Source organism: Buteo buteo, chromosome 7, assembly GCF_964188355.1.
Source record: "Buteo buteo chromosome 7, bButBut1.hap1.1, whole genome shotgun sequence".
Lineage (NCBI taxonomy): Eukaryota > Metazoa > Chordata > Aves > Accipitriformes > Accipitridae > Buteo > Buteo buteo.
In genome coordinates this window covers 6,951,351-7,009,214 of record NC_134177.1, presented here as the reverse complement: position 1 = coordinate 7,009,214, position 57,864 = coordinate 6,951,351, and the positions used below count along the sequence as shown (strand labels likewise).

The 57,864-nt window shown below is 40.1% G+C and overlaps 2 protein-coding genes and 1 long non-coding RNA gene across 8 annotated transcripts; 1 reads left to right on the top strand and 2 right to left on the bottom strand.

Moving 5' to 3' along the window:
- Positions 1-650: 650 nt before the first annotated feature.
- On the bottom strand, positions 651-32,388 carry ECT2 (epithelial cell transforming 2). Of its 4 annotated transcripts, none has more exons than XM_075031399.1 (25): positions 32,351-32,388; positions 29,392-29,545; positions 28,254-28,333; positions 28,060-28,152; positions 26,920-27,102; positions 26,269-26,358; positions 25,108-25,215; positions 23,816-23,889; positions 23,537-23,667; positions 22,440-22,555; positions 22,182-22,244; positions 21,571-21,793; positions 19,878-20,014; positions 19,071-19,190; positions 17,237-17,305; positions 16,152-16,262; positions 15,012-15,108; positions 14,165-14,246; positions 13,148-13,226; positions 12,840-12,959; positions 11,339-11,477; positions 9,648-9,802; positions 7,529-7,636; positions 6,254-6,400; positions 651-2,520 (listed from the first exon to the last, which is right to left on the bottom strand). In XM_075031399.1, exons 1-25 carry the CDS (start codon positions 32,360-32,362, stop codon positions 2,431-2,433), a joined length of 2,781 nt encoding a protein of 926 aa, XP_074887500.1. In that variant the 5' UTR covers positions 32,363-32,388; the 3' UTR covers positions 651-2,430. The 4 variants fall into 4 exon arrangements, with proteins under 4 accessions (XP_074887500.1, XP_074887501.1, XP_074887503.1 ...); XM_075031400.1 differs by having other exon boundaries at positions 652-2,520; positions 32,262-32,359; XM_075031402.1 differs by lacking the exon at positions 32,351-32,388 and having other exon boundaries at positions 652-2,520; positions 28,060-28,168; positions 29,392-29,428.
- A 958-nt stretch (positions 32,389-33,346) lies between these two features.
- On the bottom strand, positions 33,347-36,751 carry LOC142032599 (uncharacterized). 3 transcript variants are annotated; one of them, XR_012650909.1, is made up of 4 exons: positions 35,380-36,751; positions 34,647-34,937; positions 33,665-33,994; positions 33,347-33,436 (listed from the first exon to the last, which is right to left on the bottom strand). It is a non-coding gene; the product is annotated as an uncharacterized LOC142032599 (long non-coding RNA). The 3 variants fall into 3 exon arrangements; XR_012650907.1 differs by having other exon boundaries at positions 33,357-33,994; positions 35,380-36,750; XR_012650908.1 differs by having other exon boundaries at positions 33,357-33,916; positions 35,380-36,748.
- On the top strand, positions 36,731-57,553 carry NCEH1 (neutral cholesterol ester hydrolase 1). Its single transcript, XM_075031397.1, has 5 exons — positions 36,731-36,966; positions 46,440-46,668; positions 48,579-48,648; positions 51,059-51,230; positions 52,658-57,553. The coding sequence occupies exons 1-5, from the start codon at positions 36,829-36,831 to the stop codon at positions 53,273-53,275; spliced, it is 1,227 nt and encodes a 408-aa protein (XP_074887498.1). The 5' UTR covers positions 36,731-36,828; the 3' UTR covers positions 53,276-57,553.
- The last annotated feature ends 311 nt before the right edge of the window (positions 57,554-57,864 follow it).

Sequence of the window (57,864 nt, the reverse complement as noted above, 5' to 3'; positions counted from 1 at the left end):
CTTACTAAAACTGGGTCAGACAATTGCTACTATTTTCTCCAGTATCCAAAAGACTTGTTACATTGCTCTAGGTAATTAGATTGAGAGCAAGTTGTCAAATCAGCAACTCAGTGTTAATTATTACCTATCAGCTTGTTATTTTAACCGAAAATGTCACTGTTTTCACTTCTCTATCTCACTGAAAAACTTCTGGTCCTCTGACAGTCAATATCCAAAGAGCAGTTAAGAGCTTCAGTACAACCCTAAGATACACATTGGCAGTGTAACCTCTCACCAGTTTGGGACTGAGCGTGCCTTCGATTAACTGCTGCTGGAGTACATCACCTTGGAGCATACTCAAAGAGCTGTGGACAAAGTAATGAATACATTGACCATTTTAAATTATCTCATTTAATTACAAGGAGATTGAGCTGCCCTCTTCCTCTTAGTGCTAACATAAAATTTTCTTTTTTTAACAGTAGACCTATTTTTTAATAAAAATAGGGGCATCTCATGCTGAAACTTGACATAATGGGTTAAGATAATAATGCATCCAGAATGCAGGAGGGTGTCAAGTCACACTGGAGGCAGGCATGGTCTTCCTTATTCTTCTCCTCCTTCGAGAGTCAGCAAGACTGAGCAGAACTAGTTCCTCCATTAGAAAGCAGTATGCAACAAATGAAGAACAGTAGGACTCAGCCCTCTGAACAATCATTTTCCATTCATTTAGCAACAACAGAGCTGTGCAGTAGTGGTAATGACAAGATTAGGCAATACAGTAAGCACTAGAGGTTCAATTGGTTTTGAGTGCAAGTGAACTTGATGTAAAAGCTAAATTATAAATAATTTGGAAATTAAAGATGACCAGAGAAATGATAGCCTGATATTATCATAAGTTTGCATGGAGTTAACCAAGTTGAAGATGTCTTTCCAAAAATAACAAAGAAACCAAAAACTGTTGTTGATTTTTTAGCACAGCATTTATTGAATAGTTCATTTCCTAGAGCCATTTTATTATGTGTCAGTGCATATTTAGCTCAGCTGTTTATTTTGAATGGATAAGGACGAAATACCCATGGATACACATACCCAGGGGAAGAGGGGAGAATGGTGAATATATTAAGAGAAAATAAGTTCTGGTTTGGCAGATTCAGGCCTACCATCGTATAATGCTTTATTAGGAATAGCTATAGAGCTAGGCAGAGTACACTTGTAGGCTGGAGCCCAACACAACGCTTTTTATGTGAAAAGACAAAGTAGACTCTCATAAAAGCCTGTTTAGCAAAGCCACAAGCAGTGTTATTTTAAACAGTTTATTTACATTGCTTGGATTGGCATAACGAGATATAAAAAACAGTTAAGTCTGACACATTCAAAAGCATCACTAGTTACATATAGACATAAGACAAGACACTGGTGGTTAAAAAGAAACCAGAAGTTGAGAACTCCTGCTAATACAGACACACAGTTAAACTGTTAATGAAATGCAGAAATATACATATTTAGATAGTTCCTGAGATAGCATCGCATCATACTCACTGTTCAGAGATGAAAGAAGTGAACATATAGTTTTGAAGGAAGACACAAATACATGAGAAAGCCAAGTAAAAACCCTAGGAGTACTACACCTGAAATTTGACACACCAAAATAGGGCCTTCAAGATACAATGCCACACCAAAAACCCCATACATTAAATAATGATTTGTTAACCAAGTTTTTGTTTAACAGCCCTGCTAAAAGGGAGTGTAATTATTTTCCTCAGACTTCCACTTCAAAGAAATTCAAAGAACTCAGTTAATCATTTTTGGTGGTCAACGCCAGTCATAGCCTTTAAACTTACTGTTCTAATAAACCCATGTAACAGACCACTGTGTTACAGTGAGGCTGCAGAAGACCATAACCACAGAAACTCAATTCTATTTCTTTATAAACAACTACATTTATAAAATATCTGGAATAAGCAGCTGTACAACAGGTTAACTGTCATACTTGAAAGGTCAGGTACTTCATAATGCATCTCCATTTAAGAAATCAACAATTCAAACATCAGAGTGCTCTGCCAACTGATGAAGTTAGGCAAGCATAAGAGTCATCCAAACTAGTGGTAAGTTATGTGATCATCACCTTCATTTAAAAGTCTGACAAACTAGTTTATTGCCTAGAGGGGACAATTTCCATGGAAGAAAATGCTTCCACTATGTTGGTGAGAAAATAAATTTGTGCAAGGGAATACTGTCTCTTAAATAAAGACCTAGTTACTTATTCCACTGATTAGCTGATCTGCTTCAATACAACTAAAAACCCCTTATGATTAACTTAGTGTTATCTAACATTTTGCTAATCATTGCTAAGTGCTAATGACTAAGGTACCATTAATGTCAGTAACAGGTCATATGAACAGCCAGCTGCTTGTCAGTCTCTACAATACAGCACTATATTTTAGACCGGCTTCATATCAAGTGGGTTGTTGATCGACTTAACGTATGACTCCTTTTTTCAAAGATTGAGGGAAGACTGACCAAGGAAGGAGAAGGAATACCCTGTTGGGGGAAAAAAAAAAATTATTTGATCATTTATTAGCCAATGTCAACAGTGCAGTAGTCATTTCTCAACCCTGATACCTAGTATAAGGAATGTAACAGTACAGAAGATCTTTAAGACTGGCAGCTTTTGAAATTAATGATTCAGCATTTCTAGATTTTGAACAGAAAAGTTAGACAGCACCAAATGAGTAGAATGCATATATTTTTAAAAATGCAGAGGAAAGATTTTTCCTTGTTACCAGCCTTGAGAGATTAAGAATGCAAGAACATGGTTTTGAAGACTAGCTGTTAGCCAAGTATTTGCATACAACTTGCATCACACTTTTTGCAATAATACTCTCCCTCCAAATTGAAGGCAAGACACATTATGATAATCTCCTAGAGAAATGGAGCTCCCCCTCAGATGCCACAACTTTCTGTGTTCTTACCAGCTTTGAGCCCCACTTTAGACACTGAATACATGCCTTCTTGGATACAGAAGGCAAGAGACATCATAACGATTTGTCAAAGCTTGCTTTAGCTGTGCCTGGGTGGGCACAAACTAGGCAAAAAGCTGACTTTTCTGGTGCTAGGAGCATAGCCTGCTTCTGGGACTTAAAATTACAGTGGTAGCACTAAAAGTTAACCTCTTTGGATCAGCTGAGATTTTTATATTCTTTTTACATTAAACCTCAAGATACTTTCACAAGCAATCTTCCCTTGCTCTTTATAGCTCAGCCAAGCTTTTCAGCATATAAACAGGTCATGGTAGTTAGGCAGCCTGCTGCACCTGCATGCTTCGAGAACCTTTTAAATAGGGATATTTTGAGCAGGTAAGGATATACCACTTCACTACGAAGTCTAATGCCTGTTTATGGCATGTCTTCTATTTGCAGTCATAGGCAATATTTGAAAATTAAATCCTAAACTCCTCTATATAGCAGCTCTATTTTATACGGGGTATTTTTTTTATTTACAGGTGGGGGAACAAAAAAACTTAAAACCACAGGTAAAATTAGCTGCTCAAGACTCATCTGCAACCAAGTTAAGGTCCTCAGAACTCTGGCCAGTGAGCTACACTGCCAGTTGGACAACTGAACTGAAACAGTAATTAATTCAATTGTATAGAAATGAATTGAGAAAAAAAAAGCAGAAAAATTAAAGTTAAAAGGATCTGTGAAAGAATTAACTTTGCACCCAGAACCAGAAGTAGAACTAGACCACATGTGCGTGTTGACTGCAACCCCATACATTAGAACAAGTCAAAGAAATACCCAACACCATTTAAAACACTTTGTGGATTCTAGTGTTTTATATAGTTGTACTGTGCTGTCTTAGTTTAGAGGAATCAAGATTTTTTGCTCACTTCATGCAAGACGGGCATTAACAGTCAGGATTTGATGTACAGAATTTTTCAGCACCACATTGGTTATTATCTCCAGCATCACCAGAAGTGGTAGTAATAAGGATAGGACATGATCTGTCCGAGGCATGACCATTTAAGCTTTCCAAGTTGGAAGAGGTTTTTCCTTCTACAGCATTTGAAAGACAGCTATTTGGAGAGCCAGAGCACAGCACAGGTCGAGGCCTGGAATTTTGAGAGCTCCAATCAACAGAACTGGAGCGATGAACATTAACAGCACATTTGACAGATCCATTTAGGCTGCACGTGGAAGATGAACGAGCAATCTACAATTAGGCAGGGGTTCAAGAGTTAGTCCAAACAAGAAAAAACCAAGCATCCAAGCTTTATTGATATTTTTACTCTATAGTTTTTCTACACCAAAAAATCTCCACATAAGCACAGGCCAGGATTTTATTTAAATAAAACAATATCTCTGAATAACAGCTTTGAGCCTCTCAATGGACTCAGACAGGTTTCCTGCAGCTTTAGTTTCCTACTCAGGAACTGCACTGGTATCCCAGCTTGAGGGGTTGGAATCCAAACCTCTCTTTTCCCCTCAACCTTAAGATTCAACCAAAAGGCTTTATGCAAGTTCAGCGGTGTGTGGGATTGGTTAAAAAACCCACACATCACACACAACATATGATCTGCTGCCAAGCTGCAGCTTACTACCTCAGGGGTCCAAGAACTCTGGGAACAATTTAAAATAGGAAAATATTTTTCACCACTTTAAGTTCCTACCATTTTGTGGAAAAAAAAGTATTTTTGTATGGCGTAGACGCACACAAAGAGGAAAGCCCATGACTTGCATTTTCATGAGAAATGAGATACAGTGCTGTATCAAAATGAAGACAGAATATTAGACTTCAAAAACAATCGTTGGAGCAATCATAATTGAAGGAAGAAAATCTCTACAGAGAGCTGGGGTATAGCCACACTGGTAGATTTTCTTATTTCCTCTAAAGCAAGGGAGTCTATTATGATACTTCCTCCCTTATTAATCCATATTTTCTCATGCCTATCTCATGTGGGAGAGCAGGGCAATATCTTTATGTTGTATAATTTAATGGCCACTCAAACATATTGAATTATCTCTATTTTAAGGTACTGACACATGAAGCAGTATTATAGAGATACACAGGAAATACTGTTCTTGGCTTTCTGTTCTACAAACTACAAAACTTTCAAGTAGATGCTTACTTAGCATACAGATTTACTCAAACACTAGAATAAAAGCAAAGGTCATCAAATCATTGAATGGTTTAGGTTGAAAGGGACCTGAAAGATTATCTAGTCCCAACCCCCCTGCCATGGGCAGGGACACCTTCCACTAGACCAGGTTGCTCGAAGCCCCATCCAACCTGGCCTTGAACACTGCCAAGGATGGGGCATCCTGGGCAACCTCTCTGGGCAACCTGTCCCAGTGCCTTGCCACCCTCATATAGTGAAGAATTTCTGCCTTACATCTAATCTAAATCTACCCCCTTTCAGTTTAAATCCATTACCCCTTGTCCTATCACTACCTGCTCTTGTAGAAGTCCCTCCCCAGCTTTCTTGTAGGCCCCACTTTGGTACGGGAAGGCTGCTCTAAGGTCTCCCCAGAGCCTTCTCTTCTCCAGGCTGAACAACTCTCTCAGCCTGTCTTCATAGGAGATTCATAAGATAATGAAAAAATTCCTCCAAATCTAGTCTGCTTTACTAGACTGTAGTAGGAAATTGAGTTTGACCTAGTGTAGCAGAAGAAAGCTGCAACAGTTAGCCAAGCATAGCAGAAGAGTTGCAGTATGTAGAACAATACATTATTTTACCAAGTTTTCTTAAACATGCAAAAGGAGATAATTCTCTTTTCTTTTTAAAAACTCTCAGGGGGCAGCATCTGTATTTCTGTACCCTTCCTTCCCAGTCTGTTTCACAGGATGTCTACCATCTCACTACTCGCATTGACACTTTCATCGTACTATTCAGGGTTGTACACCACATTTGTAAATATTGTCCAAAAATCAAAAGCATGAGCTAACACAAGATAGTGTGCTAGAAGTTTCTCACCCAGAAGAGGATACATACTCCATCTCTGGCAAAAGAGGCTGGGGTTTTTTTTTCCAAACTTAATTGTACAAGGCAACTCCCAATTTCTAGTACATACAGCAGATTTTTCTGCATTTTCAGCAAGTAAGCCTTCTCATTAAACAACTCTTGCTCAGAAAATAACACATCTATGAGTGTAGTTAAAAATAAATTTTTCCACTGTGGATCTTGAAATTGTTAAAGCAAGATCAACACCAGACATTAAAATAACTGTGATCTTAAAAAGGTTACTTATTTGGCCTGCGCAGCCAAATCACTTACCGCTAATGACGATGTACTAGTCAGTCGGCTGCCTATATAACTGTCATTAGCTGAACTGGGACTTCTTCCTTCTGTTGCACTGTGCGACATTAAAGCCCTTCGAAGAGCTCTCTTTGGTGTTTTCGAGAAAGAAAATGCTCTTGTAACCTGAAGAGTTTGACAAGCAGTTATACAATGACAAAAATCAGGCTGTAATAACTACTACAACATAGGCTACCATTCAAATTTTGAACATCTGTAGGGTGTGCATCAAACGTTAATATGACTCTATCAAAACTAGGCAAACAAACACACCCACAAGATTATCTGACTTTTAATGCTTCCCATCAGCCCTGCTCTTCTCATTCTGTCCAAATATGAAGACAACACAGCAGGGGGCAGAACAGAGATTCAGGGAGAAGTCAAAATAAAGTCTAGTCAACTAGGCTTCCTCACATTCCTTGGGTTCTTCAAAGTCAGGTCTCCCCTCCTTTAAGTTGCTCTCAAATTTAGTCTTCGACAGCTTCCAAACTACAGCAGCCTCTACAGTTTTCTCTACGAAACAGTATTATCACCTTCAACGTACTAAGCCTGCTGCGAGGCTGCTGAGAACGGGGAACAGATTCCTCCTTGCTGCACCATTCTGTCATGCCACAAACTTTAGCAGAACCAAACCCAGTGCACGGCCAACATGACAGAGCAGACAGGCAGCCTTAATCCTGCCTCCCAGCCAGGTCCTCCGAGCAGAAGAGGGCACAGTTTCTCACTCCATTAGTTGAAAGCATCTAAGCCATACACAAGGGAAAGCATGCACAGGCAGGCACCAGCATTCAGCCTTACTTCCTTGCTATTTCGAAGTCTGTTTCATTATCAGGACACACATGCTCTACACACCCATCCTACTTTTGAAGGTACTTGTATTTAGATAATTGCAGGCAGCTTTAAAACTCCATTCAATATGCTAAGAACAGTTAGAACAGAGGGTTGGGGGGGGTTTGTAATATATTTAAGAGATTCAAAATATTAAACAAAGTAAGTTCTGTAACAGACTCAAAAATGACTACATAATACTTATGACCATAATACTATACACAGATACTCCAAAACTACTCTGTCAAAACCTCAAACACTCCCCACCTTCTTTCTTTAAGGAGCTTATACTTAAGAGTTTTAGTTCAGATTAAGTTTTTCCTGTCACTGCTCTAAGTACTACAAAACACCTGAAACAGGAATAGTAGCACAACTCCCTGACTAAAATGGGGTTTACTGTAAAGTACCGTCTTTGTAGTATCTTACCTTTTTTGATGTTTTCTTTATTGCCCTGGATGCTCTGCTTAAAGTACTGTCCATATCTTTAGTATTTACTTCAACTGAATCAGGATCAGCAGTATAAATGAGATTTTCCTATTGACAAAAGTAGTCTTAATAATGGTCAAAAAACATCAGCACTTATCAAAATATCATTCTCTAGTTCAGTAGGTCAGATTTAGATGTTTTAATTGCTGTACGCCTCCATATTTACCTCAATATACAGTTAAACAGCTATTTGCTTTCATGCCATTTCATTAGATTAACTGCCGGTGCAATCAGTTTATGAAACCACTTCATCAGTAGTTTTACATTTGGTTTGATTGATTCAGTTTCAAATTCAGGCTTTACCAAAGTAAAGGCAATCATTTTGAAGTATACCTAGAGAGTTTCACAAGATACATACCTCTTAGTTTCACTAACATATCTATCTCTTTTCTGAAGTGAAATCTTGATAGATCTAGCTGTCAAACATTAAGACTAATTCTTTCAGCTTAAGCCAAATAAATGTTTCAGACTAGCCACAAGTTTTGGGGTTTTTTTCATGCCTCATTCTTAAACTCTAACATGTGTAAAGCAATCTCTAGCTAGCTACTTAGACAACATGGGGGCAGGGGGCACACATGGGAGTGGGAAGTTGCTGCGGGGGGGGGGTGTAGTTGTTGTTTTGGGGTTTTATTTTGAGAAAAGGCAGTTTACCTAAAAAAAAAAAAAATAAATTTTTTTTAGGGGGAAAAAAAAAAAATCATAAGGACACCAGACAGCAAGCTGAGCTGTGTAGCTATTCCTAGTGTCTAACAGAGTAGTTAAAGCCTTTACTGCCACCATGTGGCAAAGTCAACACTAGCTCATTCTCACATGATGAGAGAGTTCTTGAAAACCAGCGAAAAGGGGAACTGTGCTTAAATTGAAGCTCAATTTGACATTAAAATCGGCAAGAAAAAAGTATTATATAGTTGGTACAAAGCAGCAGTTACAGAAATTGCACCTAATGGGGTTCAGCATAGTTGGTTACAATTTGTCAGCATATGATTGTGAATGTCCTGGGGCAGGAGGGAATGACACATTTATTACACAAAGATATAATTTCTATTAAAAAACCCAACATTTTTCCATCCCTTTGTGTTATACGTAACACAAAAGACTAAAGATAGGTGACAGACAGATTAAAGTTAACTCTTCTGAATCAGTATTTTTCCTACTCAGTACCAAAAAAGGAAGGAAAAGCACAAAGCGAAGTTTCTTATTTGTAAGTCCCTAGATAACAAGCCAAACAAAATAAAACTAAGATGCTATTTTGATTACTTAACTACCTGTCCCAAAACAAGCATGTCTTTGAAAAATCACAGACAACCAAACACTGTACAGTAAGAGTACAATGCAGAACATAAAAACATTTCTAGCTTAAACCCAAGTTGTTTCAGCTATATGTACTTCACATTTTCAGCAAATTTGGATGACTGACACGCATACACTCTTACATAATTAAAACATTAGCTGAAAGTCTCTTGCCCTAATTGGAGAGGATCTCCTCCACAAATTATTAGTTTTCTGGCTGTAGAAAGCCCACACATTGAACTTCTAAAAATGTGAGGAGGCCAGTGCCTCCTTTATTTCATTGTTTTCTTTATTTCCTTGTTTTAAGGTTGTAGGCCTCTGTCTACAAAAGGAAGATGCTTCATGTCTCTTACATTATGGTGCCCATGCAAATAAGGTATAGAACAAAGAATTCAGCCTAACACAGTTAAACCAAAACATATGATCCACAATGCTGGGATTGTCAATTGAAACATAGCTGTGAAAGCAGCAAGCTGAAGACAATTCTGTTTAGATCTGCAGTGCAGAGTTTAAGTTATTTATAATTAATCTTTGATGGGGGAAGGGCATTATTCCTGATTTTTAAGTAATTAGCTTCTGTAGAAGATAACTTCCAGGCTGTTTCCTTTTCCACTTTTTAACCACTCATTTGCAGACATGCTAGCACAAATGTTTTCTGCTCTACTTCACCTCAAGCATGTCCACTATTAACAAGTTCTTCAGCTTCATATGCTTCAAGCCAAAAAGAGAGAAATATTTCCAATCAGCAACACGGTTCCAGAGTACTTACTGCATCTGCTTTACATATAGTGTTAGCCACATGCCGACACAACATCTTCAACCAGTCTTCTTTAGGAGGTTCTTCAGTTGTCATCTGGAAACTGAGTAGTTTGTTGTTGAGTTCTGTAGGTGGCCGCACAACTAAGGCAAAAGCTTTATGGCAATCTACAGTTTTTTAAAAAAAGAGGCAAGACACAGAATAATAACTTTCCTTATAATTCAGGGGGGAACCTTCAGAAGAGTTAACCCTCCATCTGCCAGAAGCTACATTTAGGGACAATATGATTTCGTGCAAGGATTTTATCTTTATTTACATGATAGCTGTTGCATTACTTGCCAGAGCACTGAGTTCTGTCTGCATCCTTCATCAAGAGGCTGCAATCAGCTGTTCATGCAACAGCTGTTTATTCACCAAATTAGTCTGCAGACTATAGTCTGCAGACTAGTCAGTCTTTACTGGATACAGCAGTAAATATCAATTTCGTTCTCTAACTCATGACGTGTTGGACAGATCATTTCTTTATCAACAGAGAACAAAGAAAACAGCATTTACCCTATTTTGTAAAGCAGAAAAAAGCAACAAAGACATCAGTACTATATATGACACATTAAAATAGGCAAGTTACAACAGTTGTACTGTTTAAACTTGACAAAAATTGCTCACTCAATAGCACAAAAGTAATCCATTGCTGATACCCCTTTACAGCAGACACAGCTGAATCACACTAACCGATTTAGAAAAGCAGCACTAGAAAATGAGTCCTATAAGGGAGTGTATATAAGAGTAGCTGACCTCCCCCAAGATTTGCATACTGAAGTTCTTAGCAAATACTAAATGGTATGCTTACAAACGGCTCCCATGACCCAAGTCCCAAAGTAACTTAAGGGTTGCACAGTAATTTAAAGAGAATTCTTAAAAGAGAAACCCTAAAGAACCTTTCAAAAATGCAGGTAGGCACTACATTTACCACTCACCCTCTTTGCCATTTCTATTTTTTATGGGGTTTCTACATTCAGGTGCTTCAGAGAACATAAAGCAGAACGAGTACGATGTGCGTACCATCACCTACAGTGAAATATCAAATCTATCTTCCTAGGGTATAGATCTAGAAACTAGTCTGACTAGACTTCTTTAGACACCACTATGAAGGCTGGAACAATATTGTAGCATGAGTTCTGCTGCTGTAGCAATGCACTACTTCAGCGAAACCCCTACAGTTTCAGTATGGCAAAGCAGCCAGAGAAATTAAATCATCTAAATCTTTCTTTTAAGATGCTAAGCACAGCTCCTCCTGAGCATCATTATCACCAGTTAAATGAAGATTTGGTTTCACGGCAACAGCACTTGTCTCTGGTCAGTCTAATACTCTGGACTGAAGTTTGGGGGTTTTGTTTTTATTTTGTAAATCCAGAGCTGTCAAGCATAGTCTGTTTAACTCTCACTGCCATTTGGTTGGCTTATGCTAATGCCATCTAGTAGTTCTGCCAAATTCAGCATCCTACTGCGATTCTTGAAAAGCCAAAAGGTGTCAATGTAAGGAATTCTCAAGCTCATACAGAACTTCCAACAGAAGATTATAATAAAATCACATACCTAACATACTATACAACAAATATACCTTAGCATTCTATCTCACAACAGCAGACCCTCATCCTTTATACTCTTTCATCAGCTATCATAGCACTTCAAAATATACAGACCTTCTGTCTCCCTGATGTCTAGGACTTTCTTGATCTGGGAGAGCGGCATGAGAACAACATGCTTGAGAGATGCAGGCGGCCTTGTGTGGCCATGTGGACTCTTGAAAGCACCAATAACTTTATGCCTCTTCCTCGCTATCTACAGTAAAATAGAAGACAAAGAGGTTAAAGTTAGAAGGTCTATTGCCATTTTTTTGTTTCTCTTCTACTCTTTTACGTTCTAGTATACAGGAAGGCACAGAAAGCCTTGCTACAGAAAGATACTCTAAAGAGTATTTTACTCTATTTACTACATAAATCTTGACGGAACTCATTTATCTCACTATTCACTGTCTACAGCCCAGCAATACTTGTTACTTAACATCAATACACTCACCTCCAGAAAAAAAAAATTTAAAAATGTATCAAGAGGAGAAATAATTTTGCATTACAGACCTTAATTCTACCCTGCATAACAAGCAAGGGCCCTTTGAAACCTACCACAAGGTAGTCTAGATTTAAGCAGAAAAGACAATGTCTATGTGCATGAGCCAGCTTAGGCTGTGGTGTGTTATGTCCTAGAAATATCATTTGCTGTTGCTTGTGCATGCACCCATCAAGCAGGTTTTGCCATGGAGGTTGGTCAGTCAGTTTTTACTTTGCATTAACATGTAAGTATCTTACATGCTTTTTAAGTAAGGTATCTTTGGTTGCTTGTATCTTGTACAAGAGATAAGCCAAGAAGCTTTATTAAAAGTGTCTTCACTCTCCTTTCCTTCCTTTCCAAGGAGTGATGAAGCTGCGTCAACTTCACTCCCAGGAAGAGTTCATCACTAGTCACAACAATACGCTTTTGTCTCTAAGTGCTGCTTAAGACAGCACTAATTTTTGATTATTTTAGCGTCAGTCTTCTATGAAGACAATGGTCTTTACCGCTGTAGACAGTAGAAAGTACTTTCATACAGTGTCCTTTACAACCTCAGTTTCTCCACGTAAGTCTCCAAAACCCGGTTAGATTACCCTTCCCTCCTAGTTCTTCCTAACATACTGTTAGTCTAAGGCATTTAATATGTGAAGTTTTTTTTTATTCTTTTGTGGCCTAAATACAGACAGACCAACCCCAGAGGTCCACAATTTACTCACATTAAATATGACTAAACTTTAAAAGGACAAGCATCCTGCTGAGCAAACTCCAGCACTTTTTCATCCATTGGTACTACTCAAAATGCTATTCAGATAAACATTTATTTCTTAACATATTAAGCTGCTTTTAATTTTTTGATCCGGCTGCAAGACATTAAAGGCTACATTAATACCTCTCAACCATCCAGAAGTGACTAGCTACTTGTGTTGGCTTATACAATAGCTAATGGAAAGGCAACATCAGCATGTGTTGAGCTATCAGCCTTCCATGACTTAGAATTCTGCTTCAAAGTTTTTAAATTTTATTTTTTTATATTCATATGTAGTGTCAAGCCTATTATAATTCAGTTTATGAGACATACTTATATTGCCATCTTACCTCTAGGCAGTCATTGAACAGAAAGAGCGTGACCTGTTCTCCCCTGTCACAGAGGTCATCGCCAAGTGCTACAGTTTCCAAACGCTGAACTAAGCTTCGGTGAGAGGACAAGAGATTGGCCTAAGCAACAGAAGCAAAAAGCTCATTAAGCATTTAGTTCAAGGGCTGGATTACTGCTTGCTTACAACTTAACACTGGAAATCTGTTTAAACCAGCACCATTGCATTTTAACCTCACATACTTTTGCAAAGGGAGCAATCTAGTGCACAGTCATTTTACAGGTCTGCAGCTTCAGAGAAATTACTTACTGGACATCCATCAACTTCATAGACAACGTCAAAGAACTGCCTTTGTGCCTCTGTTTTTCTTTTGTCTTCATTAATATGTCTAAGGGAAGCATATGATATTTATCTTCAACATCATGCAACAATAAATGAGCGCACTGCATTTAAGACATACAAAAATAATGAAGCTAAACATTCAGAGATACAGTTCACACAGCAGCACTGGAAAACACAAAATTAACCACATTTGCTCACTGAAGTGTCCAAATACCATACGCTAAGCGCATCGGAAACTTCAGAACCTCGAACAACATTCTTGTCATGTTATCAGTAGTTGACATACCATTCAGTTAATACATAATTCCCCTCCCCTGCCCCATAAGATTTTGAACTACAGACCAACCCAATGCAGTTCTTCACAGCCTGCATTTTATCCCCACAAGTCAGGACTGCAGCTCACCAAGAAGCATATGCAAGAATAATTACAATTTAAAAGTTGTTGTTAAAATCAGACAAACATTTACCCAATTAATACAGGAGGTCTCATTGCTGGAGACATACGCTACACTTCAAAAAGAGGCGAGACTTACAATCTAAACAGCTTCAGCTTTCAGCTAATTAACTCATGGAATTGTGCCAAGAATAGCTAATACAGCACCAGAAGAGAAACCAGTCCTTTCAGTGGATATATGCATAGAAGTAAGATTTAAAGATAAAACACATCTCTTCCACTCTGGAGGGAATAGATAGAAATTAGAATTGGAACAGAAGAGAGGACTCGGGAGGTTCAGCTTCATGCTGAGGCAGGGAGTCAGCAGAGGTCCAGGTAGAAGTGCTGGGTAACAACACCACAGATCGCTTCAAATGCCGTGTCACAAAATGCCAGTGACAACAGCGGACAAAGAGACTTAAGAACACATACAATTATGCATACTTACATGGAGACTAACGTTATGGCAACACCACACTAAGAGCAATTTAAAAGGAACAGAAATCTAAACAGTGTATAACAGTATGGTGCATAGAATGAGCATCACTTACGTCATCACTTCCTTTAATGATTCAATAGCTCTCTCTAGAGTTATTTTGTCTGGGTTCTCCTCTGCTGTATGCTTCTTAATATCTACGATTATAAAATAAATAAATAAAACCCACACACACATTATAAGCGCCTGAAAAGAAATATGAAAAATTCAAGTTTAAACTGTAAGTCAGATGACTGAAGAAGTCACAGCTATCCTGGAGTCCAAATAGCCTTGATTAAGTGGGGAAGTAGGCTGAGCAGCAATATTGTCCTTGCATCTCATTAAGAAAAAACCCACCTACAATACAAAACCAAACCCTCAAACTATTAATAAAAAAAAAAAAAAAAAAAAAAAAAAAATCAACAAGACCATGAGCTCTTTGTGTTGAAGTGCAGAGACAAGCATAAAAGTCTTTTTCTAACTGAAGCAAAGGGAGGTGGTGGTGTGTTTTTTTTAATCATTATTTTTATTAATGTAGTCACTATTACAGCAAGTGGTTGGTACCAGGTGGAACACATGAAGCTGTATGACTCGTCAATACTAATTGCTCTCTAGTTTATGCTAGCTGCATTTGAATCTCAGTTATATTTGGTATTTGAAGAGACAAAACTGTTGTCAGAGCAAACTTTTCCTCTACCTGTATACTGCAGACAAATATATGAACAAGTGAAATTTAGCCAAAAGTATGCTTTCTTCAGTAATTGGTCTTGCTGACTGCCTTTAAGCATGATTAACTCCTAGCATCAGGCTTGTTTTATATGAGAAAACCTGTTGCTAATTATGACAAAAAGCAGACATTATTTTGGTCTTCACACCTTCACAGACAACCTTATATTAAAAAAATGAACACATCACTAGATTACCATTTAGTAGTAGAGCAACACTAGGCAGCCTTTGAACAGGACGGATAAGGAGTTCAGCTAGGCTCTGGCGGCCACATTCAGGTTTAGCTTGGTTTATCTGGGGAAAAGAAAGGGGACAAAGGAAGTAATTCTTACTTTTTTTTTTTTTCCTCACACGCACACACAAAACCCCCAAAAATCACAAACTAGGAGAAAGATTGTCTTCCTTGAAACTGGCATCACAGTAAAAGTTTGAGAATCATTTACCACAGATACTCAATCATTAACAGATCATGTTAAAAACACATTATATTCAAATCTGCGCAGTATTTATCACATGATTCATGTTCTCAGAATTTCTAGTTTTAAATTGTTCGTATTATCAACCCCTCAGTCCTTGTTTCAGATGCTAACGCCAACATGGAGTGGGACAGGGGACAGCCTGATCTCTTATTCATTTCCCCATCTTTTAGATATCAATATTTGAATATAATTCCTGGTACCTCAGAAAACATGAGCTGAAATCTGTCATTTGATTACTCCACTATTTGAGACACACTTGTTGGGTACAGAAGAGGACTTAAAGCTACACTGCATTAATAATCAACTATATACCTTTATCTGAAGAGCTCAAGAGTCTTAAGACTCATCTTCAGATAACTCTTTCTTTGAAGACCATCTTCCTGTTAGATCTCCACTGTTATGCTCCTATTCATTAGTCACAAGACTGTTAAGAGATTCTACCTCCCTGGAACTTCACAGCTGCTGAAAGCGAGTTAAAAGCTATTTCAGAAATACAAGTCTTTTAAACACAGGGAGGGGGACCAATAAAAAGCAGAAGCTCTCTTTTCTGTAAAGATAACTAGAAGACACCTATTTGGGAAAAAGTAATCAAAATGCACTTTTTCCAGCAACAAATGCATATAATTAAACTACCTTGAAAGTTGTGTAACAGGGGAGGAACTTGGACTTCTTATCAAAGAGTCTTACAAGGAGCTCAAGGGATTGAAGTTCAAATCCTTCCTATTTCTTTCTCACCAAGAGATGTTCACATTCCTCCAAGCTTCCAAAATTCCACATTCTTACATCTACTGCATTAAGCAGTTTACTTTGTAATGGTCTCCATGTTCTACTCAAAAACTTAGTTCTGCAGACACTTACCTTTAAGAAGGCATGAAACCTTGGCTTCTGTTTTTCGCATCGAGTAATAGTCTCCTTGCTCATTTCGAAGAAATTCACAAATGGAGGGTAAGTTTTCAACAAGTCTTTTGACTGAAAGAAACAACTGTTATGGCTCTGCTTTACATATTATGTAGCAATGTACATATGTTCATATGCCCTGAGCCATACAAAGCTGCTCAAAGGCACATTTCAATAGATAATAATAAAAAAATGTGTTGTAAACCCATGTGTGTTCACAGAACAAGTTAAGACATTTTTGCATGCCAGATGCCCAAGATTCTATGCTGCTGATTAAACGCAGACTGCTCTCAGAAACATCAAGTACACATGTGCCAATCTTAGAAGCTGCTGAGTAGCTCAAGTAGAAGGCAGATTCTCACCTAGCAGGATGCTTTTGGTGAGAATTTTGGAAATTTCAGACCGGTATTTTCTCCAGTTACTGCTATCACCTTTAAAAGGCACCAAACCACCAGAAGCAATACCTTAGACTGAAAACTTTTGAACACCAAACACGATTTGCCTCAAAATGATCAGGTCAGCAAAAGGACAAGATACCTAGCAGACTACTTATCTTAAAATGCATTGCAGTCCCAGATCTAGCTTTCCTGTTCTGCACATTCTGTACTTAGGAAAACAACAACTCCTTATTCAATCACACATTTCAAGTCTTGAAGGAAGAACACAAGAAATTTCCGTGAAAAGTTATTTTCTTAGTTATTTACTATTGATCAGAGGCAGCAGATAGCTAAGGTTACAGGAAAAGCCCCTTCTAATGTCCAAGTAAAAAGCATATCTGTAGTTTTGCAAATTACAGTTCTCAAACTGTATCTATCTGGAGTTTTACACTCTCGTTCAAGTGGAGAGACACATACACTTAAACTTGACATGGATTACCTATACAAAGTATATCATCTAACTCAACTTAGAAGTCTAAACAGAATATACGATACAAGTTAGTGTTCTTTCTCGCTCAGTAGTGCTTCTCTTGTGTTTGCTAGCTCCTACAAATGGATTATTTGTAAGGTGAGGTAATAGCTCATAATAGAAAAGAAATAGAAACTTACATATTTAAGAATGATATCACCAATACTTCTACTTTCAGTCCAATTCATCATAAGATCTTCCAGGTCTTCCTAGAATACATGCAGGGATGGAGGGGAAGAAAATAAGATGAAAATGAACTGTATAAAGCTTAAGATGGGATCAGTGTTCTGCCAAACACAGATAACTAGCTGTGCATTTCCATGCTGACAAAACAGGCAATCCTAAAAGCTGTACAATTTCACAGTAAACCCCTTCAATCTACTGAGAGCTGAAAGCAAGACCTCTGGCTTACTGAATATATAGTTTTGAATCAACGCAAGCAGAGCCTAGCAGTGTATCGGCACTAGCCAACTTTGCAACAAGATGACACGGCTGTGTCCAATACACTACAGAACATTTCCCAAATGATTATTTAAAAAGCATACACAGAAGACAGTTGAACCAATTCTAATTAAGAGTGCACTGCTAATATAAGACTCTTAAGTCCATAAGATAGGATTGAAATAGAACTAGCATAGATTTCCCTCACTTGCTGCACCAGGGTATCAAGGAAAGTGCAAGCAAGCTGTTAAGCCTATATCAGCTTGAGAAGGATCAAGCTTATTCACTGTCAGCTAATAACAGGGACAGGAGGGCACAGCCGAAGGTTCACGATTCACCTTAAGTGAAAAGGATTCACCATTAATATTGGTTTGTTGCTGCCACTTCTCTTTATTACACCGAAGATGAAGGAAAACACAACCACTAAGCTTAAGCAACTTTGTCTACACTGCATGCTGCAGGTGAATCCTACTTGACACATGGACACACACGCTTTACTTTCATCTCAGCCTCAGTGGGCGCATATCAATATCTATCGTGATTAGCTGGACTGGATCCCAGTGGTTGGAAAAAAAAAAAAAAACAGAACAAACAAAAAACCCAACAACAATAACAACAAAAAAACCCAACAAAAAACCCAAACCACTGAGTTACAGGCAGTCTGCAAGTCCCGCTATTTTAAAAGCCTACCATGAAATGCAGACAGCAGCAGACATATGCCATTATTTGAAGATTTTATGACTTCATATTTGAGGAAGACTTGCATCATAGTCTATTGTGAGACCCAGAGATGACTTCAGAGAGTGCTTGCAATCCAGATAAAAATATAAAATAAAGAAAGCAAATCTCACAGGGAATTCTAATCAATTATTATTAGGCCTCAGTACCAGGTCAACTGCTTCAGAGGCTGAAGTGCAAGCCAGATTTATGAGCTGGTAGTTTCTGACAATTGGTTCAAAGCCATTTAAGAAGAGATTAGTTTTTCCTACTGAATGGTAGAAGTGTCCTTATATGAACATGTCTATAGCCCAGGAAAATGCCAGGGGTGATTTATTTTTTTGTTTTGGTGGGTTTTGGTTTGTTTTGGCGTTTTTTTGTGGTTTTGGTTTTTTTTTAAATTCCATAGCTTTAGCTATCCTTCCAAGAGCCCTTGCTTACTGCTTTAATAGAAACATGAATTTTATAAGCACTTGTGAGAGTCAGACTACCATTTGATACCACTGGCCCTTTTGACCAGTTTTATATCAGTTACAGAAAACCTCCTACAGGAAGTGGTATTAAAATGTAAAAAGGAGAAGCCAGCTCACGAATGGCAATATTAGTTACATGCACAATACTCAGACCTCAGATATTTATAAATAAGCGTTAAATCTTAAAGCATACTTTTGATTTGCACATAATTCCACAGGTTGAACAGTATGTAACAGCACCAGGATGATTTTACACCTCTCCCGTAGATAGAACTTAAAGCATGCAGAAAAGATTCAAAGTCTGTATCAAAGCTTCCCCTGCAGGGGAGAAGTTGCAGCTTGCCTTGATTTTAGTATGCACATCAAGAATATCTGGAATGCTGCCAAATATGGTCTTAATCTCTTCCTGTGCAAGGATTGGTCCTCCAAGTTGTCCTTCCTTCTCCAACGGAACTTGAAATAACTGATGAATTAGACAAAAAAAGTTAATACCCTCCCAACCGCCACACATTGTGTTAGAAATAGTTATGAAAGCAACAGTGTTTTCCTTCCAGATCATACTTTCGTGCAGTCACAATCTTGAGATACTCCCATTTAGCAAGAGTGGGTTACAACGGAGTCATTTTAAGATACAAACACAGAGTTTGATACACCACTACAGTATATCCCTCTTTCATCTACCTTTCTCCTCACACACATCTTACCTCATTCTTTAAGTAGATTATCAGCTGCAATGGAAACAGACTTTCTAGAAATTGTGCTCTTCCTGTAAGCTGTTTGCTATTCTGCTCTTCTTGGAATAATTAAAACAAGTTTTTTTCCCCTGCCACCTCTCTCTATTCACTAATATCTTAAAAATCCGAGTCATGAAGATCCCATTTTCCTGAAGCTTGGAATTTCCATACAAACTGCAATTCCACTGCAGATCCCAGATTAGAAATGGTATTTTCCAACCTTTATTATTAACAGATACTAAACGTTTTTATGTCAGTAAAATTACAGGAGACTGTTTACATTGTCATCTTTTTTACAAACCTTTGATGTACCCAAGCCCTCAAAAGCCTGCAGATCACAGGCTGAAAATAATCATTCATGTAAACATTAGATGTCTTATTACAATTGACCTACAATTGCTTTAAAACCAGCTTACCTGAATGATTGTCGTTAGAATATCAACGTAGTTACTCTCTGTCTGATACAACTCCTTTGCAACCTGCCATCTTGCAGACTGCTTCAGTGGAAGAGGAGTTGAGTTTTTGGAAGGCCTTGCACAGGGTTTTGGTGTTTCTGATGAAGAGATATTCCCAAAAGAAAATAGAGCTTTATCACAATAGAAAAGCTCACCCTCAAAGACAGGGAAAAAAAAAAACCTTCAGAATTTTTAAGGAAAGATAGTTGGTTTTGTTTTTTTTTAAAGGCTATTCTGTAGGTTATTCTATAGTTACCAGAGCTCTTTCTAGAAAATGGCTTGCTTTATTACAGCTTAATGATAGAACAACAGTAATATATTATTCATCAAAATTAGTCTGAAACTAATAAGCCATTCATGGGCAGGTCAATGACTTAACCCTACTATGCTTAGTAGGAAGTGAAGATTAGGTGCCTAAGATTATTTATACATACACTATGTACAAAAATACTTTTCTCCTTTCACTTTGCTATGTAAACAATTACCTTTCAGCTGCCTACCAAACTTGCATTAGGTATGTAGCTCAAAACCATTTATTAAAATCAGTCCTTGCATGCAACACTTATATTTCATCCTGGGGCGGGAAGACACAAAGAAGTAATTTCTCTTAAAGCTAAAGCCAAGGTGGATCTGGAACAGTCCATCAGTTTTAAATACTTGCTCATGTATTGGACCTCAGAGACCTGTACTCACTCATTCTGATGTCAAAGTTCATTACTGTCACAGTTAATATGAAATAAGTACCTTACCTGTTGTTTTCAAAATAGCACTTTTTCTGAAACTGTCTGCTGATGTTGATTAGAAGAAAACTCTGTCCCAGGAGTTACAAGTGTGCTAGCACAATCTGAGAAAGCTGATCTTTGAGACTAAGCAGATCTTTCCTGTATTCCTTCTGAATTATCACTTACAGGTTGTACCTCACTGAGATTTCTTATTTGACTTGTATATAGGGGCCTTTTTAAAGCAGTAGTAACTGCAGTTACCTCCTCTATATAATGGAACTGGGGCTTTTTTTTTTTTTTTTTAAGCCTTGGGTATTAGCTTTTGACTTATCCAAAATTTTGCAGTGCCCGCTCTTCCACAAGAGCCATGTGCAGAGATATTAAAAGCTCTTTGCTAGTTAACTCAAAATCAGGTGGTGATTTATATTCTTGTGAAGTTTTAGACATGACAGTTTGCTGGCACAAACAGTGTTACCTCAACAGAACATTTCAAAGACCCAGGAGTGGACCTTGCAGGAGTTTTCCCTTTAATTCCTTTAGGAAAGAATCTTTGTCCTCCTTTCTCCAAGTATCTTACCGGAGAGGTTTTTAGATGACTTACTGTTAACTACGTTTCTTTTTTGCTACAGATTTTTAGCACAGCGTTTGAAGAGTTTTAGAGTGACACTGTACCGTACTTCATATTTATTAACTCTGTATCTTTTCCTTCAGATATGAATATGCTTACTGTGATGACAAGAGGCAGCCTGGCCTCTGTCTGAACTCTTCACTCCAATTCTGCTTTCTGGACACTTTGAAAAGGCGAAAGCCTGGAATAACTTAGCAGATCTGTAGCAAAACTTGCAAGACTTCCCTACCACTACTGTTAGCACTTGTATGCAGAGAGCTCTTAAACATTGCAAGTGTGTCTGGATGAAAGTTTTTAGCTCTACCTCCACTGGTAGTGTTCGACTCTGGAGTGTTAGAAATATCCAGCAAGGACCCAATAGAAAGCGAATGTTCAGCTGATGGCCTCTTCCGAGGAGGGAATGGTGACATGTCTGTTTCTCTGGTCAGTTGTGCAAGAGTCTCTTTCAAACGGCGTCTTTTGCGATTGCTGTTTGGAGTGTTCAGAGAAAGTAATGACACAGACTTCTTGAGGCCAGGACTCTCTGACTGTAGTAAAAGAAGGTTTATTTTAGTGTTTTTACCCGCTGGGTCCAGCTCAAGTCAGTGCAAAGGTAAGTTAATTGTAGAGACCAGCACACAACAACAGTCTCCTTAGGGAAGCTAAGGGAAAAAGGGCAAAGCCTCCCTTTGGTTTTTTTCCTGGCAACTGGAAGCCACATTAGTATTTTGTTTGATGAAAAATAAGTTCAACCTTCGGGAAGCAGAAAAAAAGTTTCTTCCAAATTAGTATTCTATGTATAGAATTTATAATGAATTAACTGGAACTTAAAATGCTACTTTAAAACATTTTATCTCTGGCCCCATGCATACTACCGTGCATGCTAATTTTACCACCAAATACATGCTACACATTATGTGAGAGAGTTCAACATACCTTCTCAAATAAATACATGGACTCTCCAGCTCTGGCATCCATTTGAATGCTTCCCCAGAACCACTAAAGGAAAAAAGAAAACACACATTAACACCACATTACAGTGCTTCACCCAAAGTTAAAAATATTCAAAATAATACATATAATATTAAGGCAGCTTGCATACTAAATGCAAACATGTGGTTTATTCAGGGGAAAAATATCTCACATGCTGAGTATTACATAGCAATTTTCTTTCAAAAATTTGTCAGTACTAACCTCTTGCTTTACAACATAAAGTTTTTTTAAAGGTTCAAATGGAAGATCTTTTACTGTACTTTCTTCAACCACCAAGTGCGTACACCTTTCATCACCAACTGGTAAATAATGTCCTCCTAGATAAAAAAAGGCAAGTTAGCAAGACTGAAGAATATTACTGTTAGAAATTAGTAGCTCATTTGATAGTTCTGTGGCACCTATCATTAATGAAAGGAGAGCCAAAGAGAGATGAACTACTCGGTGAGCTGATCAGTTGTTGGGCTTACATAACACCCTGGATATAATGAGCAGTGGATAGCTTTTAGGAAATAGGATGTAGCACGCAGTAGTACAGTACACACTGAAAAGTCAAGAGTGCCTGGAGTTCAGAGGGTTCTTAAACCTGTCTGGCAATAAATGCAATATTCTTCTGGAAAGCTTTTCTTGTTTCTTGAGCAAGCCAAGAATACTTACCCTAAAGACAACCACAAGCTAGACCCTGTGCATGTCACAATATTATAAGTAGCTTTAGGCAAACAGGTGAGGGGAAAGGAAAAGAAAAAAAAAAAGCAAACCCAGTCAACTTTCATCTCCTTAGACAAAGCCTACCAGTTTGCCCCATTCCCATCTCTACAGTTCTGTTACATGCAACTCTAGCAATACAAGGCTGGAGACTTTTTAAGTTATCTGTTCCACCATTAGTGTCAATGTGATTATTAATCTTGTACTACACTATCAAAAAATGGAACACTTCCAAGCAAGTGTTTTACCAGTGATGATTCATATCAAAGTTGTGGATGCTTTCTGTGAGTTATGTAAAGATGCATACCACAAAAGTGATTATGAAAACTGATGCAGAATATACACATGACGTAGCAAGTTATCCAGGATATCTTCAAGCATCCTACAATTACTTCTTTTTAAATTGCTTAGTTTCAATCAGCCTAGGAAGTTTGAAGTCTTCAACAGCTACCAGAACTTACACACACGACACCTAAAAATTAATTTATAGCTCTCCAAGTTGAAGAGTATTCATGATCCAGCATTTCAGCTTCACTGAAGTATTTATCAGCTATAAACCCCATTCTTTCCACAGGTCTACTTTCATAAACAATAACCTTGCATTTCTGTCATTTCTTCCATGTTAGCTTTCTCATCATCAGAGAATCCAAGGAAACTTAACATGCAATCCTGGAAAGGAGGAACCTTGAACTGATTTCTGAAGTCATCATCAGCTGCACAAAAATCACTGAAAGAAAAAAAAAAAGAAAAAACAAAAAAAAAGATAGAGATGCACAAAAAGATCACTAAATCAGTGCTACATCACTAAACAAAAGCTCACAACACTACAGGTGAACAGGATGTAACGTTCAGGCTGAAGGAAAATAAACACTTACATTTCATTCCTTTTCTCCCAAGCCTTATAAATCCACTCAGCTTTCACAATAGGAGTACCAAGACTTACAGCAATCTACAAAACAGGAAAAGCACAGGTTGTACCAAGTAAGTATTTCCATTTAAATCTTTCCCATGCCAAGAAAAATTAGTAACCTTGCTTTTACTTTTTTAAACAGATACTACAAAAAGTGAACATATTCCTTCAAGAATCATGTCCAACTGTAACTCCCAAGAGTTAGAATGTATTAATTCTTCAGCAACTAGGAGATCAGATCAATAGCTATTTTGACACTTACTCAAAAGTGCACCATTTTGTTAGTCTGATCACCTTCATCACCCACAAAACCAAGTCTCTGTTGCAGTGGAGTATGGAATCTTTTTTCTGCTTTTGATACTTTGTATGACAACAAATATCCTAGCATGCTTTTACCAAAGAGGAAGCAACTATTCCAAAGGTAACTTCCATGACTGCTTGAGAGATTGTAAAGTTTTCTTAACTCTTCCCTTTGAGTTGGCAGAAATGAGTGTTTGAACAGAGTTAGAAAGCTGGTCTTCTCTTCCAACTGGAAGATTAGAAAGACAGACTAAGAAAAAAGCAACAGCCTACTAACAATTCAAACAAGGGAGAGTCAAGGGACATAGACACTACTACATCATATTCCACGGTACAAAAACCTATGAATTTGTAATTACCTGTCAACTGGACATACATGTCCTGAAGGATTCCTTTCTGGTGTTGTCAGAAACAAACAAACAAACCCCTCGCATATATTTATACATAAGGGATGATTTGAACACTTATACATAGCAAGTTAAAAATAATTTTTGAAAGAAGATGCACACAAATTGAGTACTAAAGTTTTTTGCAAGTTACCTCGAAGTTTATGGTTTGGAGGGACAGAAAAAGCAGGTATGTTGATACATAAACACTTGTTCATTGAAGAACAATTGTTCATCAACATCTTAAGTACCAATAATATCAGTACATGAATGGCTTAAGTATCTTAAGTACTGATAACATCAGTACTTAAGAAACATTTTGGTTCTTGTTATTTACTATACTTGCCTATTTCAAAATCTCTGCATTCAGGCAATTTATATTATTTAGATCTCTAACAGAGACAAAAACATGTCAAAGCTCAACACCAGAGATGAGCTCACCATTACAAGTCATTGTTGTTAGTGCAGGAGAAAATGCAGCAACTTACAAGCTGAAGTATAAATTACAGACTTAGTCTACAAGAGCCAAATTCTTAAAGTTTCCATGAAGTACCGGCTCAAGCTTACATACTCTGAATTTGTCTCCATGCGTTGAGTTAGCCACCAGATGTGTAACTTTTGAGCTAAAGTCCCTTCGAATAATTCCACCCATATGATGGACCAAGGTCACTAGCTTAACCTGAAAAATAAAAATGAAATAAGTTTTCAGTATATCTTTTGAAGTGTACAGCGCAGAGTGAGAGCAGTACAAAAATAGTTCACACAGCAAGCTACAGGAGGCTACATTAAATGTCTAGGAATAGAAATGCTCCAATTTCTTCTTAAAACAACTTGTTTAAATCTACAGGAGAAGATATAGCTGACAGAGCAAAAGAACTATTAACTTTTTTTTTCTTAACATTTAATACAGCCTTGCTATGTAGCTTGAGGAAGACTACCCAAGCCACCAGCACTCTCGTCATAATCATACATAATGCCTTCAACTTTTCACACGCAATAGATTTGAAGCATGGTTTCCTCGTTGATTTAGTCAATTCTACCTGAAGGGGCAATTGCCAGAATTTACACAAAATTGCCATTTGTTCAACGTGAATCTAGCAGATCAGACCTAATTATACCTAACACTGGGCAAAGGCTTTGGTTTGGGTTTGGTTTTTTTTCCCAGATGAAGTTGTGGAGCCATATTGTTGATTCCCAGGTGTCCAACAGGGAAATTAGGTGCCAACTGCATCACCGGAACGGAAAAGCAAAGTGCTAGAGTATCAAACCACTTCATACCTAGATACGTCAAGACCAAAGTCCTGATAGCACGATAGCAAAATAGCATGGCAGCAAGGTAACATGTCTGCAAATGCTCTGAACAGGACTACAAAGCTTTATTTGACCACACTACTAGCTGTACAAGTAAGTGGACACTATTGGGTAAATATCATCCTAGCTGAAGCCTCAATCTACCAATCTTCAAGCCCTGCTAAATTAGACCTGTTTAATGTTACCCAGCAAAAAAGTAACCAAACCCAGCATGGACAAAATGACTTGGACATGGAAACAGTTTTGTTCCCATCCTCAAATATCGCTGCCTGTGCACATGCAACAAAACAAAAGAACAAACAATTCACTCCTCCCATACGAGCTCCAGTCATGGTTAAACCCTACAAGTGACAGAATAGAAGAGTATTTTGAAAATAAAGTTAACATAGTTTTACCAATCCAAAGGAAAAAAAAGTCTTACTAATTCATCTTTCTTTCTGAATCCTGTAAAGCACAGTACCAAGTTCAACATGCTTGCACAGTACAGTGGACGACAGGAGAAAGGTAAAGGCTGAAAGCAAGAAGTAAGCTTATTAGTCAAAAGCATACTGCTTCTGTTAAAGTTTTATCATTACCTTTAATACAGTACTATTGTTCCTAGTATTAAAATGCATCAGACACTAGTCCAAGTCTGTGTACTCAGTTATACTGCAGCTCCAGACCTGCCAGTGTTCTAATAAAGTAACTAGAGCATCCCCAAATTCCACAGGTAGCACTCCATCCTTTTTTTTCCTCCCCAATCCATCCCCTCTGTGTGACAACCTTTGGAAATATCAAGCATCTGCTGGAGCATCATTTGTATGCTGCCTCTCCTAATGGCACAATCCCAACTAGCGGGTCAACAACTCCCACAACTACTGCAGTAATTGCAGCCTTACTACTGTCTGCCTGTGCTTTCTCGCTACATGCAATATTCTAACATGATATTAGAAACTTGCTTTTCTTAAAATTCTCTTGCTAAGACTATTTACGATTAATTGACAAAGCAAAATAGATTTTATTTTGAACACTTCGTATTTAGAACTCACTGCACCAGAGAGCTATTCAGCTGATTTCAAGAGAAAGCACATACCTCTCCTTTTTGTGCACAGTGCAGTACTACTGGAGGTCCAATGACACGGCAATCTGCTTTGCAGAGCTTGTTAAAGATAGAATCTTGGAAGTCTGATACAATGAAGATAGTCTCAAATTCTGGGGAATCAGAATCTCCAAGCTCTTCTATCGTGTCTGTCTTTATGTAGGGCACTTTAATTTCCTTGATGTATGGGGATGAAGGGGAAAGCATTATTCAGGCAACATACTTACACCAAAGTTAAAATTCAACTGATGTTTATTTTGGACCATTAGAAAAATGTATAGTTCAGATTTAAACAGAGACAGGCTCTTAGAATTTGTGAAAGCTGAATGAGATGCACTGATCGCTGGCATAAGAATAGCTATGAACTGCACCTAAAAAATGTCTTCAAGCAATTCCTGTTTCTGAAGGACAAGAATTCTAGCTACTTTAGTAGTTTATGTATCAGTTCACACTAATAATATAGTATTGGAAATATCTACAGATAGAAAAAAGGAAAAAACCAAAACAAAAGCACCAAACTAAGCACAAAAGAGAAATGAAATTTCAGACTGTCGGAACAGCTTAAGGTACTTCCAGATACTACTAAAAAGTAGTATCCAGCTTGCAACAGCAAGCTCCGTGCTGCATAAGATCTAAAGAACAGAAGTCAATTTTGTTCATTGCTTGGTATTTTTAAGGGTTCTAAAAATCTGGTCTGTTTCAGTTTCAATCATTAGTTCCAAATTTTATTTTCTAGGTTTTTCACATCAAGAAACAGAGAACCACTTCTTACACTTAAGTTTAAATGGAGCTCTCAATTGAAAGAGAAGTCAATTAACCAATTACAAAGTCAGTTCATAGCAAAAACTTATGTGTTGACTCAATACAAGCATGCAGTTGAATGTCTCCGTCAATATTTCTACCCCCTGTTAGAAAACACCACTAATTAAGAGCTGCAGATAGTACGTCCATATTCGAGAAAGTGTTTGTAAAAAAGCGCCAATTTTGACAAGCTCTAAGCGACACCATCAGATAGATTAACATACATTGTGACCATTATGTCCAATTAATACAAATTAAAGCGTGTGCACATTTCAGTCCCAGTGAAGTACAACATGCTGCATGCAATCACATGTGCTTAATTGCATGACATACCATATGAATAATACTTTTTATTAGTTTTTCTTCTGATTTACCAGGACTAGTTTCCTTTATCTTTATAACTGGTACTTCCATTATCTTAACGGTCTGTGGAAGAGGAGAACTTTAGTACAGAACCAAATTGGTTACTAGAAGTCTAAAAGCATACCATCTCATTCCAGTGATTGTTTTATCTTAGACCCGCATACCTCCAAGGCTTTCAGAAGCTCCTCACGTTTCCCTGCTTCCTGAACCAAAACCACTCTTGTTTCTATTTGAGGCATTTCTTCTGTTTATAGAGAAACAAGGATAATATTCGTATTTTAATAGAAAAATCCACGTTAGGTCTAAATCAAGCAATAACATATAGAAGAATACAGGCAGACTGCATCCTTTCAAGATACCCTGTTTATCAGAAACAAGCCTGAAAATAAATGTTACCTCAAAAAGCCTGTCCCTTAATTAAGGCATACCCAGCTGAACACAGAGCCTAAACTTTCTTGTATATGGTGAAACAACATCCTGCAATTCATGACCAGTTACCTTACGGTCAAAGCAAGAACATGCAAGGAGAGGCGGTGAGAGGAAAAAAAAAAAAAAATTAAAAATAAAATTTAAAAAAACCAGACATAACACCACCAAAATTATTGACTTAATGTTTCTAGCAGAATTAGACACCAAGACTTGCTGGAAAACAGACAGCTGGTATCTTTTCTAGTTTCTGAGTTCCTGGCTGACAATGCTCATTAATTCCTAGTAACTGCTCAGTTTCACCAAGGAAGATCAGAACCGAAGTTTGATATCTTGTTCTTTTTCTCCATGTATTAATAAGCTTTCAAAGTATTAGGAGGAAGGGACAAGCGTTGCTCCATGTCATTTGCACCAGAAGACTGCCACTGGACCTTGGCTACTGTTGTTTTTTTAACTTCAAGATTTGTTCTTGAATTAATTTCAAGCTCAAGACTATTCATCTCTCTAAGGTCTACCCATACACAATGGAGCAGCTGTCGTTTCCAAACACCGGTGTCAAAATATAACCGGGAATGATTTATTCCACAGAAGAGTCATCAAATGGAACTAATAGTTTTCTATACATCAGCCAGAAGACTCATCTTCTGTATTTGACCTCATGGCTGTAACCCCAAATTTCTATAACAAGACGAGTTAAAAATTAAGACAATTCCTTTCTTTTGTTGAAAGGATATCAAACCAACACCATACTGGCTACCCTACACACAATTCTGTAGTTCAGCAAAGCGCTTTTGGTCTTTCAAAATTACTAAATACGTACAAATTAATCAGTCACTACAAAAACATAGTAGTCTTAAAATAAGCTTCTCCCATTACCTTCAACATCCAAAACAGATCCAGGAAACGCATTGTCTTTGGAGGTTTCTATAATTTTTGAATCAAGAACAGAAGAATCAGCCAAGAGGCTCCTCCCGGTTTCAGACACCAGCGTACTGTTGTCAGCCATGATTATGTCTTGGTTCTTCAACAGCTAGAAGATAGATGTGCTAAACTAAGTTACAGTTGCAAAAAGCTCATTAATAAGAGCTCTATGACCAAGGTAGTCAGAAGTCACTTCAGACTTATGAAAACAAAACATTTAGACCACTCACACTGATAAGAGTGGTTCTGAGGAGTCACACAATTGGTAGGAAGGACTGACAACAAACCTGTTACAGAAATGGTTCTGAGCAGGCTGCCTAGCACAGATATTATTTACACAGAAAGCTGCAGAGAGGGTACTTCAACTCCGAGCAGCAGGGAAGCACTAACTCTAGTGTTCATTTTTTAAAGTTTCATCACAAAACACCAACAAACTAAAAGCACTTGTTTGCTTCAGTGATAAACTATTATAAGCTAGATTTGAGACCAAGGTTAGCATTGTTAAAGTGAAACATTAGCAGAAGAATTAGGGTACACAAAGCAGTTTGCTAAAATTTGATTTTTCAGGTCAATTGGCTAGAGTTACTGTGGTTGCATAAAAATGACCATCCAGGAAGTAAAGCCAGCAATATTTACTCAAAGAAAAATTAGGTTTCTTAAAATGCATGAGTATTTGCAAAGCTAATAAGGATATATATGTCTATTCATATGATCTAGTCTCTTGTCCTAGATTAACTATAATACAGTAGAAGTATCCATTCATCATCAGATAAAGAGGTCTTCTGTCTTCTCAGATAGACTATATCTGTGCTCTCCCTGCGCATCAAACCAACTTGTACAAAATGAGAGGAATAAGGATTCGGCCTTTCCAGTATGTGACAGGTAGCTACCTGAATCTTGTATCAGAAAATTTGTTCCAAGACACCTGGCCAACATGTAGCACATTTTCTTTTGTGCGTGAAGCAAGAAGCATACATTTCCTGTGATTCATCATTCACATACATTTAAATATTTGCACTGTGATATCAGAAGTTACCTAGAATACGCACTGTATCTGAACTGCTGCAGTATAACAACCCTCTGTATCACTTGAGCTGAAGTCATTCTCCTCATGACTGTAAATGCCCCTTTAAAAGAGTAGCCCCCCAAATAACACATTAAAGCACTGTCTGAAAGAGAACTGACAAGGTAGTAAAACCCCTAGAGAATTGCACATACTATTTTTCAAGTTGTGCAACGCCTGTCTGATTACACAGCAAAGTAAAAATCCAAATACAAAAAACAATGGGTGTTTTGGCATAACAGCAATATAGAAAAGAGTTTATCTGCTAGATTTTAGGAGATCATGACTGAGACTCTTGGACAGGATTCACGTCTTCCTAATACATCAAGTAAGTTCCTACTATAGTGATGAGCAATAAGTCAACGCTACAAATCTATCATAATTCTAGGCATATTCAGTCATCAAAATTGCCACCTTAGCTGCCATTTTAACATCATTCACAGCTGTGGAGGCTCCACAGAATTAAGTTTCCTAGCAGTAAGTCCCAGTCACCCAGCTAGTTTATCTCAGAATAGCCTGAGACCTAGCAAGAGAAGAAAGTAACTTCAACTGGAAAGTCTTTAGGGATCACCTATCCAGAAGGTTATGAAGGTACCACAGGGAACTGTCACACAATTACCTCTTCTTTGGCAGTGAGGGTGGAGAGAAGCATAATCTCGGAAGAGTCAAACCATATTGTTAATAATGATTACCACACAGACAGTTATAAGTAAAACGAGACAAAATAAAACCTCGTCAGTTAAGGGTACCATTAAAAGTAAGTCCTACAGATTATTTTTAAAAAGACTAAGACATCAATATCATTCCTGTTATGCTGCTGTTGTTACACCTAACAACACGTATATGAACGCACACTTACACGGAACTTCATAGTATCTTTGGGAGAAGCCCATACTTTGGGCTGGGCATCGATTTTCTTTATGGCTTTTCCAATTTATTTATTTATGGAGTTCCATTCTGGATGTATTTTTAAAAAAATATATTCCCTGTTTTAATAGTCACATATTAATTAACAACATAATCCTAGTCACTAGATTTACACACAGGGAGTGCCAAGATAAGGAAGAGAACAAACAGCACACAGAAGATACAAACATAACAGTTTCCCCTCACATAAAAAAGAGCAAAAGGCAGAACACCATTACTACAGCGTTCAGGCCGACCTGAACGCCCTTAACAGCGTTACACTTACAAACGACCTCCCAATAGTTTCCGTGAAGCCTGAAGGTCACAAAACATCCACACGCCAAAATACGTTTTTAAAAGCAAGGAAACCACACTAAAAAACTTCCCATGCTGCCCATTTTCCTTCCGAGGAACCACGCAGGAGCCTGACCGAGCTGCCCTGCTGGGAGGTGGCCGGAGGCAAGATTAGATACCGCCGGCTACTCTCGCCTCATGAGCTCGCAGGTGCCAGAGGGCCTGGGCCTCCGCTCTGCCCAGCGGAGACCGCTAGCGGCCTAAAGAGGGCCCGGAGCAGCACCGAGCAGCGGCGCTGCCCCGAGAGACCCCCAGACACAACCCCCGGCCCACCTCAGGCGGCCCCGGCCCAGGCCGCCCGCACCCACCGCTGTCCTCCTCGGCCTCCCCCAGCCCCACCCGCCCGTTCCCAGTATCCAGGGCCAGCTTCCCGCCCGTTCCCGGTATCCAGGGCCAGCTTCCCGCCCGTTCCCGGTGCCCAGGGCCAGCTTCCCGCCCGTTCCCGGTGCCCAGGGCCAGCTTCCCGCCCGTTCCCGGTGCCCAGGGCCAGCTTTCCCCTCACCGCCGATGCCACCTGCCGCCAACCGCAAAATCAGCCTCCGCCATGAGCGACCGCCACCACCAATTCAAAAAGCGAGCCGCCGGACTAACCGCGCCAAGCATTGGCTGCCGGCCACGCCGCCCCTCTGTAAGCCACTACCTCATTCGGCATCTCTCCGAGATGTCCCGCCCCCTTCCCCACCCTTTTTGGACGGCGCTTCGCCTCCTGCCCTCTCTGACTGGGTAGCGCACCTGGCGCTCACGGCTGGGCGGCCTCCCATTGGCGGTGGGAAGTTTCCCAGGCAGACCAACAGGCCTCGTTGGGGGAGCCCGTTGCTGAACGGGTGGGCGCTCTGCGCTGATTGGCTGCTGGAGGGGTTCGAAACGCTTCCAACGGCCGCAGCGCAGAGGCCCGGATGGAGCGGCGGGAGGGGGGCGGCAGGGCGGGAGCGGGCACCCGCCGCCTCCGCCGGTCTGAGGCGCTGCCCGGCTCCCGGCCGGGGAGCTCCGGAGCCGCTCGAACAGCCGTCCCGCGGCCGTACGGGCCTGCCTTGCCTGTCCGTCGCTCCCCTCACCGCCTCCCGATGGAGACCGCCGTGTCGTGCGCAGCGTGTCCAGCTGGCCTTCAGACCACCTTTGGGCACCGCGCAGAAGGGAGGATAAAGGCTTGCTGTGGCCACCGTAGAAATATTAATGCTGTTAATAATTCAGTAAGCTCTGCCTTGCCGAGGGTGTTTGTGCGCGTGCGTTACGCTGAGCTTCAGAATAATCAGTTTTATAGGAAATGAGGGAAGAGAGCTGCCAGGAGAAAATACGACTGGTCAAGATGACAGTCAGCCAGCTGACTCAGTGGCACCGATCCCAAAACAGATTAATTATGCCAGATGCTTTCTCCGTCCTTCTTAATTTTCTCTCGTACTAAAACTTGCTGATCTGGAAAGGAATTCTTTCCCAGGGGCTCAGCATCTCTGACACCTGATGTAGCATAGTGTCTCACTGGCCCAATGTAAAAAGAATGAGATATTTTCTATATCTAGAATTTTCTATTATATGCTAAATTCTTATATGCCAAACTGAATCCATAGATCTTGCTCTTTTTTTTTTTTTTATACTACAGATTTTTATTAGTTCAGGCATTTTCATGACTGATCCAGCAGCGGTTACTGCCAGTAAGAGTCCATTGACTTTTTTTATGATCTGGAAGAAAAGCAGAATAGAAAAGAGCAGAAGCAGCATTGTTTATGTGAATAAAGATTTGCCGGTGATGTACATGTAAATTAGGACTATTTTCTTGAGGAAAAGATTTCAGAATAACATCCTGCAAACCAAGGAGGTAATTTCTATTTTGACACTTGAGTCAGCCAATTATTACACAGTCCTACAATTACTTTTATTTCACATAGAGTAACTGCAACCATGACTTACCGTCAAAACACAGCCTAACCCGAGGTCCTTTTGTCACCTTGAAGTACCAGTTTGGGCCACTGTTTTGCAGTTCCAGGTCAGGCCAACCTTCGCTGGCTTTTCCCCTGTTCTCTCCCTTCTTTGCACTCTTACAAAGTCCTTTTCAGCCAGGTCTTCAGTCTCCCTCACACCCTGAACCACGGACCAGGTTTCTCCTAGGTTTGGAACAAGTTCTGCAGTATTGGAGTCAACATTGTTTCTGCAGTATAGTTTCTGGGAAAGGTATTGGTTATTGTACATTAATTCCACTTAACCTCGAGATCCTCAAAAAAGCTATATAAAATGTTGTGCCTGCAAAGACAGGAGAAGCATATTTATCGGGGCTGAGGATTAACAGGTGATATATATGCATTGCTTCTCAGTTAAAGTTTAAAAAGAACGTGATACCTAAACGTTCGGTACATAAATAGAGGCTCACTACGCATATGGAGAGTGGCTTGGGCATTAGCCATTCTCTTAATATACTTGAAGATCCAGAATTACAATCTCATAAAGCAATTAGGGTATTCTGATGAACCATCTTAAGCTATCCTTCCTGGGACCAACAGAACTTAGACAAGTCTGTTTTAGGTAGTAATCACTTAAGAGGGTAAGATTTTTTTTTAATCAAGTGCATTTATTCTCACTGAAGTTTAGATCAGGAATGATGACAAGACTAATTACTATTCTTCATATGTCTGACATTTAAAAGTCTAAGTGTTTTTCTTCTAAAAGGTTCTGAAATAGAAACACCTATTATTTTTTGTTGTGTGAAATGTAACATGCAGTTGAAACTTGCTGTTCCTTCCAGTTATCTAGACATCAGTAACGCAGGAGTATAGCATTTATTTTAATAGTTAAATAGTTCCCTCTCACAGTAACACCCACAGGGAGAACGTTCCAGGAGATTAAATCATTACGTGAATCCTGTCACATCAGCTATGTGGGAGCGGGGATCTCATACCTTGTGGAAGAAGACAATGAGGCCACATCAGAAGAGCTGATGGGACCCCAAGGGGCCTGAAGGAGACCTTGGTGCCCTGCGTCCTCTCTGGAAGCTGGCTGTCTAGCAACCGTTTCTTGGCTTCAAGGGTGTGAGTTTATGTAGGTAGACTGCTTGTCCCCTAGATACCTTGCAAGCATTTGGGGGTTTAAATTTGTTGGGGTTTTTTTTTGTTGTTTTTTTTTAAAGAAAGGAATCTTTCTCGGGCCACAGTGTTTTATTTTTTCAACCAACTGTCTTCTTTGTAAGTGCCTGGAAAAAAACAGATTCGTCAAAGAGCTATTATTGATTCAGTTTAGCCAGAGCAGTAGCTTTCAAAATGCGAGGAAGAGGAGAGATCAAGCACAAGATGTATGTGGGGGTCAGTGGGAACATGAGAAACCTCAGAAAAAGTCCATCTAGCCTTTTTATCTCTTTTTCAAAGGGGTAAGCAGATGAGAAAGGAGTGGGACTAGACCCAGTTTCGCCAGAGGTTTGGGAACAACGTCTTTTGTTGAAAGAGGTACAAATTCCTACAGTCAAGGATCCTAGGTGTGGAGTTTAGGGGCAGATGCTTGGGAAAGCAAGGGAACGGGAGCACACAAAGGAAAGGAGGCAGGGGAGCAGGGCACAAGGTAAAAGAGAAGGTGTGAGCGCAAAATAATGCACGAAGGGATGATTCAGTATAAAAAGCTTGAGACCTCAGGAATCTCACCTTGTGCTGCGTTCTTGACAAAGCTTGTTTCCAAACAGCCCTTTCACATCTGTAGTCTACTCAAAACTGAGCGAAAATTACAGAAACTCCATCTGCTGTTGTTACAAAAAAAGGTTAAAGATGCTTGAGAGTCTTAGTTCCTCACAAATTCCAGAAACTTTCTTCTGCAGCCTTTAGAATCAGCGAGGTTTTACTTCAATTCCAGTAAAGCTGTCTTAACAGCTGACCTTTTACTTCTTAGAAACATATTTTTCTTTTATTACCTTTTCATGTCAATTTTTAAAGGAAACTTGTCCTTTCCAGGACTCTATTTAGATTTCTGTGTGACTTTTTAGTATTACGAATTTGTTTTTAAAAGCAATGTTATTGTTAAAATAGCGCTCATTCTTTTTTCTGCATTAGATTCATAGTGCATGTGAATCTGGCTATTCAAATAAATAATTTGCTGAAGACAGGACTGTGCCTAGGTATTAAGTAGTCGCTCGTGTCAAGGCTAAACTCTACAGTGTTTATATTTCCTGCATGTTGGGGATGAAAAATAAAATTTTCTTGTCTTAGGTGCAAGAAACGTTCCTGTGTTAAACCAAAATTTGTTACTGACCTAGGGTAAAAAAATAAAAAAATCCCAGTCCAAAATAAAATTACAAAATAAACGTACTTTAAAAAATCTCCTTTCCGGCATTGTTTTGTGATGTGCTCAGTGGGAAACAGTATGGTTTCTTCAGCTAAAATAAGGGTGTCCCCGAGTTCCTCCTGGAACCACCCTGGATCAGGGATCCTCCCGGACTGACGGGCATCGGTCCCCGTCACAGCCTTCATCTCACCTTCTCAGCGGAGAAAGGCAAACTCTGCCCCAACACCGACGTTCCCGTTCTCTGTCGGCAAAGAGCTGCCACCGCCCACGTCTCGGGGTGTCACAAGCCCTACAAACGGACACCGGTGGGGTTGGCGGGTGGGTCGTGCTCGCTGCCGCCCGGCCAGCCCACCCAGAAGCTTCTGCAGCCCGAGGTGGGCGAAGGGAAGGGCAGTCAGAAGCAGGCACTGCGGCTCCGGGTGGCCCTCGGGGCCTCTGCCAGCCCACGCCCGCGGGCGAGGCCAGCCTCGCGTGGGTCGGCGGGGCGAGGCCAGCCTGGCGAGGCCGGCCCCGGCCCCCTTCCCCTCGGGGAACCCCGGCAAGCCGCGCCGACGCTCTTCCCCAGGGGCGGCGGCTGCCGCTGCGAAGCGTCCCCCGGGCGAGAGGCGCGGCGAGCTGCGCCGAGCGGCCTGCCGGGCGGGCCGGGCCGGGCCGGGCCGGGCGGGGCGGCGCTGCGCGGATAAGGCCGCCGCCAGCCGGAGCCGGTCCGCAGCCGGCGGACGGAAACGCCGGGACTTCCTTCTGCGGGGGGGGGGGGGGAGAGGCCGGCCCTCGGGGCGGTGCGGTCCCCGCGCACCCCGGGGCGGGCGGCGGCGATGCGGGCCGCCTGGGTGCTGCTGGCGGCGCTGGCAGCCCTGTCCGCCTACTACGTGTACCTGCCGCTGCCCGGCACCGTGTCGGACCCCTGGAAGCTGATGCTGCTGGATGCCACCTTCAGGGCAGTGCAGCAGACGGTAAGGCGGCCCCCCGGCCCCGCCGGCGTTAACGCTCCCGGTGCCGGCTCTGGAGAGGCGAACGGACCCGGCCCGGTGCCCTTGGGGCCATCCGGAGAGCCGAGGCGCGGGGCAGCCCTTTTGGAGTTGGAGCCGAGGCGGGGGAGTCGCCAGCGTCGCCGGTCTCCGCAGCGGGTTAGAGCCGGGGCCCGGCTCCGCCGTACCGGCTCCGCGACCGCACCCGGGAGGGGAGGATGGAATTGGGTTGGGGGGTAATGCTCCGCCCGCCCCGGGGAAGAGCAGCAGGCACAGCTCCGGGCTGGGGCGCCCCGGGCTGCTCGTGGTTTCCTCCCGATCCGTACATCAAGCGTGCGCGGTGTGGTGCAGCTGGCATCCAGTCTCTCTTCTGGGTTTCACGGCGCGGATCTTACTGGATGTGGTTTAGTCTGGTTCCCAACTTGCAGGCTTTTGGTGGGGAAAAAAACCCCTCATTCCGATACATTACGTATGCCTTAGGGAAGGAAGACATAGGGAAGCACTTTCAGATACTAAACTGCCTTGATTCGGAATTGTATTACTAAACAAAACTCTCTGAATGCTTGTTTTTTGTCACGAGACACACGTGACAGTTATGTCACTTCATGATGTCTCCCTCATTTTCTGCCAGTGCTTATGCTGACATGAAACAGATCAAAGACCACAAACTTTCTGGTAATGGCTTTAGCTGTGAACTTTATCTTCTTCTAGGATGATCTGATCTTTTACATGGATTGATCAGTCATGGTCAGGCCTGATGTAAGGTACTATTTATGTGCAAGTTTGTTGGTTTGGGGTTTTTTGGTTGCCTTTTTTTTTTTTTTTAATTTCCTAGCAGCATTTCAGTTTGGTTGGTTCTGAAATATACATAAACTTGTACTTGTGAGTGGATGAGAGCATCAGCATATTCAAAAAGGGATTAAATGAATTAATGGACAGAGGGCCCATAAACGGATACCAAGAGGACGAGATGGGAATGTACCTTCTACGTTCCTAATACAATAATTGCAGATGCTGGGAGGCACAAGGAAAGTGGACCACACAGTGTCCAGACTTGTGTATTCTGCCTGAATAGCTTCTCTGGCTGCCACTGTTGGAGATGGGAGTCTGGGAGTAGATAGACCACTCATCTGAGCCACTCGGGCATCCTCTCATGGTCCAAACGTATTGCTGAATCAAAGTGCATCTCTAGCATGAAAGGATAAAACCTGTTGGCTGGTAGAGGATAAAACCTGTTTGCTTGCATACCCTCCCATATGTCTGCTATGAAAATTACGCAGACGTGGCCTACAATAGCTTCATTCTTTAGTAAAATCTGTGGCTTGATGTTCACTTGCTCCGTGTTGTTAACTCAAGTAACTGAACAGCAAGCGCTCAGCTTGACCAAATGCATTGGTAAGTACGGACAGAAGGGCCATGATGCCCCCAAAGCATGCTGCCTGCAGAACACATCATAACAGTTCAGCCAGGAACGCGTGAATCAAGGCCATAACCTCTAGCTGAAGGAGACCTATCTTTAGAAAATCATATGACTGTGGCTATATATATGTATATTGCTATTGGCTTATGTACACATTCAGTTTGTTTATGTGGTATGTTGGGCACAGTCAGATGAATTCTGGTGCCTCTAGCTTGGAGGCTGAAGGATATCTCTTTTGGGATATTCTAGAGGTCATAATCCCAAGAGGAGTTGGCAGGACAGAGCCTGCCTCGGTAGCAGCTGGAGTAAACTGGCAGGCAGGGCTGAGGTGCCCACATCTGTCCCCGCTCTCTGGGGTGGGGAAGTCTCTGTTGGGGAGAAGTGGTAATTTCTTAGTTGTTTACATCTCTGGCCTTAGAAATACAAACATCTATAGTGAGAAAAATGACTAAACAAGAAACAGTTCCTGTAATGTAGCTTACAAACTAAAGGAAGAAACAAGCGAGTCTTACCCAGAAGCATAAAAGTGAGGCATTAGAGGTGCCCTGAATCACACAACAGGTAACCCTTGGGACATGTGGCATTCGTTTCCAGAGAGAAAGAGAAGGTGCTTTCCAAGTGTTCAGAAGTCTTTCCAACACTGAGAGACAGCACAATGTCAGGAATAAATGACTGTCATTAAGAAGGAACTGTGTGAACTGAAGCTAGAATTGTAAAAGTTGAGCTTGAGTATTTACTTTGTTAGACAGCTTTTGTGTGTGTATATAAAATAAAAGTGTATGTCCTTTTGTACAGCTCAGCTTCCCCTTTCTTCCTCTACTGGCTATTGCAAGACAAAATAGTTGTAACATTTCTCCAAGTGTGACCATTGAACTTTCACCCACTTCTGAACGTATTTTCAGCTTGCTATTTATTACTTTGCTTTGTAGTTTTGACAGCAGACACAAGTAGACTTCTGATTTTAAAATCACCAAAATATACTGCAATCCTTTTTCGAAGAGCATGAAACAAACTTCATGTGCTTCAAATACAATTGATTGGCTTTTGCTTGTTTTGAAATAGATTTGTGAAGACTGACGATTAAGCATGACAATTTCTTGTTAGGGATAATGTGTTTGTTTTCTCAGTGCATTAATAATCACTACCAATAAAGCATAATAAGGCTGTCACTGGCTTTCAGTGTACAAATGATAAGGTTTTGCATTTCCATGTGGAGCATTGCCCCAGTCAGCTACAATTTTTTAATTTTTTTTTTTAACAAGCTTGGGACTGACTCAGTGTCCTGGCTTAGCTTGAGAAACTTCAACAAACATTCAAGTATAATCATGTGGTTAAAAAAATGCCTAATCCTCATAGGACAGTTTCTGTAAGTAGGTTTCAAAACATACTACAGAATGGGACCAATAATGTTACCCTAGTCTTAATTTGCGGGGAACAGAGGTAGGAAGAGATGGAGTACCTTATCTGAGGTCACAAAAATTCCAGTAGCAGAGCTGGAAATTGCACTGGGTTTGCAGAGCCTTGTTCCTGCGCCCTCTTTAATGAGCTGTGCTGCCGCAGAATGAAAACAGAGAAACTTAGACTTTAATGATATTAATGAATTGATGTAAAAGTGCTTAACTGACAATGAGAGTAATTTGCCCCTCTCACCTGTCTCAAAATGGGACATGGTAACATTTTTACAGATAACCATGATGTAACAAAATTTTAGATCAGAATTGAAAAACTATGTACGTAACTATGTATACGGTACATCAGAACTGCTTCACTGAAGTTTCGACAACCACATAAAAGTAATTATGGAACTGAGCCATAGATTAAACCATAAGTATTGTTTTACTTGGTGTCTGTCAGGAAGTGTCTAAAGCAACATTTAATAATTCTGCTGTTTTGATTGCAGGATTGATACAGTTGTTTTTCACTTCTTCCCCTATTCACTCTCCCTTATGGACTAAAGAGAGCAGCATTTGTTTATTTAATAAGCCCTTTGAAAAGTTATTTCTGAACACCACTCTCAAGATACTTGCTATTCTGGTGCATGGCAAGGAAGAAAGGATTTTTTGGAATGGGGACAGCTGTTAGCAGAGGTTCGGAAGGACAAATGGGTTGGCATAGAGGCCATCAGATCGATGTATATGGAAGAAGGTAGGCAGCTGTACAGGAGAGAAAACTATCCCCATAGTTGTCCTCATCAGCCAAGCAATTCCATCATGCTTCTCTGCCGCTTACTTGCTTTTGGAATAAAATCTAGGGCATGGGACATCAACATTCAGGATTAGAGAAAACAGTAATTAGTTCTTTCTAACACTTTAATATCTACCCATTTATTTCAGAATATCTAACTTCTGGACAGTTGCAAATCATACCTGTAGCCAGCCAAGTAAGTTGTTGATGTTTTTGCATGGAAGAACACAGTCTTGGAATTGGTTTACAGGAAACCAAGTTCTTAGTTGTGGTGGGTAGGTCTCACAGCAGTGGTACCTGAGCAGAAACCGAACCACATTGGCAGTCCTAGTTGCAGTAACAGATAACTTTTCTCTCTATCTAGTATAAAAGCAGAGCATCATGGGTGAATAGGTATATGCACAAAACCTTACATTAAAATGTAATCTAGTTTCTGCTTCTAACTAATAAACTGTAAAACAGTCATCTTGGTTTCTTTTCAGTTCTAAAGAAATTCATAAAACTGAGAGCCCTTGTCTTTGAAGATTGTCTTTCTGTAACAGCATTAAAAATACATATTCTTTACTGGGCAATAACGCACCTGCATTAAGAAATGGTTCTGTAAAATTAAAGAAAATAGACATTCACCTTTAAACAGGATAAACTGCCTGAAATGCACACAAAACAGTATGTTCCGCACACAGCTAAATGGGGAAATGACCCTGTTTATTTTCTGCTAATCTCTATTATTGACTACGGACATTGTAGTTGGCATTTTGGACTCTAATGTCATAGAAATGTGTTTTGCAAAGTGATGCCAGAATGGAGGATAGTATCTGCATCTTTTGAGGTAGGAAGTTTAGTCTTAGACAGTTCAGCTGCCTGGTTCCAGCATCATTACTCATTTGAGTCATGAGTGAGATTTGGCTCAGTCCCGAGTAGTGTTGTATGAAAAAAGAGCCTTAGCTGTTTGCTTAATTCCTGATCCTGCTGAGGCCTGAAAGGTCACGGCAGGACCTTGGGTCTGACCAGCTGCGAAGGCAGTAGAGGAAGCAGCTGATGGATTCAGCTTGGCTTCAGAGGCACGCTGCCTTTGTGTGCTCTCTGAATGCGACCTGTTGCAATAATTTCATGGCTAAAGGTCAGAGACATGAAGCTGGACAGTGTCAGCTACGGAAGTCATATGAGGACAAAGAATCCCAGTCTGCTGGGTGCTGTTAGAGGTTAATAGATATTAGCAACAGAAAAACTTTTTGGGGATTTTTTTTTTTTTTTTTGTAATACAGAACACGTGACTAATATGGAGTACAGGTCCATGAGAGAGGTAAGCATAACAGCAGGGAGGATTTGGGATTCTTCATGAAACCACCAGCTGAGGAGCAAACAGAAGAATCCTAATAGTCTAGAGACAGGTATCAGTGGTTAAAGGTGAAGTAATGGTGCCTCTCTAGAGCAGTACTTTGTTCATTCTGTCTGCCTTTTACCACAACCCTGACTCCTTTTTTCATTTATTGAGAACTTTCTCCTACATCAATTAAATCTTTCAAGATCTGGTACCCCTCACCAAAGAATTTACCAGAAGGAAAGTGGCAGTCTTGAACTGTTTAGTCTCTAGGGGGTCCCTGGGTTGTCCCTACCTGAAAACCCCTGTTATGGGGGTGTCCTGGTAAAAGAGAAGGAGACTGTCCCTGTAGCAGTTGCTTTGCCTGACTTGGAGAGCTGGGGAGTGTTACGGTGCGAGTGTAAATCACAGCGCTGCCAAGGCAGCCATGGGTCATGGGGAGCCAAGGGCCCCAAAATGAAAAGCTGCAATCAGGAATGAGCAATGGGTTGTCAGTAGGGCTCTGTAAGGTGTCCACAGTGGTTACTTGCTGAATTGGCTCAAACACCAGCAAAATACTCACTTTTGCCTCGCTAGCCTGTCTAACCCTCCTCTCCTGGGCTCCTCCTGCTCACCAGCTCTGCCTCGCATCCCAGCAGCTGAGCGCTCTTGGTGTGTGTCAGCCCATTACTCGGTCCAGCCCATAGTGCCATGAAGTTCACCAGCCACGTTTCCCCAGAGTTACCTGTTCAGAAAATAAAAGTGTGTGTTCAGATGGATGCATAAAGCCAGTCATTGCATGGGAAAACTTGCAGCTGTGACCCAGACTGAGTGATGTGCTGTGCCTGTGGCTGGCACTGCAGTTCTGGGCTAATTGCCCACGGGGCTTTCATCTTTATACTAGCTTTTCTTTCTGTGAGCTTGTCTTTACTTTTTTTTCTGTAGTCTCTTAATTTCCCCCTTGTCCTTTTGCTTTCTCTTCCTTTTCACTAGGTTTTATTATTACAGCACTGTCTTGTCTCCCTTTTCACCAGAGAACATCGCTGTTTCTCTCTTCTCTTCCCCGTGCATGTACACACACACAGGTGTAGTTCCCAAATATATTTAAGTGCTATATTTGATAGCCTGCAACAGTCCTGCATGTTGTCACAGGAAGGGTGGTAATTTAAATCACACATACCAGCAAAGATCAAACCAATTATTGCTCACATGACGTGACTGGATACAGTTTTATAATGGATTTAAGGCAATCCGACTGTGGACTTCTGCCAAAAGGGCTGGTCCCATCCTTTTCTCCACTCCCTTTTTCCTCCCTTGAGTTATCGGTAAGATGGTGACCTGGCTGAAGTTTAGTGTTGTTTCGCTGTTTTTGCTGGGTTCATGTTGAGCTGGCGCAGCAAGGTCGTGCTCTGAGGCTTTGCGTTTGTCAGTGCCAACACAGGAAAGGTGCCAGGGAAGCACAGCCAAGAGGATGGGCAGGTCTGCCCATTGCATGGCAACATAGTCCTAGAAGACAGTTAGTCAGCCATTAAACCCATCATCTTCTGCCAGTAGTTCTATTACAGAGTGATAAGATATATCTATTTTAAATACTTATTTATAGAGAAAAAATATATAGGAATTTTATTTGTAAGAACTTTGGACAAGACTAGCTCTTTCCCAGCAAAAAGTGCAATCCTGATGCCTTATGAATGACAACCAAATAGGCTGATTAGATAGATATACTTAGAAAGAATCTGTCTGATAAGTGCTTGGCAAAAAAACTGCCTATGCCTAACAAAAAAAAAAAGTGGACTTTTTGTGCCCTGATGTACAAAGCCTCTCTTCCAGATTTTTGTTTTTGGATTCTTGGAAAGAGTGGTCTATTATAGGGGGAAAAAAAAGGCATGGAAGTGTGTAATTGAACCGCAGAGCACTGTGGCCACCTGCAGGTTAAGAACAGGGCAAAACACTTCTCAGTAAACAACACTAACTAGCCTTGAAAATGAAACATTTCTGATTCCAGGGGACACGTGAATGTGAACTAAAGTGGGAGAAAAATAAAATGGGACGTGTACTGCAACACAGTCAGGTCAGGCTAAAAAAAAAAAAAAGAAAACAAAACTACAGAAACGTTGTTATCTCTGGCAGTATTTCTAAAATTGCTTCCCAGTGGTTACCTTCCCTGGGAACCACGAGGATCAGATCTTTAGCTGGTTACATCAATGGCAGCCCAACAAATGTATGCCAAGTTATTAACAGATGTATTGCTTTTCTGATTTCAAACTCAAACTGGGTTTTCCTATGGGAATTTTTAAGTAATGGTGGGGAAAAAGTGTGATCTGAAGTTCAGAGATACAAACAGCCATGTGAATTCAGCATTTCTTCCTCCTGGGTGGATACTTTGTGTTTCTTCTCCCAGAGAAAAGCCTTGCAGTATAAAGAAATTACATTTCATCCAAAAAGCAGCAAACGTTTTAAAATTTGGATTCCCACCAAACTATCTCAGCAGGGTGACATTACCACAAGCTAAAGCAAGAAAAGAAAGTAATTTTTGTAAATTCTTGTTTTGGAAGTGGATTCTTCTCCCTGCTCGCATAGCAGCCCATTGTATTTGGCATAGATTTTGGGGGGGAAAATATCAAAGCTTGTCTCTTTTCTGCAGCAGTCTGCAGTGGAAGTGGGGCTGTGCAGGGTCTTTTCTATACAGCACCTGACTGAAAGCCAGTATTTCTTTTTTTTTTTTTTTTTTTACATTCAAACTAATGGTGACAGATTAAGAAGTTACATGGAAGGACCTGGGGCTGTAGACCTCTCAGGAGACAGATCTTCTTTGGCATGGATGCTGCTGAATGCTTCAAAATTTGCTTTCCTCTGGAGGTGTGTGTGTTTGCCTCCGTTAGCCCTTCCTTTGCCATGAGCAGGCGCTCCTGGCAGAGAAGCTGAAACCTGGCGCTGAAAGTGGCTGTGAAAATGGTACTGCAGAAGTACTATTAAGAAACCCAAGTCAAGAAAATGAAATAGGTGTCCTTGTGAACAAATAGAAACCAGAAAGACATTCTGAAACTCTTATTTGCAAAATCCTGTCTGTCACGAGGAACTGGACTTGGCTTCCACTTAGTTTTTGTACAGGTTAAACTATGGCAACTATCCATTCTTCACAACATGAATGCAGTTAGACCGGTACCTGGGTGACCCCGCTCACTCTCAGGTGTCAGCATGTTTAATTTGTACTAGCAGGTTTGCACTGCAGTAATGGCACTAGCAGAATTAAAACAGTAAAGCAGTTGTGTGTAGGCAAGCCCCATGGCACCTAACAGTTCACCTTTTATTCCAAGTATTTGGTACCTGTAGGAAAAATAACAGGTCACAGCTGACAGTTTTCCTTATGGTAGTGGTCCTACAGGTGTACATTAGGTATATGTATTAATTTTACCTCCCAACTCCATTGCCTTGACTGAGAAAGTTTTACAAAAGGCTTAGCTGATTATCCGATTTCTAGCCTTCATCACTAGGATAGAGATAACCTTTGCAATAGGGGAAGACCCCCCACTACTTTTTCTTTTTAACGGCCAGTCTGGACATCGTAGTCCCTGCGGTCCCTTTGGCTCACCCTTTGCCGTCCTTTCTGCACCATCTAGGGAATGGGAACAAGTACGCACTACAAATAGTGTGCAGGTCATATATGGGGAGCAGATCGTGACCATTTAGGCTGGATGAATGCCTTGAATCCCAGTACTGTCTGCTGAGAGAAACAGGTTTTTAATCTATTCAGGGCCAAGTTTAAAAAACATGAAAATAAAAATCCTGGATAGCCAAAGGGGATAAAATCTCTCTTCTACCAGTAAGGGCACAGAAAGCTCAGATCATTCTTCATTTTCATAGTTTTTTATCCCCACAAAAAAAGTAACATGCTTTAGTCTCTGGGGTTGGGGAAAAAAAAATCACTGACATGGCATGGTTCTTGGATAGTGTTTCAGATCCCTCCCAATTCAGCAGGTAAATACAGGACAAGCCAATAAACAACCTTTATGTTCCTTCAAGACCATTCCTGTTTTCAAATTTCTTCAATCCTTGAGAACTTTCTCAATTTCAAAGTGGAAAGACTTATGCTTTGGGGTGGAACAAGAGAAGGACTTTGCATTTTTGATACCTTACCACCACAGACATTTTGCCTGTGTAGTATTGCCCTCTGCGGGCACCGGTCTGAGGAGTTTCCCAAGTCCCATAGTGGAGCGTGCTGGTGAGTTTCATCTCCTTTCGGAGGTGGCTTTCAAAGGCAAGGATCAGAGTGCTCATTCACGGTTGTCTTCATCCACATAGTGCTTGTGGTTTGATTTATTTTGACAACAAAGACTCTTTAATGGACAGGGTTTTGTTTCAATGCAGCTTTAAAAGCATTAGAGGTCTTTGATAATCATTCATTTTCGGGCAAATATTCTAAGAATCTGTATTTGTTTTCGTACAGGACCTGCCTTTGAAGACAGTTGCATTAAACATCAATGCAGTATCGTATGATGCGCTCTGAAGTAACAGGAATAATCTTTTTTCTTTTTTTTTTTTTTTTTCTCCTAGTGTCACCTGATTCACTATCTAAGACTCAGCCATCACTTGATAGTTCTGAATTATGTGATATGTACCTTTGACAAGCTGAAGTCTGTCTCCTCCGAAGACATTAACATCACGGATGCTGTTTTTGACGGTGTGGAAGTCAGAGTGTTTGAACCTCCTGCAAAGCGAGATGAAAGGCTCAAGCGCAGCGTTGTTTACATCCACGGAGGGGGCTGGGCCCTGGCAAGTGCAAGTATGTGTCTGCCAGTAATTAAATAGGATTCTGGTCTGGTTTTCTCCTAGCAGGAGAAGCCAAAAGCCGTTATGCCTGCCAGGGATGACAATCCTGCTAAGATGTACCTGAATTCAGTAGAAACTGTCTCTGCTCTGGTAGATCGGCTCTAAGGAGGGAGGGGGAAAGATACTGTGAACACACAGCAAAAACGCATATCTTATCTGCACATGAGCTGTAAAAGGAGCAAAAGGCTAATTTTGTTACATCCTGAGAGGACAAAACAGCTTACTGTTTAAATTCCTGGGATGCCTGGACGGGCTTTTTGGACCAGCCCCCGTTTTCTGTGGTCATGTGCAAAAGTCGATCCTTGGCGATGAGGATCCAGTGACTAGGTATAAGGGGCTTGCCCCATTTTCACAGAGTAATTAGCAGAAGAGTGAGCTGAACAACACTGCATGTAACAGCATTGCTAGTGTTTGGCTCTTAATTAACACATACTTGGGAATACATGCTGCTGATTGCAGACAACAGGCGGTGTGATGAAGGAAATGGGTAGAGGTGAGTTACCCTCCCGTGGTCTGGTCCCCTCCCTTGGGGGACCACTGCCACCACTAGCAGAAATTACCTTGAAAATTAATGCTATTTACTCCAGTTAACTTGGAAGCCACAAACAGGATCAGAGGAAGTAAGGTGTAGCTATAGACAACGATAAGCTAACCACTGATCTTTGCATGTCGTACAGGAGGAGGAAAGCCTTGGGAGGAGAAAGGGGCGTGCGGTTCTCATGGCTGCTCCGAGATCCAGACCCGATAGCAGTTTTCCCCCTTTTCCTTCCCCATTGCTCCTGTGACATCATGAAGTCCATACAGCCCTGATGCATTCTGTGGCTTCATCTATAGAAAAAGAACATTGATGGGGTTTTCCGAAATGTTCCAAAACAAAGACTATATTGATTGCATTTGGACTATGCATGTATAAGTCACTTAGACCATGATTTAAGTGAGATTTAGGTTCCTAAATAGCTTTAAAATCTGTCCTTCACATGCCTTTGGAAATCCCAGTCTCTTTGTCCTGCAATCCTTACAGCAGTCGAAAATTTTGCTCCTTTTTCTACAGAGGAATTGTGCTTTGAGCTGGGTTTTCTTAGGCCTGCCTAAGGGATGTTTGTTAGCGTCTTGCCCACGTCATTTGTTCTGTAACAGTTTGCGTATGACTCTTGTTGTGCAAAAAGTTTATACTAAATTACTGCATTTTGTCTGGATGACTATAATTCAGCTATGTCAGATGCTATCCTCAAGTCCAAGATGCAGAAGTTAATGGCACAAATGTTACAGCTAAATATTAAATTCTAAAACTAGATACTTTAGAAAACGCTTGGAGTCTTAGTATATTTTATAGTACCGGAAACCAACGATTAAGTAACTGGAAGGGAATAAAATTAAAGAAAATCAGTCCATTGATAAACAGGATAGCTGTGATTAATCCTCCCTTAAATGAGTAGTTCAGTTGACGTTAATAGGGCAACTCATTCGAAACTGAGCAATACATGCTATAACAAAATGAACAACAAGGAGTGACTCATATAGTGATAACTGTCTCTGGATGCTAATGTCCTCAAGCCACTGGGTAGGGTACCTTAAATTTTGCCCAACTGAGAGAATTGTGATAGGTGGATGAAATGACATGCCCCAAGTCACCAAGAAACAGACGAGAAAGAAAGCATTAGACTGCAGGACTTATCAAGGCATGAATTTTGTTCCTTCTGCTACAATATGTATTTGGCACTTTATGGATTGCAAGCTGATCTCATTTACTTTGCTTATATTTGCATCATATGTTTATATTTTCTAAGAAGGCTTACGTACGCCTTTGTGAATATTGACATAAGTGGATTCTTACATCCCTAACACCATGTCCTTTCGTTCCAGGAACAAGCCTTTATAACAATCTCTGCAGAATCATGGCTGAATCTCTCAATGCTGTAGTTGTCTCAGTTGAGTGAGTAATCTAAAACTGATAGAGTAATTTTAAGGTATTAGAAGTACCTAACAGAGTTCTTCTAGCTGTTCCCTTGTTACTGGCTTGTGTATAAGGCTTTAACTTGGACAATAACTCTCTTTACTGGTCTGATATTTTTACCCTTTTAAAATTACAATAAATTGGAACGGTATAAAAAATTCATTTGGGTCTCTAATTATTTTAGAGGTCATTTTAGAAGGCAGAAATGTGGGAAAAGAGAGTAGCACTTAATTCAGTTGGACGAATACTAAAATGCAAATTTTAGTGCATCTTGCAATTGTATCTACATGTAAGGAGTGCAGCTAAAACCTGAGATTACTCAAGGGCCAAGTTATGATTCAGTAAATACTTGTGAACTTTAAACAGTCAAACAAAAAACCCAAACGCATTTGGACATGATATATACCTGAAGGAAGGCTGAACCACATCACTATGCCTCCTCACGAAGTAAGAAGGACTTTCTCATCCTCAGTGGCCACTCCCACTGCTGCAAGGTTTATTTTTATATCTATCTATATATCTAAAAAATTATATATGTAATATTAAAATACATATATTAACCCCCCCCAAAAGTCTGTCTGTAAACCACAGCTTCTAAGTTATATTGAGCAAGGGTCAAATGATCAAATCGTTTTATCCCTGCTCATTAAGCAGAATACACTGTGGAGTCTGGCAGATTCCTGCTGCTCTCTCAATCTCCCACTGTTCCAGTCATCTCATTTAAGCCTTGTACTCCAGTCAAGAGCAGAGGACTGCCAGGCTGCCAGACAACAGAGGAGCGGGGCTGCTTTTTTAACCCGCTGAACAATTCAAGGTAAACAAACCTCTCAACTAGCTAACTGCATTACCTAGATGACTCCAACTTGATTGGTACTTTTCTCATCCTTATTGTCAATATTTTCTTGTGCAAACCCAATTACTTGATGCAAGTACTCAAGTTTCCCACCTGCAGTTGATTACATACCAAGCTCTGTGATCTAATTGCAACTTAATTATATGGAGTTGATGTTACTTATTCAACCCTCAAAGTGTACTTTAAAGGGTAGCTTTTTTTTTTTCACTACCTTGTTGTTTATTAGCAGAAACAATGAAAAGTAAAAAGGCAGCTGTTGGTTATTCTAGGCGAGCAGCTATCATAGGATTGAAAAGTTCCTTATTATTCCTTTTCTGATTTATGGTGGTATAATTCTGCCTGTTTCTCTGAGTTATTGTTTACCTCTTCTCCTTAGCCATTATATCTTTCAGTCAAGGTGTTTGTACTCAACTAGTGAAGACTGATTAGATTTCTCATTGGTTTAATTGCACGTCTCGCTTTCATGATATATGCACAGTCTGTTATCCAGTTTTGCAAGGAGTTCCCAAAGGACTCTTTCATATTCCTTTGCAGTTGATGCAATATATAGAGTGCTTTCTGAAAGCAGGTCAAAGGTGGATTTTGAAACACTTTTTGTGTAAACCTAAGTTTAAAATTTATTCTGCATATGAAACTTTTTTTAGCTTAGATTATGAAGAAAATGTTTTGAATCGAAAAACTGGATTTTGTTTTGCTCATTTTGCTTGGCTCTACTGAGAATATGTAAAATCTGTTGATTGAAAAGCTACAAACAGAAGACATGCTTTGTACCATAAGGCCTAGTAACAACTCTTAGATTACGAATTATTCAGTAAATATGAACAGACTTCTCCTGCACTGTTATTTAGAAACTGAGAAAATCTCACGGATGGGACTCAGCTGCTGACTGTTTCTGGGCAGATCGTTTGCTCTCTGTGCCTCAGTTTCTCCACCTGTGCAATGGGTATATTCCTGCTGTGCTCTTTGATGAAGGAGAGGATTTACTGAATCTGTTGCATTGGAGCAAACTGGTATTCACTTCTTGGCTATTGTTCATTTCATGGCATGGAGGTATAGCAAGGTTCATTCTCTCCTGAGCATAGGTAAAAATTTGGGAAACAGAACTGCTTAGGTGTTTGGCTCTGTGGAATCTGTTGGGCGTATATGATTTACTGTGCCTCATACTAGTTAAGGTGGGGATTTGGGTCAACACCAGCCTGATTGTCATGACTCCCTTGCCAAGGGTGTTTTAAATATTCATTCATTTTTATAATGTATGATTAAATCCTCTAATGGGAAATCCTAGGAAAGTGCTGCACAATTTTATACTATCTTGGTATTATTCATATCTAGTAGGTTCGTATTAATCTTTCAAAATTAGAGCATTAATTAAAAGATTAAGTCTTACGTAAGTATTACACACCTCCTATTTTTCCCATAATATTTATCCTAATAAAATAGTTATATGCCATTAAGGAAATACCTGATATCACCTGTTAATCCTGAAAGAGAGGTGCATTGACGGTAATAATTGTCTCTCATCTCTTTTCTTCGTAGATACAGGCTGGTACCAGAGGTGTGCTTCCCTGAGCAGTTCCACGATGCTCTCCGTGCGACTAAGCATTTTTTGCAGCCTGATGTCTTAGCTGAGTATTCAGTTGACCCAAGTCGAATTGCAATTTCTGGCGATAGTGCAGGAGGAAATTTGGCAGCTGCTGTGTGTCAGCAGGTAACATCCAGCGTCTGTTATGTATTACGTTACGACAAACCCTAATTCAGTGATGCATATAGGCTGACAGACTCTTTGTGCTTCATCATCACAAGGTGATGTGCCAACCCTAAAGACAGAATGGTGGGAAGCCAGCATCTAGTCACTTTACAGAAGAAAAATGAGTCAATCGGAGTATGAATCACATAGCTTGCAATGTCTTACTACAGTTACGAGTTGTTATGGGCCAGATTTTAAGAGCAAGTAGCTAAATTACTTTTTTTACCCCTTTTGTTGGCGAATTCTTTATTTTTCTAAGTAGGTAACTAGCTACATGCATAATTTATCAATTTAGCTCCCTGTTTTTAGATGCTTGTCTCTGAAAATATGTTTTTATTTCTTTCAGATACAAATGAAGGACAAAAAATACAATAAAGGAAGCTTAATTCTTCTGTTAAATTGTCTTCCTGTAACATTTCGCAATTTTAAGGAAATTTCTTTTGTGTATCTGCAGTTTAAATGTAATCTGAATTTAATCTAGCAAAGATTTTAAAGGCAGCCTGGGGCAAGTAATAATATTTTTCATGGTTGAGTGAAATATTATTATTAGCTTTTTTGTACTGCCATAACCATTGGTGATAAGAAAGCAGATACCATGTCCAGACAACTAATTATCGTGACAACCTTGCAATATTGAATTAGGATGACAAAATTAATAAGAGACAATTACACAAAAAGTTTCAATATTGAGGACTGATAAACATGATAGCACCATGTTTTGGAAAAAGCATTCCTAATTTATTTTCCTGATGCATAATTCTTTTTAAACAAGCTGAGATATGATAGAGAACCGTGTATCTTGTGTAGAAGATGAAGCAAAACAAGTGTTTGCTAATTCTTCCAGGAAAAGGATTAGGGGGCACCAAATGTATAATTGGTAGGCTCAAATCAAATGCAGATGGCAGTGTCAAGTCAAACACAGAGAGGTGCTTCTGCACATGGTCAGCCTTTGCTAGAGGAAACTGTGGATGCCAACAATTTGTATATGCTAAAAAGACAATCGGATAAATTCATGGAAGAAAAATCCATGAAAAGCTGTTAAAAGCAAGAATAGCTCCTTTGATTCAGGAAGTCCTTCAGCTGCCAATTCTTAAACTGGGCACTGTGTTACGGAAGTGCTTTTTTTTTCTTCTTGCACCCTTCAATAAACTTCTGCCACTGCTTTCTGTTGGAGACAGGATACTGGGTCTACCTGAATGGCCATCCTTATAAGAGAAGAAAAAGATCAGGTTGCTAATATTTCAGACAAAAGAGCAACATTATCTGCATAAGAGCAGAATTAATCCTAAAAATTGTCAAAGGAATGGTTGCTTGTATGAAGTTCTAGGTTGATATTGTAATGTTTATTTGCTTTATAATCCCAATTCTATCTTGTATTTTTCCCACAGCTTAGCAAAGATGAGCATTTGACCATCAGACCGAAACTACAGGCCTTAATTTATCCAGTCCTCCAGGCATTTGACTTCAATACACCTTCTTATCAGCAGAACATGAATATGCCCGTTCTGCCTCGTTATGTCATGATCAACTATTGGATAGATTATTTCAATGGTAATTACGACTTTGCTCACTCACTGCTGATTAACAACCACACTGCTCTTGACGTTGGCCAAGCTCTCTCTTTCAGAGGACGTCTGAACTGGACATCTCTACTGCCTTCATCGTTCAAAAAGAACTACAAGCCTGTAATACAAACCACAGGCAAGGCTGAAATCATCCAGGAGATACCAGCGCTGCTTGATGTACGAGCAGTCCCCCTCCTTGCAGAAAATGAAACTCTGCAGCTGCAGCCAAAGACTTACATCCTGACCTGTGAGAATGATGTCCTGCGAGACGACGGGGTGATGTACGCCAAGCGCTTGGAGAACGCTGGCGTGGAAGTCACGCTTGATCACTTCGATGACTGCTTTCATGGCTGTATGATATTCACCATTTGGCCTACTGATTTCTCTGCAGGCATTCAGACCAGAAACAGCTATATAAAATGGCTGGATGAAAACCTCTGAAGAGAGAGTCTCTCTAGAAGACACAAGGTGCTCAGCTCTGGTGTCTGTTCTTGCTAAAAAGCCAACAATGAAAAAGTGCACTTTTCCAAATTCTGACTTTATCCGTTCTGCTGCAGCTGCTGGGGGTTACAGACCACTAACTACAGCATTCACTAGCTCAATTGGCCTTGCCCAGCAAAGTATTTTGAGAAATACTTTTTCAAACTTTGATTTGTTTTCCCCTTCTTTCAGCTGACAATTGCCAAACATAAACAAATGTTGAGCAGGGAGATCAGCATTCTTGTAGCATTCTTAACTGCCTGCAACTTTCCAAGCTTTGACTCTTGATTAGGTACAAAGGCCACAATTTTCAAATGGTGTGAAGTAAAGGCAAACACCTACATCTATGTCTGAATATCTAAGAATGGGAGCTAGTTTTCAACAGTGGTGAGCACTTGATGTCAAAGAAAGTGTGAACACTCTCTTCTTTGACAGGAGAGCTGTGCATTTGAATGTCAAGCATGGATTTAGGTGTTGGCTTTTAGGCATATAGACAAATGGCTCGTTTGAATTTAAAAAAAAAAAAAAAGCTCTTCTAGGCAGTTAAGATGATGCTAGACAAGTCTCTTAGCCAAACGTGTAATTCAGCTTTGGAATTTGGTCTATGTTGCCTTTTAGTTATTTATATTTTATAAAAGCACAGGACTAATATATTTTCAATAAAAAGTATTACAGCATACATACAAATATCTAGGATAAAATATTATGTGTAGCAGCAGAATCCAGGTTGCTTATGTGAGTGAACTTCAAAGCTGACTACTTATTTGGCTAAAGAATGTGACTTCATGTGTGTTTAAAGCCTCAGTTTTATGACCTCCTTACAGAAAATACTGAGCTTACTAAAAATAATCTGCTGTATGGTTTGCACTAATGTTTGTAATTAATAGTAGAAGTTTTTGTTCATTGACTTTTCTTTTGTGCTTGTAGTGTTCATTATAGTTCATGCTTCCTGGAGGGAGTGAAGCAAGCAAACAGAAGTGGGGTCTAATCTATATGGAAGATTTAAATCTGAGCTTTGCAGCTAAACTTTGTCTTGTAGACTGACCCAAAACACTAGGTAAGATGATCTTGCTATTGTGCAACAAATCTCTACAGTTTGAGCCAGACTGTAAAATTTGGACAAGCAGAACGGGGAATGAAACCACTTGGGACAGCGTATATTGTCCAGGATGCTTACAGCTTGCAGAAATGAAGGTTGTGTCAAAAGCCCGGTGTTTCTAGGCAAAGAGGAGAGAGTGGCTGACCCTTGACTAAACTAGTGGATTAAATTCATCCTCAGCTTTACCACAGACTTCCTGTGGGACCCCAGGAGAACAACTTAATCTCCTTATGCCTCACTTTCTTTTTCTGCAAGAGAGGGAGTAGTAATTTCCTACCTCACAAAGGAGCTGTGAAGCTGAATTGGCAGGTGTGGGTGAAGCACACAGATGTGACAGTGACTGGCAGGCACTGAACAGATCCCGTACCTTTGACTTTCCATCCTTCTCTAATAGCTGGCTCCGAGCAGCCTGCCCCGTGACAAGTGGTGCGGTTAGGCTGCGGGGTCCTCCCGGGCAGTTCACTCGTCTCTGTCCTGGCTCCTGTGAAAATACTTTAAGGTGAGGCTTCCTGGCTGCTGGGAGATAATGACAAAGGCAATTTCATTAGAATGTTTCTTATGGCAGGATTCTGAAAAGTTCTTAAAAAAAAAAAAAAAAAGTTACTGGTAGATCAAACTGCCTTATGTCATTTAAAATATATACAGACCAGTCTTCTTTCACTGATATTTAAATTAAATAAGAGAATGGCTTTATTAAAACATTGCTTCCTAGAAACATCAGGTAGTTGATGTGGTTGTATGTATTAAGGAAAGCTATTAATGAGAGAAGGCCTCGATGTAGGCTCAGTCATGCAGGCTGAAACTCATTTTGGGGCATAGGTTCACACGGAGGTCACAAGGCAAAGCTTTTTCAACAGTGGCTCAGATTCTTTTTCCATTTGGATTGTTACAAAGACTTGGTGGAGTTAGAACAGCCGAGTGACAATCTATCTGAATCAGAATAAAATTTGGCAAAGATATCCAATTAACACTGCAGAAGAATTCAAACTTTTTTCTAGATTTAAACCCTCTTTTCTCCTTTCCCCTATAAACACAACTTCAGTAGATATAATTTACACTTAACAGACAGCAACCAAAGTTATGTCCATTCAAAAGGCAGATTACTAATCTTGAAGAAGGGTCTGCTGCGGCATCCTTTCCACTGTATGGAGGCGGCTTCGTTTACTTGACTTTAGACCACAACTTAGAGCCTCAAAAAATATCATTACACTGAGTTGTAACAACAGGCTTCTTCTGGCTTTCCCACTTAATGAGTAGACCCATGTCAGAAAAGATGTAATTTATATCCACCTGCTGTCATTAAAAGATAGTAGTAACTGTAGTACTGGGAAAAAAAGTGGTTAATATTCCTATAAATTCTGTAATTATTAAGTTTGCCTGAGAGCTGTCTGCAAAGCTTTAGATCAGCATTTGTTTATAGCTAAGTTATAAATATCTGCTATGAAGCTATAATGTAATTGCTGCTGGGTTTTTTAACTGAAATGAAATGGAGAGCTGGAATATATATATTCATGGAGTTGGTTGTAAATTTCCTTCATGCACTGAAGCACATTAAAGTCTTGGCACAAGAAATGGTAGTAAGTATATAACTGGACTGAATGTGTTTACTAAGTCATCACCAGTTTGATGCGACATCCAAGATCGCAGCACAACTTGGATGTGATGTTACAGTATTAACTAGTTCTGTCAGAACATCTTGACTACTTTTATCATGCAGCTATATGGTTTAAGTATGTGATAGCTGCAAAGATACGTGATGGATCCTATAACATATAAAAAGAGGTCTGAGCTCCAGCTATAAAAAGACCTTTTAGTATATAGCTGTGCAAGACACCTGATTAAAATTCAGTGTAAACCTTGAAGTAAGTGTCAGTCTAAACTCAGCTTTCCTCCTACTTTGCTTTGTTCTCCTTGCCTGCAGTCCCTGTGCCCAAAGTTGAAAGTTGAGGGTTGTGGCCAGCTGAGCTGCTGCAAGCTCCCAGAAACCGAGCAATATCTCAACTGAGAGGTCAACTGGGGCTGGCAGGCATGGAAAGCTGATGCCTGCTAGGAAGAGATTAAGATTAATGCATGTTACAACACCTCAATTTGTTCATGTGTTTAGTCCTACGTCTCCTGAAGCGTTTCCTCAGGCGTACCTAGCACCTTCATTCCTTGGTTATTTCACAATGCAGTTTAGGGCACTGTACACGTTGTAGGATCTGAGCAAGTATTTGTAACAATATTTTACCTGTGCATAGTAAAAGTCAGTCTTCTCAAAGAAGATAATAAGTTTGTCTACTTCTCTTTTCATGAAATCAATGAGTATGGCTAGCTACTTTTTGTAGATAGCTTTTTCCCCCCTCCTACAATTAGATTTCATCTATCCATTGCAAGAATATCTTGTTCCTGATGACTGTCAAAATATTCAAATGTAAGCTTTAAAAAAAACAAACAAAAAACCCCAAACTCACTTAACAGCACCTATAGTCATTTGTATCCTACTTTCATAGACCTGTGAACTGTAATAGCAGGTCTCCAGTACTTTGGCGAATATTTACAGAAATTAATGGAGGTTTTGTCTCTCTAGCTTAGGACCTCTTAAAGGATGGGTGGTCAGCATTTCTAATAGCCCAAACCCATTTAAAGATGTTTCATGATGCATAAAAATCACAAGTGAGTTGAATTTTCTAACCTTCATGTAAGTAATTCCAAAATTGCATCCCTAGCCAAAGCAGAAAGGCCATTGTGGGTTTCAAGTCCTACAAACTAAAAAGAAATGCTTTATCTTTAAAACATTCTTTTATAGTGTTTGGGCCTCTATATTTTTTTAATCTCTTACCAAACTTTATTAGAAACTTTTTCAAATAAAAATACTAGAAGTAGATTAAGCCGTGTTAAACCTTTTAAGCTGCTATGATCTGTAACAGTGATGATGTTAAAAAAAACAAAACCAGCTGGTTTAATGTTATCTTATTTATGATGTTCAAAACCCCAAAGTACAACATACTTGATGTGAACGCGTTCAATATCTTATGCATGACCATTTTTTGCTTTTTTCCCAGTGCAGGGGAAAGATCTTGTAAGATCCGATTACCAAGTGTGATTGAGATGTGCTATCAAAATGAAGAACAAATAAATAAAGTGAAATATATCTGTGATTTTTTTTTTCCCCAGGACCTGATTTTATTTTCTGATGCACAGCATTTCCAATTTGAGTTTTCACTTAGCAGAGGACAGTGAAACAGAATGGGACACCTCAGCATTTCTGAAGAAATGCTGAACCAAAGCCAAAGTGGTTGTTTTCAAGGCAGGAAACCTTTCCTGTGTGTCTGTGGGCTGCGAGGGTGACCTCCTCTTACTTCATTTCTGCCAAATGATTAATGGTGACCACATCTGCTGGTGTTGAATAGTGGACGATACCTGCACTAGTGCTATTCTTTTCTTTCAAAATAGACAGCGGAGCTCCTGT

Coding starts and splice junctions, on each gene's coding strand:
- ECT2 (XM_075031399.1), bottom strand. Junction 26,359..26,919: donor ACTGTGCACAAAAAGGAGAG/GTATGTGCTTTC, acceptor TCTTGCTTTCAG/CCTTTACCTTTCTCCTGTCG. Junction 16,263..17,236: donor GTGATATCATTCTTAAATAT/GTAAGTTTCTAT, acceptor TGTTTCTTTCAG/TCAAAAGACTTGTTGAAAAC.
- NCEH1 (XM_075031397.1), top strand. CDS start 36,829: ATGCGGGCCGCCTGGGTGCTGCTGGCGGCGCTGGCAGCCCTGTCCGCC. Junction 48,649..51,058: donor GCTGTAGTTGTCTCAGTTGA/GTGAGTAATCTA, acceptor TTTTCTTCGTAG/ATACAGGCTGGTACCAGAGG. Junction 51,231..52,657: donor CAGCTGCTGTGTGTCAGCAG/GTAACATCCAGC, acceptor TTTTTCCCACAG/CTTAGCAAAGATGAGCATTT.